We start from the raw sequence: 72,089 nt of genomic DNA, 5'->3' as shown, positions 1-72,089 counted from the left end.
TTTACTCAGTTTCCAATACTGAGTTGAACTAGATATGCCCCGTTTGTGTAGGAAGCACAGTTCTTTTGTTCTGACTAGCTCACTGTATGTGCCCTATAGGAAACACAGTAGAGTGAAAGAATGCTGTTTTCTCTAAAACAGAGTGTTTTTCTTGCATGGCACACTAGGGTTTAATTAAAGTTCCTAAACGGAGGTGAATCACTTCTAGATTCAAATTCTAGCAGCAAGTGTTCATTAATGCTAAGAACAGCACACTTGTGCTTTTCTGGCCATATACAATGCAAATAGCATTCGCGTCTGTTATCAGCCAGTACAGTGTATTGGACTGAAGAGAAGCTCCTGTTTTACTCAGTTTCCAATACTGAGTTGAACTAGATATGCCCCGTTTGTGTAGAAAGCACAGTTCTTTTGTTATGAGCTAGCTCACTTACGGGCCCTATAGGAAACACAGTAGAGTGAAAGAATGCTGTTTTCTCTAAAACAGATTGTTTTTTTGCATGGCACACTAGGGTTCAATTAAACTTCCTAAACGGAGTTGAATCACATTGAGCTTCACGATCTAGCAGCAAGTGTTCATTCAGGCTAAGAACAGCACACTTGTGCTATTCTGGCCATATACAGTGCAAATAGCATTCGCGTCTGTTCCCAGCCAGTACAGTGTATTGGACTGAAGAGAAGCTCCTCTTTTACTCAGTTTCCAATACTGAGTTGAACTAGATATGCCCCGTTTGTGTAGAAAGCACAGTTCTTTTGTTCTGAGCTAGCTCACTGTACGGGCCCTATAGGAAAAACAGTAGAGTGAAAGAATGCTGTTTTCTCTAAAACAGAGTGTTTTTCTTGCATGGCACACTAGGGTTCAATTAAACTTCCTAAACGGAGTTGAATCACGTTGAGATTCAAGTTCTAGCAGCAAGTGTTCATTCAGGCTAAGAACAGCACACTTGTGCTATTCTGGCCATATACAGTGCAAATAGCATTCGCATCTGTTCCCAGCCAGTACAGTGTATTTGACTGAAGAGAAGCTCCTGTTTTACTCAGTTTCCAATACTGAGTTGAACTAGATATGCCCCGTTTGTGTAGGAAGCACAGTTCTTTTGTTCTTAGCTAGCTCACTGTACGTGCCCTATAGGATACACAGTAGAGTGAAAGAATGCTGTTTTCTCTAAAACAGAGTGTTTTTCTTGCATGGCACACTAGGGTTTAATTAAAGTTCCTAAACGGAGTTGAATCACGTTGAGATTCAAGTTCTAGCAGCAAGTGTTCATTCAGGCTAAGAACAGCACACTTGTGCTTTTCTGGCCATATACAGTGTAAATAGCATTCGCGTCTGTTCTGAGACAGTACAGTGTATTGGACTGAAGAGAAGCTCCTGTTTTACTCAGTTTCCAATACTGAGTTGAACTAGATATGCCCTGTTTGTGTAGAAAGCACAGTTCTTTTGTTCTGAGCTAGCTCACTTACTGGCCCTATAGGAAACACAGTAGAGTGAAAGAATGCTGTTTTCTCTAAAACAGAGTGTTTTTCTTGCATGGCACACTAGGGTTCAATTAAACTTCCTAAACGGAGTTGAATCACGTTGAGATTCAAGTTCTAGCAGCAAGTGTTCATTCAGGCTAAGAACAGCACACTTGTGCTTTTCTGGCCATATACAGTGCAAATAGCATTCGCCTCTGTTCCCAGCCAGTACAGTGTATTGGACTGAAGATAAGCTTCTGTTTTACTCAGTTTCCAATACTGAGTTGAACTAGATATGCCCCGTTTGTGTTGAAAGCACAGTTCTTTTGTTCTGAGCTAGCTCACTTACGGGCCCTATAGGAAACACAGTAGAGTGAATGAATGCTGTTTTCTCTAAAACAGAGTGTTTTTCTTGCATGGCACACTAGGGTTCAATTAAACTTCCTAAACGGAGTTGAATCACGTTGAGATTCAAGTTCTAGCACCAAGTGTTCATTTAGGCTAAGAACAGCACACTTGTGCTTTTCTGGCCATATACAGTGCAAATAGCATTCGCGTCTGTTCCCAGACAGTACAGTGTATTGGACTGAAGAGAAGCTCCTGTTTTACTCAGTTTCCAATTCTGAGTTGAACTAGATTTGCCCCGTTTGTGTAGAAAGCACAGTTCTTTTGTTCTGAGCTAGCTCACTTACGGGCCCTATAGGAAACACAGTAGAGTGAAAGAATGCTGTTTTCTCTAAAACAGAGTGTTTTTATTGCATGGCACACTAGGGTTCAATTAAACTTCCTAAAGGGAGTTGAATCACGTTTAGATTCAAATTCTAGCAGCAAGTGTTCATTCAGACTAAGAACAGCACACTTGTGCTTTTCTGGCCATATACAGTGCAAATAGCATTCTCGTCTGTTCCCAGCCAGTACAGTGTATTGGACTGAAGAGAAGCTCCTCTTTTACTCAGTTTCCAATACTGAGTTGAACTAGATATGCCCCGTTTGTGTAGAAAGCACAGTTCTTTTGTTCTGAGCTAGCTCACTGTACGAGGCCTATAGGAAAAACAGTAGAGTGAAAGAATGCTGTTTTCTCTAAAACAGAGTGTTTTTCTTGCATGGCACACTAGGGTTCAATTAAACTTCCTAAACGGAGTTGAATCACGTTGAGATTCAAGTTCTAGCAGCAAGTGTTCATTCAGGCTAAGAACAGCACACTTGTGCTCTTCTGGCCATATACAGTGCAAATAGCATTCGCCTCTGTTCCCAGCCAGTACAGTGTATTGGACTGAAGAGAAGCTCCTGTTTTACTCAGTTTCCAATACTGAGTTGAACTAGATATGCCCTGTTTGTGTAGAAAGCACAGTTCTTTTGTTCTGAGCTAGCTCACTTACTGGCCCTATAGGAAACACAGTAGAGTGAAAGAATGCTGTTTTCTCTAAAACAGAGTGTTTTTCTTGCATGGCACACTAGGGTTCAATTAAACTTCCTAAACGGAGTTGAATCACGTTGAGATTCAAGTTCTAGCAGCAAGTGTTCATTCAGGCTAAGAACAGCACACTTGTGCTTTTCTGGCCATATACAGTGCAAATAGCATTCGCCTCTGTTCCCAGCCAGTACAGTGTATTGGACTGAAGATAAGCTTCTGTTTTACTCAGTTTCCAATACTGAGTTGAACTAGATATGCCCCGTTTGTGTTGAAAGCACAGTTCTTTTGTTCTGAGCTAGCTCACTTACGGGCCCTATAGGAAACACAGTAGAGTGAATGAATGCTGTTTTCTCTAAAACAGAGTGTTTTTCTTGCATGGCACACTAGGGTTCAATTAAACTTCCTAAACGGAGTTGAATCACGTTGAGATTCAAGTTCTAGCACCAAGTGTTCATTTAGGCTAAGAACAGCACACTTGTGCTTTTCTGGCCATATACAGTGCAAATAGCATTCGCGTCTGTTCCCAGACAGTACAGTGTATTGGACTGAAGAGAAGCTCCTGTTTTACTCAGTTTCCAATTCTGAGTTGAACTAGATTTGCCCCGTTTGTGTAGAAAGCACAGTTCTTTTGTTCTGAGCTAGCTCACTTACGGGCCCTATAGGAAACACAGTAGAGTGAAAGAATGCTGTTTTCTCTAAAACAGAGTGTTTTTATTGCATGGCACACTAGGGTTCAATTAAACTTCCTAAAGGGAGTTGAATCACGTTTAGATTCAAATTCTAGCAGCAAGTGTTCATTCAGACTAAGAACAGCACACTTGTGCTTTTCTGGCCATATACAGTGCAAATAGCATTCTCGTCTGTTCCCAGCCAGTACAGTGTATTGGACTGAAGAGAAGCTCCTCTTTTACTCAGTTTCCAATACTGAGTTGAACTAGATATGCCCCGTTTGTGTAGAAAGCACAGTTCTTTTGTTCTGAGCTAGCTCACTGTACGGGGCCTATAGGAAAAACAGTAGAGTGAAAGAATGCTGTTTTCTCTAAAACAGAGTGTTTTTCTTGCATGGCACACTAGGGTTCAATTAAACTTCCTAAACGGAGTTGAATCACGTTGAGATTCAAGTTCTAGCAGCAAGTGTTCATTCAGGCTAAGAACAGCACACTTGTGCTATTCTGGCCATATACAGTGCAAATAGCATTCGCCTCTGTTCCCAGCCAGTACAGTGTATTGGACTGAAGAGAAGCTCCTGTTTTACTCAGTTTCCAATACTGAGTTGAACTAGATATGCCCCGTTTGTGTAGGAAGCACAGTTCTTTTGTTCTGAGCTAGCTCACTTACTGGCCCTATAGGAAACACAGTAGAGTGAAAGAATGCTGTTTTCTCTAAAACAGAGTGTTTTTCTTGCATGGCACACTAGGGTTCAATTAAACTTCCTAAACGGAGTTGAATCACGTTGAGATTCAAGTTCTAGCAGCAAGTGTTCATTCAGGCTAAGAACAGCACACTTATGCTTTTCTGGCCATATACAGTGCAAATAGCATTCGCCTCTGTTCCCAGCCAGTACACTGTATTGGACTGAAGAGAAGCTTCTGTTTTACTCAGTTTCCAATACTGAGTTGAACTAGATATGCCCCGTTTGTGTAGAAAGCACAGTTCTTTTGTTCTGAGCTAGCTCACTTACGGGCCTTATAGGAAACACAGTAGAGTGAATGAATGCTGTTTTCTGTCAAACAGAGTGTTTTTCTTGCATGGCACACTAGGGTTCAATTAAACTTCCTAAACGGAGTTGAATCACGTTGAGATTCAAGTTCTAGCAGCAAGTGTTCATTTAGGTTAAGAACAGCACACTTGTGCTTTTCTGGCCATATACAGTGCAAATAGCATTCGCGTCTGTTCCCAGACAGTACAGTGTATTGGACTGAAGAGTAGCTCCTGTTTTACTCAGTTTCCAATACTAAGTTGAACTAGATTTGCCCCGTTTGTGTAGAAAGCACAGTTCTTTTGTTCTGAGCTAGCTCACTTAGGGGCCCTATAGGAAACACAGTGGAGTGAAAGAATGCTGTTTTCTCTAAAACAGAGTGTTTTTCTTGCATGGCACTCTAGGGTTCAATTAAAGTTCCTAAACGGAGTTGAATCACGTTGAGATTCAAGTTCTAGCAGCAAGTGTTGATTCAGGCTATGAACAGCACACTTGTGCTTTTCTGGCCATATACAGTGTAAATAGCATTCGCGTCTGTTCCGAGACAGTACAGTGTATTGGACTGAAGAGAAGCTCCTGTTTTACTCAGTTTCCAATACTGAGTTGAACTAGATATGCCCCGTTTGTGTAGAAAGCACAGTTCTTTTGTTCTGAGCTAGCTCACTTACTGGCCCTATAGGAAACACAGTAGAGTGAAAGAATGCTGTTTTCTCTAAAACAGAGTGTTTTTCTTGCATGGCACACTAGGGTTCAATTAAACTTCCTAAACGGAGTTGAATCACGTTGAGATTCAAGTTCTAGCAGCAAGTGTTCATTCAGGCTAAGAACAGCACACTGGTGCTTTTCTGGCCATATACAGTGCAAATAGCATTCGCCTCTGTTCCCAGCCAGTACAGAATATTGGACTGAAGAGAAGCTTCTGTTTTACTCAGTTTCCAATACTGAGTTGAACTAGATATGCCCCGTTTGTGTTGAAAGCACAGTTCTTTTGTTCTGAGCTAGCTCACTTACGGGCCCTATAGGAAACACAGTAGAGTGAAAGAATGCTGTGTTCTCTAAAACAGAGCGTTTTTCTTGCATGGCACACTAGGGTTCAATTAAACTTCCTAAACGGAGTTGAATCACGAAGAGATTCAAGTTCTAGCAGCAAGTGTTCATTCAGGCTAAGAACAGCACACTTGTGCTTTTCTGGCCATATACAGTGCAAATAGCATTCGCGTCTGTTCCCAGCCAGTACTGTGTATTGGACTGAAGAGAAGCTCCTGTTTTACTCAGTTTCCAATACTGAGTTGAACTAGATATGCCCCGTTTGTGTAGGAAGCACAGTTCTTTTGTTCTGAGCTAGCTCACTTACTGGCCCTATAGGAAACACAGTAGAGTGAAAGAATGCTGTTTTCTCTAAAACAGAGTGTTTTTCTTGCATGGCACACTAGGGTTCAATTAAACTTCCTAAACGGAGTTGAATCACGTTGAGATTCAAGTTCTAGCAGCAAGTGTTCATTCAGGCTAAGAACAGCACACTTATGCTTTTCTGGCCATATACAGTGCAAATAGCATTCGCCTCTGTTCCCAGCCAGTACACTGTATTGGACTAAAGAGAAGCTTCTGTTTTACTCACTTTCCAATACTGAGTTGAACTAGATATGCCCCATTTGTGTTGAAAGCACAGTTCTTTTGTTCTGAGCTAGCTCACTTACGGGCCCTATAGGAAACACAGTAGACTGAAAGAATGCTGTTTTCTCTAAAACAGAGTGGTTTTCTTGCATGGCACACTAGGGTTCAATTAAACTTCCTAAACGGAGTTGAATCACGTTGAGATTCAAGTTCTAGCAGCAAGTGTTCATTCAGGCTAAGAACAGCACACTTGTGCTATTCTGGCCATATACAGTGCAAATAGCATTCGCGTCTGTTCCCAGCCAGTACAGTGTATTGGACTGAAGAGAAGCTCCTGTTATACTCAGTTTCCAATACTGAGTTGAACTAGATATGCCCCGTTTGTGTAGAAAGCACAGTTCTTTTGTTCTGAGCTAGCTCACTTACGGGCCTTATAGGAAACACAGTAGAGTGAATGAATGCTGTTTTCTGTCAAACAGAGTGTTTTTCTTGCATGACACACTAGGGTTCAATTAAACTTCCTAAACGGAGTTGAATCACGTTGAGATTCAAGTTCTAGCAGCAAGTGTTCATTTAGGTTAAGAACAGCACACTTGTGCTTTTCTGGCCATATACAGTGCAAATAGCATTCGCGTCTGTTCCCAGACAGTACAGTGTATTGGACTGAAGAGTAGCTCCTGTTTTACTCAGTTTCCAATACTAAGTTGAACTAGATTTGCCCCGTTTGTGTAGAAAGCACAGTTCTTTTGTTCTGAGCTAGCTCACTTAGGGGCCCTATAGGAAACACAGTGGAGTGAAAGAATGCTGTTTTCTCTAAAACAGAGTGTTTTTCTTGCATGGCACTCTAGGGTTCAATTAAAGTTCCTAAACGGAGTTGAATCACGTTGAGATTCAAGTTCTAGCAGCAAGTGTTGATTCAGGCTAAGAACAGCACACTTGTGCTTTTCTGGCCATATACAGTGTAAATAGCATTCGCGTCTGTTCCGAGACAGTACAGTGTATTGGACTGAAGAGAAGCTCCTGTTTTACTCAGTTTCCAATACTGAGTTGAACTAGATATGCCCCGTTTGTGTAGAAAGCACAGTTATTTGTTCTGAGCTAGCTCACTTACTGGCCCTATAGGAAACACAGTAGAGTGAAAGAATGCTGTTTTCTCTAAAACAGAGTGTTTTTCTTGCATGGCACACTAGGGTTCAATTAAACTTCCTAAACGGAGTTGAATCACGTTGAGATTCAAGTTCTAGCAGCAAGTGTTCATTCAGGCTAAGAACAGCACACTGGTGCTTTTCTGGCCATATACAGTGCAAATAGCATTCGCCTCTGTTCCCAGCCAGTACAGAATATTGGACTGAAGAGAAGCTTCTGTTTTACTCAGTTTCCAATAGTGAGTTGAACTAGATATGCCCCGTTTGTGTTGAAAGCACAGTTCTTTTGTTCTGAGCTAGCTCACTTACGGGCCCTATAGGAAACACAGTAGAGTGAAAGAATGCTGTTTTCTCTAAAACAGAGTGTTTTTCTTTCATGGCACACTAGGGTTCAATTAAACTTCCTAAACGGAGTTGAATCACGTTGAGATTCAAGTTCTAGCAGCAAGTGTTCATTCAGGCTAAGAACAGCACACTTGTGCTATTCTGGCCATATACAGTGCAAATAGCATTCGCGTCTGTTCCCAGCCAGTACAGTGTATTGGACTGAAGAGAAGCTCCTGTTTTACTCAGTTTCCAATACTGAGTTGAACTAGATATGCCCCGTTTGTGTAGGAAGCACAGTTCTTTTGTTCTGAGCTAGCTCACTGTACGTGCCCTCTAGGAAACACAGTAGAGTGAAAGAATGCTGTTTACTCTAAAACACAGTGTTTTTCTTGCATGGCACACTAGGGTTCAATTAAACTTCCTAAACGGAGTTGAATCACGAAGAGATTCAAGTTCTAGCAGCAAGTGTTCATTCAGGCTAAGAACAGCACACTTGTGCTTTTCTGGCCATATACAGTGCAAATAGCATTCGCGTCTGTTCCCAGCCAGTACTGTGTATTGGACTGAAGAGAAGCTCCTGTTTTACTCAGTTTCCAATACTGAGTTGAACTAGATATGCCCCGTTTGTGTAGGAAGCACAGTTCTTTTGTTCTGAGCTAGCTCACTTACGGGCCCTATAGGAAACACAGTAGAGTGAATGAATGCTGTTTTCTCTAAAACAGAGTGTTTTTTTTGCGTGGCACACTAGGGTTTAATTAAAGTTCCTAAACGGATTTGAATCACGTTTAGATTCTAGTTCTAGCAGCAAGTGTTCATTCAGGCTAAGAACAGCACACTTGTGCTTATCTGGCCATATACAGTTCAAATAGCATTCGCGTCTGTTCCAAGACAGTACAATGTATTGGACTGAAGAGAAGCTCCTGTTTTACTCAGTTTCCAATACTGAGTTGAACTAGATATGCCCCGTTTGTGTAGAAAGCACAGTTCTTTTGTTCTGAGCTAGCTCACTTACGTGACCTATAGGAAACACAGTAGAGTGAAAGAATGCTGTTTTCTCTAAAACAGAGTGTTTTTCTTGCATGGCACACTAGGGTTCAATTAAAGTTCCTAAACGGAGTTGAATCACGTTGAGATTCAAGTTCTAGCCGCAAGTGTTCATTCAGGCTAAGAACAGCACACTTGTGCTTTTCTGGCCATATACAGTGCAAATAGCATTCGCGTCTGTTCCCAGCCAGTACAGTGTATTGGACTGAAGAGAAGCTCCTGTTTTACTCAGTTTCCAATACTGAGTTGAACTAGATATGCCCCGTTTGTGTAGGAAGCACAGTTCTTTGTTCTGAGCTAGCTCACTGTATGGGCCCTATAGGAAACACAGTAGAGTGAAAGAATGCTGTTTTCTCTAAAACAGAGTGTTTTTCTTGCATGGCACACTAGGGTTCAATTAAACTTCCTAAACGGAGTTGAATCACGTTGAGATTCAAGTTCTAGCAGCAAGTGTTCATTCAGGCTAAGAACAGCACACTTGTGCTTTTCTGGCCATATACAGTGCAAATAACATTCGCGTTTGTTCCCAGCCAGTACAGTGTATTGGACTGAAGAGAAGCTCCTGTTTTACTCAGTTTCCAATACTGATTTGAACTAGATATGCCCCGTTTGTTTAGGAAGCACAGTTCTTTTGTTCTGAGCTAGCTCACTGTACGTGCCCTATAGGAAACACAGTAGAGTGAAAGAATGCTGTTTTCTCTAAAACAGAGTGTTTTTCTTGCATGGCACACTAGTGTTCAATTAAACTTCCTAAACGGAGTTGAATCACGTTGAGATTCAAGTTCTAGCAGCAAGTGTTCATTCAGGCTAAGAACAGCACACTTGTGCTATTCTGGCCATATACAGTACAAATAGCATTCGCGTCTGTTCCCAGCCAGTACAGTGTATTGGACTGAAGAGAAGCTCCTGTTTTACTCAGTTTCCAATACTGAGTTGAACTAGATATGCCCCGTTTGTGTAGGAAGCACAGTTCTTTTGTTCTGAGCTAGCTCACTGTATGGGCCCTATAGGAAACACAGTAGAGTGAATGAATGCTGTTTTCTCTAAAACAGAGTGTTTTTCTTGCATGGCACACTAGGGTTCAATTAAACTTCCTAAACGGAGTTGAATCACGTTGAAATTCAAGTTCTAGCAGCAAGTGTTCATTCAGGCTAAGAACAGCACACTTGTGCTATTCTGGCCATATACAGTGCAAATAGCATTCGCGTCTGTTCCCAGCCAGTACAGTGTATTGGACTGAAGAGAAGCTCCTGTTTTACTCAGTTTCCAATACTGAGTTGAACTAGATATGCCCCGTTTGTGTAGGAAGCACAGATCTTTTGTTCTGAGCTAGCTCACTTACGGATCCTATAAGAAACACAGTAGAGTGAAAGAATGCTGTTTTCTCTAAAACAGAGTGTTTTTCTTGCATGGCACACTAGGGTTCAATTGAACTTCCTAAACGGAGTTGAATCACGTTGAGATTCAAGTTCTAGCAGCAAGTGTTCATTCAAGCTAAGAACAGCACACTTGTGCTATTCTGTCCATATAAAGTGCAAATAGCATTCGCGTCTGTTCCCAGCCAGTACAGTGTATTGGACTGAAGAGAAGCTCCTGTTTTACTCAGTTTCCAATACTGAGTTGAACTAGATATGCCCCGTTTGTGTAGGAAGCACAGTTCTTTTGTTCTGAGCTAGCTCACTGTACGTGCACTATAGGAAACACAGTAGAGTGAAAGAATGCTGTTTTCTCTAAAACAGAGTGTTTTTCTTGCATGGCACACTAGGTTTCAATTAAACTTCCTAATCGGAGTTGAATCACGTTGAGATTCAAGTTCTAGCAGCAAGTGTTCATTCAGGCTAAGAACAGCACACTTGTGATATTCTGGCCATATACAGTGCAAATAGCATTCGCGTCTGTTCCCAGCCAGTACAGTGTATTGGACTGAAGAGAAGCTCCTGTTTTACTCAGTTTCCAATACTGAGTTGATCTAGATATGCCCCGTTTGTGTAGGAAGCACAGTTCTTTTGTTCTGAGCTAGCTCACTGTACGTGCCCTATAGGAAACACAGTAGAGTGAAAGAATGCTGTTTTCTCTAAAACAGAGTGTTTTTCTTGCATGGCACACTAGGGTTCAATTAAACTTCCTAAACGGAGTTGAATCACGTTGAGATTCAAGTTCTAGCAGCAAGTGTTCATTCAGGCTAAGAACAGCACACTTGTGCTATTCTGGCCATATACAGTGCAAATAGCATTCGCGTCTGTTCCCAGCCAGTACAGTGTATTGGACTGAAGAGAAGCTCCTGTTTTACTCAGTTTCCAATACTGAGTTGAACTAGATATGCCCCGTTTGTGTAGGAAGCACAGTTTTTGTTCTGAGCTAGCTCACTGTAAGTGCCCTATAGGAAACACAGTAGAGTGAAAGAATGCTGTTTTCTCTAAAACAGAGTGTTTTTTCTTGCGTGGCACACTAGGGTTCAATTAAACTTCCTAAACGGAGTTGAATCTCGTTGAGATTCAAGTTCTAGCAGCAAGTGTTCATTCAGACTAAGAACAGCACACTTGTGCTTTTCTGGCCATATACAGTGCAAATAGCATTCGCGTCTGTTCCCAGCCAGTACAGTGTATTGGACTGAAGAGAAGCTCCTGTTTTACTCAGTTTCCAATACTGAGTTGAACTAGATATGCCCTGTTTGTGTAGGAAGCACAGTTCATTTTTTCTGAGCTAATTCCCTGTATGTGCCCTATAGGAAGCACAGTAGAGTGAAAGAATGCTGTTTTCTCTAAAACAGAGTGTTTTTCTTGCATGGCACACTAGGGGTTAATTAAAGTTCCTAAACGGAGTTGAATCACGTTGAGATTCAAGTTATAGCAGCAAGTGTTCCTTCAGGCTAAGAACAGCACACTTGTGCTTTCTGGCCATATACAGTGCAAATAGCATTCGCGTCTGTTCCCAGCCAGTACAGTGTATTGGACTGAAGAGAAGCTCCTGTTTTACTCAGTTTCCAATACTGAGTTGAACTAGATATGCCCCGTTTGTGTAGAAAGCACAGTTCTTTTGTTCTGAGCTAGCTCACTTACGGGCCCTATAGGAAACACAGTAGAGTGAAAGAATGCTGTTTCTCTAAAACTGAGTGTTTTTCTTGCATGGCACACTAGGGTTCAATTAAACTTCCTAAACGGAGTTGAATCACGTTGAGATTCAAGTTCTAGCAGCAAGTGTTCATTCAGGCTAAGAACAGAACACTTGTGCTTTTCTTGCCATATACAGTGCAAATAGCATTCGCGTCTGTTCCCAGCCAGTACAGTGTATTGGACTGAAGAGAAGTTCCTGTTTTACTCAGTTTCCAATAGTAAGTTGTACTAGATATGCCCCGTTTGTGTACGAAGCACAGTTCTTTTGTTCTGAGCTAGTTCACTGTACGTGCCTTATAGCAAGCACAGTAGAGTGAAAGAATGCTGTTTTCTCTAAAACAGAGTGTTTTTCTTGCATGGCACACTAGGGTTTAATTAAAGTTCCTAAACGGAGTTGAATCACGTTTAGATTCAAGTCCTAGCAGCAAGTGTTCATTCAGGCTAAGAATAGCACACTTGTGCTTTTCTGGCCATATACAGTGCAAATAGCATTCGCGTCTGTTCCCAGCCAGTACAGTGTATTGGACTGAAGAGAAGCTCCTGTTTTACTCAGTTTCCAATACTGAGTTGAACTAGATATGCCCCGTTTGTGTAGGAAGCACAGTTCTTTTGTTCTGAGCTAGCTCACTGTACGTGCCCTATAGGAAACACAGTAGAGTGAAAGAATGCTGTTTTCTCTAAAACAGAGTGTTTTTCTTGCATGGCACACTAGGGTTCAATTAAAGTTCCTAAACGGAGTTGAATCACGTTGAGATTCAAGTTCTAGCAGCAAGTGTTCATTCAGGCTAAGAACAGCACACTTGTGCTATTCTGGCCATATACAGTACAAATAGCATTCGCGTCTGTTCCCAGCCAGTACAGTGTATTGGACTGAAGAGAAGCTCCTGTTTTACTCAGTTTCCAATACTGAGTTGAACTAGATATGCCCCGTTTGTGTAGGAAGCACAGTTCTTTTTTTCTGAGCTAGCTCACTGTACGTGCCCTATAGGAAACACAGTAGAGTGAAAGAATGCTGTTTTCTCTAAAACAGAGTGTTTTTCTTGCATGGCACACTAGGGTTCAATTAAACTTCCTAAAGGGAGTTGAATCACGTTGAGATTCAAGTTCTAGCAGCAAGTGTTCATTCAGGCTAAGAACAGCACACTTGTGCTATTCTGGCCATATACAGTGCAAATAGCATTCGCGTCTGTTCCAAGCCAGTACAGTGTATTGGACTGAAGAGAAGCTCCTGTTTTACTCAGTTTCCAATACTGAGTTGAACTAGATATGCCCCGTTTGTGTAGGAAGCACAGTTCTTTTGTTCTGAGCTAGCTCACTGTACGTGCCCTATAGGAAACACAGTAGAGTGAAAGAATGCTGTTTTCTCTAAAACAGAGTGTTTTTCTTGCATGGCACACTAGGGTTCAATTAAACTTCCTAAACGGAGTTGAATCACGTTGAGATTCAAGTTCTAGCAGCTAGTGTTCATTCAGGCTAAGAACAGCACTCTTGTGCTATTCTGGCCATATACAGTGCAAATAGCATTCGCGTCTGTTCCCAGCCAGTACAGTGTATTGGACTGAAGAGAAGCTCCTGTTTTTCTCAGTTTCCAATACTGAGTTGAACTAGATATGCCCCGTTTGTGTAGGAAGCACAGTTCTTTTGTTCTGAGCTAGCTCACTGTATGTGCCCTATAGGAAACACAGTAGAGTGAAAGAATGCTGTATTCTCTAAAACAGAGTGTTTTTCTTGCATGGCACACTAGGGTTCAATTAAACTTCCTAAACGGAGTTGAATCACGTTGAAATTCAAGTTCTAGCAGCAAGTGTTCATTCAGGCTAAGAACAGCACACTTGTGCTATTCTGTCCATATACAGTGCAAATAGCATTCGCGTCTGTTCCCAGCCAGTACAGTGTATTGGACTGAAGAGAAGCTCCTGTTTTACTCAGTTTCCAATACTGAGTTGAACTAGATATGCCCCGTTTGTGTACGAAGCACAGTTCTTTTGTTCAGAGCTAGCTCACTGTACGTGCCCTATAGGAAACACAGTAGAGTGAAAGATTGCTGTTTTCTCTAAAACAGAGTGTTTTTTCTTGCGTGGCACACTAGGGTTCAATTAAACTTCCTAAACGGAGTTGAATCACGTTGATATTCAAGTTCTAGCAGCAAGTGTTCATTCAGACTAAGAACAGCACACTTGTGCTTTTCTGGCCATATACAGTGCAAATAGCATTCGCGTCTGTTCCCAGCCAGTACAGTGTATTGGACTGAAGAGAAGTTCCTGTTTTACTCAGTTTCCAATACTGAGTTGTACTAGATATGCCCCGTTTGTGTACGAAGCACAGTTCTTTTGTTCTGAGCTAGTTCACTGTACGTGCCTTATAGGAAGCACTGGAGAGTGAAAGAATGCTGTTTTCTCTAAAACAGAGTGTTTTTCTTGCATGCCACACTAGGGTTCAATTAAAGTTCCTAAACGGAGTTGAATCACGTTGAGATTCAAGTTCTAGCAGCAAGTGTTCATTCAGGCTAAGAACAGCACACTTGTGCTATTCTGGCCATATACAGTACAAATAGCATTCGCGTCTGTTCCCAGCCAGTACAGTGTATTGGACTGAAGAGAAGCTCCTGTTTTACTCAGTTTCCAATACTGAGTTGAACTAGATATGCCCCGTTTGTGTAGGAAGCACAGTTCTTTTGTTCTGAGCTAGCTCACTGTACGTGCCCTATAGGAAACACAGTAGAGTGAAAGAATGCTGTTTTCTCTAAAACAGAGTGTTTTTCTTGCATGGCACACTAGGGTTCAATTAAACTTCCTAAACGGAGTTGAATCACGTTGAGATTCAAGTTCTAGCAGCTAGTGTTCATTCAGGATAAGAACAGCACTCTTGTGCTATTCTGGCCATATACAGTGCAAATAGCATTCGCGTCTGTTCCCAGCCAGTACAGTGTATTGGACTGAAGAGAAGCTCCTGTTTTTCTCAGTTTCCAATACTGAGTTGAACTAGATATGCCCCGTTTGTGTAGGAAGCACAGTTCTTTTGTTCTGAGCTAGCTCACTGTATGTGCCCTATAGGAAACACAGTAGAGTGAAAGAATGCTGTATTCTCTAAAACAGAGTGTTTTTCTTGCATGGCACACTAGGGTTCAATTAAACTTCCTAAACGGAGTTGAATCACGTTGAAATTCAAGTTCTAGCAGCAAGTGTTCATTCAGGCTAAGAACAGCACACTTGTGCTATTCTGTCCATATACAGTGCAAATAGCATTCGCGTCTGTTCCCAGCCAGTACAGTGTATTGGACTGAAGAGAAGCTCCTGTTTTACTCAGTTTCCAATACTGAGTTGAACTAGATATGCCCCGTTTGTGTACGAAGCACAGTTCTTTTGTTCAGAGCTAGCTCACTGTACGTGCCCTATAGGAAACACAGTAGAGTGAAAGAATGCTGTTTTCTCTAAAACAGAGTGTTTTTTCTTGCGTGGCACACTAGGGTTCAATTAAACTTCCTAAACGGAGTTGAATCACGTTGAGATTCAAGTTCTAGCAGCAAGTGTTCATTCAGACTAAGAACAGCACACTTGTGCTTTTCTGGCCATATACAGTGCAAATAGCATTCGCGTCTGTTCCCAGCCAGTACAGTGTATTGGACTGAAGAGAAGTTCCTGTTTTACTCAGTTTCCAATACTGAGTTGTACTAGATATGCCCCGTTTGTGTACGAAGCACAGTTCTTTTGTTCTGAGCTAGTTCACTGTACGTGCCTTATAGGAAGCACTGTAGAGTGAAAGAATGCTGTTTTCTCTAAAACAGAGTGTTTGTCTTGCATGCCACACTAGGGTTCAATTAAAGTTCCTAAACGGAGTTGAATCACGTTGAGATTCAAGTACTAGCAGCAAGTGTTCATTCAGGCTAAGAACAGCACACTTGTGCTATTCTGGCCATATACAGTACAAATAGCATTCGCGTCTGTTCCCAGCCAGTACAGTGTATTGGACTGAAGAGAAGCTCCTGTTTTACTCAGTTTCCAATACTGAGTTGAACTAGATATGCCCCGTTTGTGTAGGAAGCACAGTTCTTTTGTTCTGAGCTAGCTCACTGTACGTGCCCTATAGGAAACACAGTAGAGTGAAAGAATGCTGTTTTCTCTAAAACAGAGTGTTTTTCTTGCATGGCACACTAGGGTTCAATTAAACTTCCTAAACGGAGTTGAATCACGTTGAGATTCAAGTTCTAGCAGCTAGTGTTCATTCAGGCTAAGAACAGCACTCTTGTGCTATTCTGGCCATATACAGTGCAAATAGCATTCGCGTCTGTTCCCAGCCAGTACAGTGTATTGGACTGAAGAGAAGCTCCTGTTTTTCTCAGTTTCCAATACTGAGTTGAACTAGATATGCCCCGTTTGTGTAGGAAGCACAGTTCTTTTGTTCTGAGCTAGCTCACTGTATGTGCCCTATAGGAAACACAGTAGAGTGAAAGAATGCTGTATTCTCTAAAACAGAGTGTTTTTCTTGCATGGCACACTAGGGTTCAATTAAACTTCCTAAACGGAGTTGAATCACGTTGAAATTCAAGTTCTAGCAGCAAGGGTTCATTCAGGCTAAGAACAGCACACTTGTGCTATTCTGTCCATGTACAGTGCAAATAGCATTCGCGTCTGTTCCCAGCCAGTACAGTGTATTGGACTGAAGAGAAGCTCCTGTTTTACTCAGTTTCCAATACTGAGTTGAACTAGATATGCCCCGTTTGTGTACGAAGCACAGTTCTTTTGTTCAGAGCTAGCTCACTGTACGTGCCCTATAGGAAACACAGTAGAGTGAAAGAATGCTGTTTTCTCTAAAACAGAGTGTTTTTTCTTGCGTGGCACACTAGGGTTCAATTAAACTTCCTAAACGGAGTTGAATCACGTTGAGATTCAAGTTCTAGCAGCAAGTGTTCATTCAGACTAAGAACAGCACACTTGTGCTTTTCTGGCCATATACAGTGCAAATAGCATTCGCGTCTGTTCCCAGCCAGTACAGTGTATTGGACTGAAGAGAAGTTCCTGTTTTACTCAGTTTCCAATACTGAGTTGTACTAGATATGCCCCGTTTGTGTACGAAGCACAGTTCTTTTGTTCTGAGCTAGTTCACTGTACGTGCCTTATAGGAAGCACTGTAGAGTGAAAGAATGCTGTTTTCTCTAAAACAGAGTGTTTTTCTTGCATGCCACACTAGGGTTCAATTAAAGTTCCTAAACGGAGTTGAATCACGTTGAGATTCAAGTTCTAGCAGCAAGTGTTCATTCAGGCTAAGAACAGCACACTTGTGCTATTCTGGCCATATACAGTACAAATAGCATTCGCGTCTGTTCCCAGCCAGTACAGTGTATTGGACTGAAGAGAAGCTCCTGTTTTACTCAGTTTCCAATACTGAGTTGAACTAGATATGCCCCGTTTGTGTAGGAAGCACAGTTCTTTTGTTCTGAGCTAGCTCACTGTACGGGCCCTATAAGAAACACAGTAGAGTGAAAGAATGCTGTTTTCTCTAAAACGGAGTGTTTTTCTTGCATGGCACACTAGGGTTCAATTGAACTTCCTAAACAGAGTTGAATCCTGTTGAGATTCAAGTTCTAGCAGCAAGTGTTCATTCAGGCTAAGAACAGCACACTTGTGCTATTCTGTCCATATACAGTGCAAATAGCATTCGCGTCTGTTCACAGCCAGTACAGTGTATTGGACTGAAGAGAAGCTCCTGTTTTACTCAGTTTCCAATACTGAGTTGAACTAGATATGCCCCGTTTGTGTAGGAAGCACAGTTCTTTTGTTCTGAGCTAGCTCACTGTACGTGCCCTATAGGAAACACAGTAGAGTGAAAGAATGCTGTTTTCTCTAAAACAGAGTGTTTTTTCTTGCGTGGCATATTAGGGTTCAATTAAACTTCCTAAACGGAGTTGAATCACGTTGAGATTCATGTTCTAGCAGCAAGTGTGCATTCAGGCTAAGAACAGCACACTTGTGCTTTTCTGGCCATATACAGTGCAAATAGCATTCGCGTCTGTTCCCAGCCAGTACAGTGTATTGGACTGAAGAGAAGTTCCTGATTTACTCAGTTTCCAATACTGAGTTGAACTAGATATGCCCCGTTTGTGTAGGAAGCACAGTTCTTTTGTTCTGAGCTAGCTCAATGTACGGGCCCTATAGGAAACACAGTAGAGTGAAAGAATGCTGTTTTCTCTAAAACAGAGTGTTTTTCTTGCATGGCACACTAGGGTTCAATTAAACTTCCTAAACGGAGTTGAATCACGTTGAGATTCAAGTTCTAGCAGCAAGTGTTCATTCAGGCTAAGAACAGCATACTTGTGCTATTCTGTCCATATACAGTACAAATAGCATTCGCGTCTGTTCCCAGCCAGTACAGTGTATTGGACTGAAGAGAAGCTCCTGTTTTACTCAGTTTCCAATACTGAGTGGAACTAGATATGCCCCGTTTGTGTAGGAAGCACAGTTCTTTTGTTCTGAGCTAGCTCACTTACGGTCCCTATAAGAAACACAGTAGAGTGAAAGAATGCTGTTTTCTCTAAAACAGAGTGTTTTTCTTGCATGGCACACTAGGGTTCAATTAAACTTCCTAAACGGAGTTGAATCACATTGACATTCAAGTTCTAGCAGCAAGTGTTCATTCAGGCTAAGAACAGCACACTTGTGCTTTTCTGGCCATATACAGTGCAAATAGCATTCGCGTCTGTTCCCAGCCAGTACAGTGTATTGGACTGAAGAGAAGCTCCTGTTTTACACAGTTTCCAATACTGAGTGGAACTAGATATGCCCCGTTTGTGTAGGAAGCACAGTTCTTTTGTTCTGAGCTAGCTCACTTACGGGCCCTATAAGAAACACAGTAGAGTGAAAGAATGCTGTTTTCTCTAAAACAGAGTGTTTTTCTTGCATGGCACACTAGGGTTCAATTGAACTTCCTAATCGGAGTTGAATCACGTTGAGATTCAAGTTCTAGCAGCAAGTGTTCATTCAGGCTAAGAACAGCACACTTGTGCTATTCTGTCCATGTACAGTGCAAATAGCATTCGCGTCTGTTCCCAGCCAGTACAGTGTATTGGACTGAAGAGAAGCTCCTGTTTTACTCAGTTTCCAATACTGAGTTGAACTAGATATGCCCCGTTTGTGTAGGAAGCACAGTTCTTTTGTTCTGAGCTAGCTCACTGTACGTGCCCTATAGGAAACACAGTAGAGTGAAAGAATGCTGTTTTCTCTAAAACAGAGTGTTTTTCTTGCATGGCACACTAGGGTTCAATTAAACTTCCTAAACGGAGTTGAATCACGTTGAGATTCAAGTTCTAGCAGCAAGTGTTCATTCAGGCTAAGAACAGCACACTTGTGCTATTCTGGCCATATACAGTGCAAATAGCATTCGCGTCTCTTCCCAGCCAGTACAGTGTATTGGACTGAAGAGAAGCTCCTGTTTTACTCAGTTTCCAATACTGAGTTGAACTAGATATGCCCCGTTTGTGTAGGAAGCACAGTTCTTTTGTTCTGAGCTAGCTCACTGTACGTGCCCTATAGGAAACACAGTAGAGTGAAAGAATGCTGTTTTCTCTAAATCAGAGTGTTTTTTCTTGCGTGGCACACTAGGGTTCAATTAAACTTCCTAAACGGAGTTGAATCACGTTGAGATTCAACTTCTAGCAGCAAGTGTTCATTCAGACTAAGAACAGCACACTTGTGCTTTTCTGGCCATATACAGTGCAAATAGCATCCGCGTCTGTTCCCAGCCAGTACAGTGTATTGGACTGAAGAGAATTCCTGTTTTACTCAGTTTCCAATACTGAGTTGAACTAGATATGACCCGTTTGTGTGGGAAGCACAGTTCTTTTGTTCTGAGCTAGCTCACTGTACGTGCCCTATAGGAAACACAGTAGAGTGAAAGAATGCTGTTTTCTCTAAAACAGAGTGTTTTTTCTTGCGTGGCACACTAGGGTTCAATTAAACGTCCTAAACGGAGTTGAATCTCGTTGAGATTCAAGTTCTAGCAGCAAGGGTTCATTCAGACTAAGAACAGCACACTTGTGCTTTTCTGGCCATATACAGTGCAAATAGCATTCGTGTCTGTTCCCATCCAGTACAGTGTATTGGAGTGAAGAGAAGTTCCTATTTTACTCAATTTCCAATACTGAGATGAACTAGATATGCCCCGTTTGTGTAGGAAGCACAGTTCTTTTTTTCTGAGCTAGTTCACTGTATGTACCCTATAGGAAGCACAGTAGAGTGAAAGAATGCTGTTTTCTCTAAAACAGAGTGTTTTTCTTGCATGGCACACTAGGGTATAATTAAAGTTCCTAAACGGAGTTGAATCACGTTGAAATTCAAGTGCTTGCAGCAAGTGTTCATTCAGGCTAAGAACAGCACACTTGTGCTTTCTGGCCATATACAGTGCAAATAGCATTCGCGTCTGTTCCCAGCCAGTACAGTGTATTGGACTGAAGAGAAGCTCCTGTTTTACTCAGTTTCCAATACTGAGTTGAACTAGATATGCCCCGTTTGTGTAGGAAGCACAGTTCTTTTGTTCTGAGCTAGCTCACTCTATGGGCCCTTTAGGAAACACAGTAGAGTAAAAGAATGCTGTTTTCTTAAAACAGAGTGTTTTTCTTGCATGGCACACTAGGGTTCAATTAAACTTCCTAAACGGAGTTGAATCACGTTGAGATTCAAGTTCTAGCAGCAAGTGTTCATTCAGGCTAAGAACAGCACACTTGTGCTTTTCTGGCCATATACAGTACAAATAGCATTCGCGTCTGTTCCCAGCCAGTACAGTGTATTGGACTGAAGAGAAGCTCCTGTTTTACTCAGTTTCCAATACTGAGTTGAACTAGATATGCCCCGTTTGTGTAGGAAGCACAGTTCTTTTGTTCTGAGCTAGCTCACTGTACGTGCCCTATAGGAAACACAGTAGAGTGAAAGAATGCTGTTTTCTCTAAAACAGAGTGTTTTTCTTGCATGGCACACTAGGGTTCAATTAAACTTCCTAAACGGAGTTGAATCACTTTGAGATTCAAGTTCTAGCAGCAAGTGTTCATTCAGGCTAAGAACAGCACACTTGTGCTTTTCTGGCCATATACAGTGCAAATAGCATTCGCGTCTGTTCCAACCAGTACAGTGTATTGGACTGAAGAGAAGCTCCTGTTTTACTCAGTTTCCAATACTGAGTTGAACTAGATATGCCCCGTTTGTGTAGGAAGCACAGTTCTTTTGTTCTGATCTAGCTCACTGTATGTGCCCTATAGGAAACACAGTAGAGTGAAAGAATGCTGTTTTCTCTAAAACAGAGTGTTTTTCTTGCATGGCACACTAGGGTTCAATTAAACTTCCTAAACGGAGTTGAATCACGTTGAAATTCAAGTTCTTGCAGCAAGTGTTCATTCAGGCTAAGAACAGCACACTTGTGCTATTCTGGCCATATACAGTGCAAATAGCATTCGCGTCTGTTCCCAGCCAGTACAGTGTATTGGACTGAAGAGAAGCTCCTGTTTTACTCAGTTTCCAATTCTGAGTTCAACTAGATATGCCCCGCTTGTGTAGGAAGCACAGTTCTTTTGTTCTGAGCTAGCTCACTTACGGGCCCTATAAGAAACACAGTAGAGTGAAAGAATGCTGTTTTCTCTAAAACAGAGTGTTTTTCTTGCATGGCACACTAGGGTTCAATTGAACTTCCTAAACGGAGTTGAATCACGTTGAGATTCAAGTTCTAGCAGCAAGTGTTCATTCAGGCTAAGAACAGCACACTTGTGCTATTCTGTCCATATACAGTGCAAATAGCATTCGCGTCTGTTCCCAGCCAGTACAGTGTATTGGACTGAAGAGAAGCTCCTGTTTTACTCAGTTTCCAATACTGAGTTGAACTAGATATGCCCCGTTTGTGTAGAAAGCACAGTTCTTTTGTTCTGAGCTAGCTCACTGTACGTGCCCTATAGGAAACACAGTAGAGTGAAAGAATGCTGTTTTTTCTAAAACAGAGTGTTTTTCTTGCATGGCACACTAGGGTTCAATTAAACTTCCTAAACGGAGTTGAATCACATTGACATTCAAGTTCTAGCAGCAAGTGTTCATTCAGGCTAAGAACAGCACACTTGTGCTATTCTGGCCATATACAGTGCAAATAGCATCCGCGTCTGTTCCCAGCCAGTACAGTGTATTGGACTGAAGAGAAGCTCCTGTTTTACTCAGTTTCCAATACTGAGTTGAACTAGATATGCACCGTTTGTGTAGGAAGCACAGTTCTTTTGTTCTGAGCTAGCTCACTGTACGTGCCCTATAGGAAACACAGTAGAGTGAAAGAATGCTGTTTTCTCTAAAACAGAGTGTTTTTCTTGCATGGCACACTAGGGTTCAATTAAACTTCCTAAACGGAGTTGAATCACGTTGAAATTCAAGTTCTAGCAGCAAGTGTTCATTCAGGCTAAGAACAGCACACTTGTGCTATTCTGGCCATATACAGTGCAAATAGCATTCGCGTCTGTTCCCAGCCAGTACAGTGTATTGGACTGAAGAGAAGCTCCTGTTTTACTCAGTTTCCAATACTGAGTGGAACTAGATATGCCCCGTTTGTGTAGGAAGCACAGTTCTTTTGTTCTGAGCTAGCTCACTTACGGTCCCTATAAGAAACACAGTAGAGTGAAAGAATGCTGTTTTCTCTAAAACAGAGTGTTTTTCTTGCATGGCACACTAGGGTTCAATTAAACTTCCTAAACGGAGTTGAATCACATTGACATTCAAGTTCTAGCAGCAAGTGTTCATTCAGGCTAAGAACAGCACACTTGTGCTATTCTGGCCATATACAGTGCAAATAGCATTCGCGTCTGTTCCCAGCCAGTACAGTGTATTGGACTGAAGAGAAGCTCCTGTTTTACTCAGTTTCCAATACTGAGTTGAACTAGATATGCCCCGTTTGTGTAGGAAGCACAGTTCTTTTGTTCTGAGCTAGCTCACTGTACGTGCCCTATAGGAAACACAGTAGAGTGAAAGAATGCTGTTTTCTCTAAAACAGAGTGTTTTTTCTTGCGTGGCAACTAGGGTTCAATTAAACTTCCTAAACGGAGTTGAATCTCGTTGAGATTCAAGTTCTAGCAGCAAGTGTTCCTTCAGACTTAGAACAGCACACTTGTGCTTTTCTGGCCATATACAGTGCAAATAGCATTCGCGTCTGTTCCCAGCCAGTACAGTGTATTGGACTGAAGAGAAGTTCCTGTTTTACTCAGTTTCCAATACTCAGTTGTACTAGATATGCTCTGTGTGTACGAAGCACAGTTCTTTTGTTCTGAGCTAGTTCACTGTACGTGCCTTATAGGAGGCACAGTAGAGTGAAAGAATGCTGTTTTCTCTAAAACAGAGTGTTTTTCTTGCATGGCACACTAGGGTTTAATTAAAGTTCATAAACAGAGTTGAATCACGTTTAGATTCAAGTTCTAGCAGCAAGTGTTCATTCAGGCTAAGAACAGCACACTTGTGCTTTTCTGGCCATATACAGTGCAAATAGCATTCGCGTCTGTTCCCAGCCAGTTCAGTGTATTGGACTGAAGAGAAGCTCCTGTTTTACTCAGTTTCCAATACTGAGTTGAACTAGATATGCACCGTTTGTGTAGGAAGCACAGTTCTTTTGTTCTGAGCTAGCTCACTGTACGTGCCCTATAGGAAACACAGTAGAGTGAAAGAATGCTGTTTTCTCTAAAACAGAGTGTTTTTCTTGCATGGCACACTAGGGTTCAATTAAACTTCCTAAAAGGAGTTGAATCACGTTGAAATTCAAGTTCTTGCAGCAAGTGTTCATTCAGGCTAAGAACAGCACACTTGTGCTATTCTGGCCATATACAGTGCAAATAGCATTCGCGTCTGTTCCCAGCCAGTACAGTGTATTGGACTGAAGAGAAGCTCCTGTTTTACTCAGTTTCCAATACTGAGTGGAACTAGATATGCCCCGTTTGTGTAGGAAGCACAGTTCTTTTGTTCTGAGCTAGCTCACTTACGGTCCCTATAAGAAACACAGTAGAGTGAAAGAATGCTGTTTTCTCTAAAACAGAGTGTTTTTCTTGCATGGCACACTAGGGTTCAATTGAACTTCCTAAACGGAGTTGAATCACGTTGAGATTCAAGTTCTAGCAGCAAGTGTTCATTCAGGCTAAGAACAGCACACTTGTGCTATTCTGTCCATATACAGTGCAAATAGCATTCGCGTCTGTTCCCAGCCAGTACAGTGTATTGGACTGAAGAGAAGCTCCTGTTTTACTCAGTTTCCAATACTGAGTTGAACTAGATATGCCCCGTTTGTGTAGGAAGCACAGTTCTTTTGTTCTGAGCTAGCTCACTGTACGTGCCCTATAGGAAACACAGTAGAGTGAAAGAATGCTGTTTTCTCTAAAACAGAGTGTTTTTCTTGCATGGCACACTAGGGTTCAATTAAACTTCCTAAACGGAGTTGAATCACGTTGAGATTCAAGTTCTAGCAGCAAGTGTTCATTCAGGCTAAGAACAGCACACTTGTGCTATTCTGGCCATATACAGTGCAAATAGCATTCGCGTCTCTTCCCAGCCAGTACAGTTTATTGGACTGAAGAGAAGCTCCTGTTTTACTCAGTTTCCAATACTGAGTTGAACTAGATATGCCCCGTTTGTGTAGGAAGCACAGTTCTTTTGTTCTGAGCTAGCTCACTGTACGTGCCCTATAGGAAACACAGTAGAGTGAAAGAATGCTGTTTTCTCTAAATCAGAGTGTTTTTTCTTGCGTGGCACACTAGGGTTCAATTAAACTTCCTAAACGGAGTTGAATCACGTTGAGATTCAAGTTCTAGCAGCAAGTGTTCATTCAGACTAAGAACAGCACACTTGTGCTTTTCTGGCCATATACAGTGCAAATAGCATTCGCATCTGTTCCCAGCCAGTACAGTGTATTGGACTGAAGAGAAGCTCCTGTTTTACTCAGTTTCCAATACTGAGTTGAACTAGATATGACCCGTTTGTGTAGGAAGCACAGTTCTTTTGTTCTGAGCTAGCTCACTGTACGTGCCCTATAGGAAACACAGTAGAGTGAAAGAATGCTGTTTTCTCTAAAACAGAGTGTTTTTTCTTGCGTGGCACACTAGGGTTCAATTAAACGTCCTAAACGGAGTTGAATCTCGTTGAGATTCAAGTTCTAGCAGCAAGGGTTCATTCAGACTAAGAACAGCACACTTGTGCTATTCTGGCCATATACAGTGCAAATAGCATTCGCGTCTGTTCCCAGCCAGTACAGTGTATTGGACTTAAGAGAAGCTCCTGTTTTACTCAGTTTCCAATACTGAGTTGAACTAGATATGCCCCGTTTGTGTAGAAAGCACAGTTCTTTTGTTCTGAGCTAGCTCACTGTACGTGCCCTATAGGAAACACAGTAGAGTGAAAGAATGCTGTTTTCTCTAAAACAGAGTGTTTTTCTTGCATGGCACACTAGGGTTCAATTAAACTTCCTAAACGGAGTTGAATCACATTGACATTCAAGTTCTAGCAGCAAGTGTTCATTCAGGCTAAGAACAGCACACTTGTGCTATTCTGGCCATATACAGTGCAAATAGCATTCGCGTCTGTTCCCAGCCAGTACAGTGTATTGGACTGAAGAGAAGCTCCTGTTTTACTCAGTTTCCAATACTGAGTTGAACTAGATATGCCCCGTTTGTGTAGGAAGCACAGTTCTTTTGTTCTGAGCTAGCTCACTCTACGTGCCCTATAGGAAACACAGTAGAGTGAAAGAATGCTGTTTTCTCTAAAACAGAGTGTTTTTTCTTGCGTGGCAACTAGGGTTCAATTAAACTTCCTAAACGGAGTTGAATCTCGTTGAGATTCAAGTTCTAGCAGCAAGTGTTCATTCAGACTAAGAACAGCACACTTGTGCTTTTCTGGCCATATACAGTGCAAATAGCATTCGCGTCTGTTCCCAGCCAGTACAGTGTATTGGACTGAAGAGAAGTTCCTGTTTTACTCAGTTTCCAATACTGAGTTGTACTATATGCCCTGTGTGTACGAAGCACAGTTCTTTTGTTCTGAGCTAGTTCACTGTACGTGCCTTATAGGAAGCACAGTAGAGTGAAAGAATGCTGTTTTCTCTAAAACAGAGTGTTTTTCTTGCATGGCACACTAGGGTTTAATTAAAGTTCATATACAGAGTTGAATCACGTTTAGATTCAAGTTCTAGCAGCAAGTGTTCATTCAGGCTAAGAACAGCACACTTGTGCTTTTCTGGCCATATACAGTGCAAATAGCATTCGCGTCTGTTCCCAGCCAGTACAGTGTATTGGACTGAAGAGAAGCTCCTGTTTTACTCAGTTTCCAATACTGAGTTGAACTAGATATGCCCCGTTTGTGTAGGAAGCACAGTTCATTTGTTCTGAGCTAGCTCACTGTACGTGCCCTATAGGAAACACAGTAGAGTGAAAGAATGCTGTTTTCTCTAAAACAGAGTGTTTTTCTTGCATGGCACACTAGGGTTCAATTAAACTTCCTAAACGGAGTTGAATCACATTGACATTCAAGTTCTAGCAGCAAGTGTTCATTCAGGCTAAGAACAGCACACTTGTGCTATTCTGGCCATATACAGTGCAAATAGCATTCGCGTCTGTTCCCAGCCAGTACAGTGTATTGGACTGAAGAGAAGCTCCTGTTTTACTCAGTTTCCAATACTGAGTTGAACTAGATATGCCCCGTTTGTGTAGGAAGCACAGTTCTTTTGTTCTGAGCTAGCTCACTGTACGTGCCCTATAGGAAACACAGTAGAGTGAAAGAATGCTGTTTTCTCTAAAACAGAGTGTTTTTTCTTGCGTGGCAACTAGGGTTCAATTAAACTTCCTAAACGGAGTTGAATCTCGTTGAGATTCAAGTTCTAGCAGCAAGTGTTCCTTCAGACTTAGAACAGCACACTTGTGCTTTTCTGGCCATATACAGTGCAAATAGCATTCGCGTCTGTTCCCAGCCAGTACAGTGTATTGGACTGAAGAGAAGTTCCTGTTTTACTCAGTTTCCAATACTCAGTTGTACTAGATATGCTCTGTGTGTACGAAGCACAGTTCTTTTGTTCTGAGCTAGTTCACTGTACGTGCCTTATAGGAGGCACAGTAGAGTGAAAGAATGCTGTTTTCTCTAAAACAGAGTGTTTTTCTTGCATGGCACACTAGGGTTTAATTAAAGTTCATAAACAGAGTTGAATCACGTTTAGATTCAAGTTCTAGCAGCAAGTGTTCATTCAGGCTAAGAACAGCACACTTGTGCTTTTCTGGCCATATACAGTGCAAATAGCATTCGCGTCTGTTCCCAGCCAGTACAGTGTATTGGACTGAAGAGAAGCTCCTGTTTTACTCAGTTTCCAATACTGAGTTGAACTAGATATGCACCGTTTGTGTAGGAAGCACAGTTCTTTTGTTCTGAGCTAGCTCACTGTACGTGCCCTATAGGAAACACAGTAGAGTGAAAGAATGCTGTTTTCTCTAAAACAGAGTGTTTTTCTTGCATGGCACACTAGGGTTCAATTAAACTTCCTAAAAGGAGTTGAATCACGTTGAAATTCAAGTTCTTGCAGCAAGTGTTCATTCAGGCTAAGAACAGCACACTTGTGCTATTCTGGCCATATACAGTGCAAATAGCATTCGCGTCTGTTCCCAGCCAGTACAGTGTATTGGACTGAAGAGAAGCTCCTGTTTTACTCAGTTTCCAATACTGAGTGGAACTAGATATGCCCCGTTTGTGTAGGAAGCACAGTTCTTTTGTTCTGAGCTAGCTCACTTACGGTCCCTATAAGAAACACAGTAGAGTGAAAGAATGCTGTTTTCTCTAAAACAGAGTGTTTTTCTTGCATGGCACACTAGGGTTCAATTGAACTTCCTAAACGGAGTTGAATCACGTTGAGATTCAAGTTCTAGCAGCAAGTGTTCATTCAGGCTAAGAACAGCACACTTGTGCTATTCTGTCCATATACAGTGCAAATAGCATTCGCGTCTGTTCCCAGCCAGTACAGTGTATTGGACTGAAGAGAAGCTCCTGTTTTACTCAGTTTCCAATACTGAGTTGAACTAGATATGCCCCGTTTGTGTAGGAAGCACAGTTCTTTTGTTCTGAGCTAGCTCACTGTACGTGCCCTATAGGAAACACAGTAGAGTGAAAGAATGCTGTTTTCTCTAAAACAGAGTGTTTTTCTTGCATGGCACACTAGGGTTCAATTAAACTTCCTAAACGGAGTTGAATCACGTTGAGATTCAAGTTCTAGCAGCAAGTGTTCATTCAGGCTAAGAACAGCACACTTGTGCTATTCTGGCCATATACAGTGCAAATAGCATTCGCGTCTCTTCCCAGCCAGTACAGTGTATTGGACTGAAGAGAAGCTCCTGTTTTACTCAGTTTCCAATACTGAGTTGAACTAGATATGCCCCGTTTGTGTAGGAAGCACAGTTCTTTTGTTCTGAGCTAGCTCACTGTACGTGCCCTATAGGAAACACAGTAGAGTGAAAGAATGCTGTTTTCTCTAAATCAGAGTGTTTTTTCTTGCGTGGCACACTAGGGTTCAATTAAACTTCCTAAACGGAGTTGAATCACGTTGAGATTCAAGTTCTAGCAGCAAGTGTTCATTCAGACTAAGAACAGCACACTTGTGCTTTTCTGGCCATATACAGTGCAAATAGCATTCGCATCTGTTCCCAGCCAGTACAGTGTATTGGACTGAAGAGAAGCTCCTGTTTTACTCAGTTTCCAATACTGAGTTGAACTAGATATGACCCGTTTGTGTAGGAAGCACAGTTCTTTTGTTCTGAGCTAGCTCACTGTACGTGCCCTATAGGAAACACAGTAGAGTGAAAGAATGCTGTTTTCTCTAAAACAGAGTGTTTTTTCTTGCGTGGCACACTAGGGTTCAATTAAACGTCCTAAACGGAGTTGAATCTCGTTGAGATTCAAGTTCGAGCAGCAAGGGTTCATTCAGACTAAGAACAGCACACTTGTGCTATTCTGGCCATATACAGTGCAAATAGCATTCGCGTCTGTTCCCAGCCAGTACAGTGTATTGGACTGAAGAGAAGCTCCTGTTTTACTCAGTTTCCAATACTGAGTTGAACTAGATATGCCCCGTTTGTGTAGAAAGCACAGTTCTTTTGTTCTGAGCTAGCTCACTGTACGTGCCCTATAGGAAACACAGTAGAGTGAAAGAATGCTGTTTTCTCTAAAACAGAGTGTTTTTCTTGCATGGCACACTAGGGTTCAATTAAACTTCCTAAACGGAGTTGAATCACATTGACATTCAAGTTCTAGCAGCAAGTGTTCATTCAGGCTAAGAACAGCACACTTGTGCTATTCTGGCCATATACAGTGCAAATAGCATTCGCGTCTGTTCCCAGCCAGTACAGTGTATTGGACTGAAGAGAAGCTCCTGTTTTACTCAGTTTCCAATACTGAGTTGAACTAGATATGCCCCGTTTGTGTAGGAAGCACAGTTCTTTTGTTCTGAGCTAGCTCACTCTACGTGCCCTATAGGAAACACAGTAGAGTGAAAGAATGCTGTTTTCTCTAAAACAGAGTGTTTTTTCTTGCGTGGCAACTAGGGTTCAATTAAACTTCCTAAACGGAGTTGAATCTCGTTGAGATTCAAGTTCTAGCAGCAAGTGTTCATTCAGACTAAGAACAGCACACTTGTGCTTTTCTGGCCATATACAGTGCAAATAGCATTCGCGTCTGTTCCCAGCCAGTACAGTGTATTGGACTGAAGAGAAGTTCCTGTTTTACTCAGTTTCCAATACTGAGTTGTACTATATGCCCTGTGTGTACGAAGCACAGTTCTTTTGTTCTGAGCTAGTTCACTGTACGTGCCTTATAGGAAGCACAGTAGAGTGAAAGAATGCTGTTTTCTCTAAAACAGAGTGTTTTTCTTGCATGGCACACTAGGGTTTAATTAAAGTTCATAAACAGAGTTGAATCACGTTTAGATTCAAGTTCTAGCAGCAAGTGTTCATTCAGGCTAAGAACAGCACACTTGTGCTTTTCTGGCCATATACAGTGCAAATAGCATTCGCGTCTGTTCCCAGCCAGTACAGTGTATTGGACTGAAGAGAAGCTCCTGTTTTACTCAGTTTCCAATACTGAGTTGAACTAGATATGCCCCGTTTGTGTAGGAAGCACAGTTCATTTGTTCTGAGCTAGCTCACTGTACGTGCCCTATAGGAAACACAGTAGAGTGAAAGAATGCTGTTTTCTCTAAAACAGAGTGTTTTTCTTGCATGGCACACTAGGGTTCAATTAAACTTCCTAAACGGAGTTGAATCACGTTGAAATTCAAGTTCTTGCAGCAAGTGTTCATTCAGGCTAAGAACAGCACCCTTGTGCTATTCTGGCCATATACAGTGCAAATAGCATTCGCGTCTGTTCCCAGCCAGTACAGTGTATTGGACTGAAGAGAAGCTCAAGTTTTACTCAGTTTCCAATACTGAGTTGAACTAGATATGCCCCGTTTGTGTAGGAAGCACAGTTCTTTTGTTCTGAGCTAGCTCACTGTACGTGCCCTATAGGAAACACAGTAGAGTGAAAGAATGCTGTTTTCTCTAAAACAGAGTGTTTTTCTTGCATGGCACACTAGGGTTCAATTAAACTTCCTAAACGGAGTTGAATCACGTTGAGATTCAAGTTCTAGCAGCAAGTGTTCATTCAGGCTAAGAACAGCACACTTGTGCTATTCTGGCCATATACAGTGCAAATAGCATTCGCGTCTGTTCCCAGCCAGTACAGTGTATTGGACTGAAGAGAAGCTCCTGTTTTACTCAGTTTCCAATACTGAGTTGAACTAGATATGCCCCGTTTGTGTAGGAAGCACAGTTCTTTTTTTCTGAGCTAGTTCACTGTACGTGCCATATAGGAATCACAGTAGAGTGAAAGAATGCTGTTTTCTCTAAAACAGAGTGTTTTTCTTGCATGGCACCCTAGGGTTTAATTAAAGTTCCTAAACGGAGTTGAATCACGTTGAGATTCAAGTTATACCAGCAAGTGTTCATTCAGGCTAAGAACAGCACACTTGTGCTTTCTGGCCATATACAGTGCAAATAGCATTCGCGTCTGTTCCCAGCCAGTACAGTGTATTGGACTGAAGAGAAGCTCCTGTTTTACTCAGTTTCCAATACTGAGTTGAACTAGATATGCCCCGTTTGTGTAGAAAGCACAGTTCTTTTGTTCTGAGCTAGCTCACTTACGGGCCCTATAGGAAACACAGTAGAGTGAAAGAATGCTGTTTTCTCTAAAACAGAGTGTTTTTCTTGCATGGCACACTAGGGTTCAATTAAGCTTCCTAAACGGAGTTGAATCACGTTGAGATTCAAGTTCTAGCAGCAAGTGTTCATTCAGGCTAAGAACAGCACACTTGTGCTTTTCTGGCCATATACAGTGCAAATAGCATTCGCGTCTGTTCCCAGCCAGTACAGTGTATTGGACTGAAGAGAAGCTCCTGTTTTACTCAGTTTCCAATACTGAGTTGAACTAGATATGCCCCGTTTGTGTAGGAAGCACAGTTCTTTTGTTCTGAGCTAGCTCACTCTATGTGCCCTATAGGAAACACAGTAGAGTGAAAGAATGCTGTTTTCTCTAAAACAGAGTGTTTTTCTTGCATGGCACACTAGGGTTCAATTAAACTTCCTAAACGGAGTTGAATCACGTTGAGATTCAAGTTCTAGCAGCAAGTGTTCCTTCAGGCTAAGAACAACACACTTGTGCTCTTCTGGCCATATACAGTGCAAATAGCATTCGCGTCTGTTCCCAGCCAGTACAGTGTATTGGACTGAAGAGAAGCTCCTGTTTTACTCAGTTTCCAATACTGAGTTGAACTAGATATGCCCCGTTTGTGTAGGAAGCACAGTTCTTTTGTTCTGAGCTAGCTCACTCTATGGGCCCTATAGGAAACACAGTAGAGTAAAAGAATGCTGTTTTCTTAAAACAGAGTGTTTTTCTTGCATGGCACACTAGGGTTCAATTAAACTTCTTAAACGGAGTTGAATCACGTTGAGATTCAAGTTCTAGCAGCAAGTGTTCATTCAGGCTAAGAACAGCACACCTGTGCTTTTCTGGCCATATACAGTGCAAATAGCATTCGCGTCTGTTCCCAGCCAGTACAGTGTATTGGACTGAAGAGAAGCTCCTGTTTTACTCAGTTTCCAATACTGAGTTGAACTAGATATGCCCCGTTTGTGTAGGAAGCACGGTTCTTTTGTTCTGAGCTAGCTCACTGTACGTGCCCTATAGGAAACACAGCAGAGTGAAAGAATGCTGTTTTCTCTAAAACAGAGTGTTTTTCTTGCATGGCACACTAGGGTTCAATTAAGCTTCCTAAACGGAGTTGAATCACGTTGAGATTCAAGTTCTAGCAGCAAGTGTTCATTCAGGCTAAGAACAGCACACTTGTGCTTTTCTGGCCATATACAGTGCAAAGAGCATTCGCGTCTGTTCCCAGCCAGTACAGTGTATTGGACTGAAGAGAAGCTCCTGTCTTACTCAGTTTCCAATACTGAGTTGAACTAGATATGCCCCGTTTGTGTAGGAAGCACAGTTCTTTTGTTCTGAGCTAGCTCACTCTATGTGCCCTATAGGAAACACAGTGGAGTGAAAGAATGCTGTTTTCTCTAAAACAGAGTGTTTTTCTTGCATGGCACACTAGGGTTCAATTAAACTTCCTAAACGGAGTTGAATCACGTTGAGATTCAAGTTCTAGCAGCAAGTGTTCATTCAGGCTAAGAACAGCACACTTGTGCTATTCTGGCCATATACAGTGCAAATAGCATTCGCGTCTGTTCCCAGCCAGTACAGTGTATTGGACTGAAGAGAAGCTCCTGTTTTACTCAGTTTCCAATACTGAGTTGAACTAGATATGCCCCGTTTGTGTAGGAAGCACAGTTCTTTTGTTCTGAGCTAGCTCACTCTATGGGCCCTATAGGAAACACAGTAGAGTAAAAGAATGCTGTTTTCTTAAAACAGACTGTTTTTCTTGCATGGCACACTAGGGTTCAATTAAACTTCTTAAACGGAGTTGAATCACGTTGAGATTCAAGTTCTAGCAGCAAGTGTTCATTCAGGCTAAGAACAGCACACTTGTGCTTTTCTGGCCATATACAGTGCAAATAGCATTCGCGTCTGTTCCCAGCGAGTACAGTGTATTGGACTGAAGAGAAGCTCCTGTTTTACTCAGTTTCCAATATTGAGTTGAACTAGATATGCCCCGTTTGTGTAGGAAGCACGGTTCTTTTGTTCTGAGCTTGCTCACTGTACGTGCCCTATAGGAAACACAGCAGAGTGAAAGAATGCTGTTTTCTGTCAAACAGAGTGTTTTTCTTGCTTGGCACACTAGGGTTCAATTAAGCTTCCTAAACGGAGTTGAATCATGTTGAGATTCAAGTTCTAGCAGCAAGTGTTCATTCAGGCTAAGAACAGCACACTTGTGCTTTTCTGGCCATATACAGTGCAAATAGCATTCGCGTCTGTTCCCAGCCAGTACAGTGTATTGGACTGAAGAGAAGCTCCTGTCTTACTCAGTTTCCAATACTGAGTTGAACTAGATATGCCCCGTTTGTGTAGGAAGCACAGTTCTTTTGTTCTGAGCTAGCTCACTCTATGTGCCCTATAGGAAACACAGTGGAGTGAAAGAATGCTGTTTTCTCTAAAACAGAGTGTTTTTCTTGCATGGCACACTAGGGTTCAATTAAACTTCCTAAACGGAGTTGAATCACGTTGAGATTCAAGTTCTAGCAGCAAGTGTTCATTCAGGCTAAGAACAGCACACTTGTGCTATTCTGGCCATATACAGTGCAAATAGCATTCGCGTCTGTTCCCAGCCAGTACAGTGTAATGGACTGAAGAGAAGCTCCTGTTTTACTCAGTTTCCAATACTGAGTTGAACTAGATATGCCCCGTTTGTGTAGGAAGCACAGTTCTTTTGTTCTGAGCTAGCTCACTCTATGGGCCCTATAGGAAACACAGTAGAGTAAAAGAATGCTGTTTTCTTAAAACAGACTGTTTTTCTTGCATGGCACACTAGGGTTCAATTAAACTTCTTAAACGGAGTTGAATCACGTTGAGATTCAAGTTCTAGCAGCAAGTGTTCATTCAGGCTAAGAACAGCACACTTGTGCTTTTCTGGCCATATACAGTGCAAATAGCATTCGCGTCTGTTCCCAGCGAGTACAGTGTATTGGACTGAAGAGAAGCTCCTGTTTTACTCAGTTTCCAATACTGAGTTGAACTAGATATGCCCCGTTTGTGTAGGAAGCACGGTTCTTTTGTTCTGAGCTTGCTCACTGTACGTGCCCTATAGGAAACACAGCAGAGTGAAAGAATGCTGTTTTCTCTAAAACAGAGTGTTTTTTTGCTTGGCACACTAGGGTTCAATTAAGCTTCCTAAACGGAGTTGAATCACGTTGAGATTCAAGTTCTAGCAGCAAGTGTTCATTCAGGCTAAGAACAGCACACTTGTGCTTTTCTGGCCATATACAGTGCAAATAGCATTCGCGTCTGTTCCCAGCCAGTACAGTGTATTGGACTGAAGAGAAGCTCCTGTCTTACTCAGTTTCCAATACTGAGTTGAACTAGATATGCCCCGTTTGTGTAGGAAGCACAGTTCTTTTGTTCTGAGCTAGCTCACTCTATGTGCCCTATAGGAAACACAGTGGAGTGAAAGAATGCTGTTTTCTCTAAAACAGAGTGTTTTTCTTGCATGGCACACTAGGGTTCAATTAAACTTCCTAAACGGAGTTGAATCACGTTGAGATTCAAGTTCTAGCAGCAAGTGTTCATTCAGGCTAAGAACAGCACACTTGTGCTATTCTGGCCATATACAGTGCAAATAGCATTCGCGTCTGTTCCCAGCCAGTACAGTGTAATGGACTGAAGAGAAGCTCCTGTTTTACTCAGTTTCCAATACTGAGTTGAACTAGATATGCCCCGTTTGTGTAGGAAGCACAGTTCTTTTGTTCTGAGCTAGCTCACTCTATGGGCCCTATAGGAAACACAGTAGAGTAAAAGAATGCTGTTTTCTTAAAACAGACTGTTTTTCTTGCATGGCACACTAGGGTTCAATTAAACTTCTTAAACGGAGTTGAATCACGTTGAGATTCAAGTTCTAGCAGCAAGTGTTCATTCAGGCTAAGAACAGCACACTTGTCCTTTTCTGGCCATATACAGTGCAAATAGGATTCGCGTCTGTTCCCAGCCAGTACAGTGTATTGGACTGAAGAGAAGCTCCTGTTTTACTCAGTTTCCAATACTGAGTTGAACTAGATATGCCCCGTTTGTGTAGGAAGCACGGTTCTTTTGTTCTGAGCTAGCTCACTGTACGTGCCCTATAGGAAACACAGCAGAGTGAAAGAATGCTGTTTTCTCTAAAACAGAGTGTTTTTCTTGCATGGCACACTAGGGTTCAATTAAGCTTCCTAAACGGAGTTGAATCACGTTGAGATTCAAGTTCTAGCAGCAAGTGTTCATTCAGGCTAAGAACAGCACACTTGTGCTTTTCTGGCCATATACAGTGCAAAGAGCATTCGCGTCTGTTCCCAGCCAGTACAGTGTATTGGACTGAAGAGAAGCTCCTGTTTTACTCAGTTTCCAATACTGAGTTGAACTAGATATGCCCCGTTTGTGTAGGAAGCACAGTTCTTTTGTTCTGAGCTAGCTCACTCTATGGGCCCTATAGGAAACACAGTAGAGTAAAAGAATGATGTTTTCTAAAAACAGAGTGTTTTTCTTGCATGGCACACTAGGGTTCAATTAAACTTCTTAAACGGAGTTGAATCACGTTGAGATTCAAGTTCTAGCAGCAAGTGTTCATTCAGGCTAAGAACAGCACACTTGTGCTTTTCTGGCCATATACAGTGCAAATAGCATTCGCGTCTGTTCCCAGCCAGTACAGTGTATTGGACTGAAGAGAAGCTCCTGTTTTACTCAGTTTCCAATACTGAGTTGAACTAGATATGCCCCGTTTGTGTAGGAAGCACGGTTCTTTTGTTCTGAGCTAGCTCACTGTACGTGCCCTATAGGAAACACAGTAGAGTGAAAGAATGCTGTTTTCTCTAAAACAGAGTGTTTTTCTTGCATGGCACACTAGGGTTCAATTAAACTTCCTAAACGGAGTTGAATCACGTTGAAATTCAAGTTCTTGCAGCAAGTGTTCATTCAGGCTAAGAACAGCACACTTGTGCTATTCTGGCCATATACAGTGCAAATAGCATTCGGGTCTGTTCCCAGCCAGTACAGTGTATTGGACTGAAGAGAAGCTCCTGTTTTACTCAGTTTCCAATTCTGAGTTCAACTAGATATGCCCCGTTTGTGTAGGAAGCACAGTTCTTTTGTTCTGAGCTAGCTCACTAACGGGCCCTGTAAGAAACACAGTAGAGTGAAAAAATGCTGTTTTCTCTAAAACAGAGTGTTTTTCTTGCATGGCACACTAGGGTTCAATTGAACTTCCTAAACGGAGTTGAATCACGTTGAGATTCAAGTTCTAGCAGCAAGTGTTCATTCAGGCTAAGAACAGCACACTTGTGCGATTCTGTCCATATACAGTGCAAATAGCATTCGCGTCTGTTCCCAGCCAGTACAGTGTATTGGACTGAAGAGAAGCTCCTGTTTTACTCAGTTTCCAATACTGAGTTGAACTAGATATGCCCCGTTTGTGTAGAAAGCACAGTTATTTTGTTCTGAGCTAGCTCACTCTATGTGCCCTATAGGAAACACAGTAGAGTGAAAGAATGCTGTTTTCTCTAAAACAGAGTGTTTTTCTTGCATGGCACACTAGGGTTCAATTAAACTTCCTAAACGGAGTTGAATCACGTTGAGATTCAAGTTATAGCAGCAAGTGTTCATTCAGGCTAAGAACAGCACACTTGTGCTATTCTGGCCATATACAGTGCAAAAGCATTCGCGTCTGTTCCCAGCCAGTACAGTGTATTGGACTGAAGAGAAGCTCCTGTTTTACTCAGTTTCCAATACTGAGTTGAACTAGATATGCCCCGTTTGTGTAGGAAGCACAGTTCTTTTGTTCTGAGCTAGCTCACTGTACGTGCCCTATAGGAAACACAGTAACGTGAAAGAATACTGTTTTCTCTAAAACAGAGTGTTTTTCTTGCATGGCACACTAGGGTTCAATTAAACTTCCTAAACGGAGTTGAATCACGTTGAAATTCAAGTTCTTGCAGCAAGTGTTCATTCAGGCTAAGAACAGCACACTTGTGCTATTCTGGCCATATACAGTGCAAATAGCATTCGGGTCTGTTCCCAGCCAGTACAGTGTATTTGACTGAAGAGAAGCTCCTGTTTTACTCAGTTTCCAATACTGAGTTGAACTAGATATGCCCCGTTTGTGTAGGAAGCACAGTTCTTTTGTTCTGAGCTAGCTCACTCTATGTGCCCTATAGGAAACACAGTAGAGTGAAAGAATGCTGTTTTCTCTAAAACAGAGTGTTTTTCTTGCATGGCACACTAGGGTTCAATTAAACTTCCTAAACGGAGTTGAATCACGTTGAGATTCAAGTTCTAGCAGCAAGTGTTCATTCAGGCTAAGAACAGCACACTTGTGCTATTCTGGCCATATACAGTGCAAAAGCATTCGCGTCTGTTCCCAGCCAGTACAGTGTATTGGACTGAAGAGAAGCTCCTGTTTTACTCAGTTTCCAATACTGAGTTGAACTAGATATGCCCCGTTTGTGTAGGAAGCACAGTTCATTGTTCTGAGCTAGCTCACTGTACGTGCCCTATAGGAAACACAGTAGAGTGAAAGAATGCTGTTTTCTCTAAAACAGAGTGTTTTTCTTGCATGGCACACTAGGGTTCAATTAAACTTCCTAAACGGAGTTGAATCACGTTGAGATTCAAGTTCTAGCAGCAAGTGTTCCTTCAGGCTAAGAACAGCACACTTGTGCTATTCTGGCCATATACAGTGCAAATAGCATTCGCGTCTATTCCCAGCCAGTACAGTGTATTGGACTGAAGAGAAGCCCCTGTTTTACTCAGTTTCCAATACTGAGTTGAACTAGATATGCCCCGTTTGTGTAGGAAGCACGGTTCTTTTGTTCTGAGCTAGCTCACTCTATGTGCCCTATAGGAAACACAGTAGAGTAAAAGAATGCTGTTTTCTTAAAACAGAGTGTTTTTCTTGCATGGCACACTAGGGTTCAATTAAACTTCTTAAACGGAGTTGAATCACGTTGAGATTCAGGTTCTAGCAGCAAGTGTTCATTCAGGCTAAGAACAGCACACTTGTGCTTTTCTGGCCATATACAGTGCAAATAGCATTCGCGTCTGTTCCCAGCCAGTACGGTGTATTGGACTGAAGAGAAGCTCCTGTTTTACTCAGTTTCCAATACTGAGTTGAACTAGATATGCCCCGTTTGTGTAGGAAGCACAGTTCTTTTGTTCTGAGCTAGCTCACTCTATGTGCCCTATAGGAAACACATTAGAGTGAAAGAATGCTGTTTTCTCTAAAACAGAGTGTTTTTCTTGCATGGCACACTAGGGTTCAATTAAACTTCCTAAACGGAGTTGAATCACGTTGAGATTCAAGTTCTAGCAGCAAGTGTTCCTTCAGGCTAAGAACAGCACACTTGTGCTATTCTGGCCATATACAGTGCAAATAGCATTCGCGTCTATTCCCAGCCAGTACAGTGTATTGGACTGAAGAGAAGCCCCTGTTTTACTCAGTTTCCAATACTGAGTTGAACTAGATATGCCCCGTTTGTGTAGGAAGCACAGTTCTTTTGTTCTGAGCTAGCTCACTCTATGTGCCCTATAGGAAACACAGTAGAGTAAAAGAATGCTGTTTTCTTAAAACAGAGTGTTTTTCTTGCATGGCACACTAGGGTTCAATTAAACTTCTTAAACGGAGTTGAATCACGTTGAGATTCAGGTTCTAGCAGCAAGTGTTCATTCAGGCTAAGAACAGCACACTTGTGCTTTTCTGGCCATATACAGTGCAAATAGCATTCGCGTCTGTTCCCAGCCAGTACAGTGTATTGGACTGAAGAGAAGCTCCTGTTTTACTCAGTTTCCAATACTGAGTTGAACTAGATATGCCCCGTTTGTGTAGGAAGCACAGTTCTTTTGTTCTGAGCTAGCTCACTCTATGTGCCCTATAGGAAACACAGTAGAGTGAAAGAATGCTGTTTTCTCTAAAACAGAGTGTTTTTCTTGCATGGCACACTAGGGTTCAATTAAACTTCCTAAACGGAGTTGAATCACGTTGAGATTCAAGTTATAGCAGCAAGTGTTCATTCAGGCTAAGAACAGCACACTTGTGCTATTCTGGCCATATACAGTGCAAAAGCATTCGCGTCTGTTCCCAGCCAGTACAGTGTATTGGACTGAAGAGAAGCTCCTGTTTTACTCAGTTTCCAATACTGAGTTGAACTAGATATGCCCCGTTTGTGTAGGAAGCACAGTTCTTTTGTTCTGAGCTAGCTCACTGTACGTGCCCTATAGGAAACACAGTAGAGTGAAAGAATGCTGTTTTCTCTTAAACAGAGTGTTTTTCTTGCATGGCACACTAGGGTTCAATTAAACTTCCTAAACGGAGTTGAATCACGTTGAGATTCAAGTTCTAGCAGCAAGTGTTCATTCAGGCTAAGAACAGCACACTTGTGCTATTCTGGCCATATACAGTGCAAATAGCATTCGCGTCTGTTCCCAGCCAGTACAGTGTATTGGACTGAAGAGAAGCTCCTCTTTTACTCAGTTTCCAATACTGAGTTGAACTAGATATGCCCCGTTTGTGTAGGAAGCACAGTTCTTTTGTTCTGAGCTAGCTCACTGTATGTGCCCTATAGGAAACACAGTAGAGTGAAAGAATGATGTTTTCTCTAAAACAGAGTGTTTTTCTTGCATGGCACACTAGGGTTCAATTAAACTTCCTAAACGGAGTTGAATCACGTTGAGATTCAAGTTCTAGCAGCAAGTGTTCATTCAGGCTAAGAACAGCACACTTGTGCTATTCTGGCCATATACAGTGCAAATAGCATTCGCGTCTGTTCCCAGCCAGTACAGTGTATTGGACTGAAGAGAAGCTCCTCTTTTACTCAGTTTCCAATACTGAGTTGAACTAGATATGCCCCGTTTGTGTACGAAGCACAGTTCTTTTGTTCTGAGCTAGCTCACTGTACGTGCCCTATAGGAAACACAGTAGAGTGAAAGAATGCTGTTTTCTCTAAAACAGAGTGTTTTTCTTGCATGGCACACTAGGGTTCAATTAAACTTCCTAAACGGAGTTGAATCACGTTGAGATTCAAGTTCTAGCAGCAAGTGTTCATTCAGGCTAAGAACAGCACACTTGTGCTATTCTGGCCATATACAGTGCAAATAGCATTCACGTCTGTTCCCAGCCAGTACAGTGTATTGGACTGAAGAGAAGCTCCTGTTTTACTCAGTTTCCAATACTGAGTTGAACTAGATATGCCCCGTTTGTGTAGAAAGCACAGTTCTTTTGTTCTGAGCTAGCTCACTTACGGGCCCTATAGGAAACACAGTAGAGTGAAAGAATGCTGTTTCTCTAAAACTGAGTGTTTTTTCTTGCATGGCACACTAGGGTTCAATTAAACTTCCTAAACGGAGTTGAATCACGTTGAGATTCAAGTTCTAGCAGCAAGTGTTCCTTCAGGCTAAGAACAGCACACTTGTGCTATTCTGGCCATATACAGTGCAAAAGCATTCGTGTCTGTTCCCAGGCAGTACAGTGTATTGGACTGAAGAGAAGCTCCTGTTTTACTCAGTTTCCAATACTGAGTTGAACTAGATATGCCCCGTTTGTGTAGGAAGCACAGTTCATTGTTCTGAGCTAGCTCACTGTACGTGCCCTATAGGAAACACAGTAGAGTGAAAGAATGCTGTTTTCTCTAAAACAGAGTGTTTTTCTTGCATGGCACACTAGGGTTCAATTAAACTTCCTAAACGGAGTTGAATCACATTGAGATTCAAGTTTTAGCAGCAAGTGTTCATTCAGGCTAAGAACAGCACTCTTGTGCTATTCTGGCCATATACAGTGCAAATAGCATTCGCGTCTGTTCCCAGCCAGTACAGTGTATTGGAATGAAGAGAATCTCCTGTTTTCCTCAGTTTCCAATACTGAGTTGAACTAGATATGCCCCGTTTGAGTAGGAAGCACAGTTCTTTTGTTCTGAGCCTGCTCACTTACGGGCCCTATAGGAAACACAGTAGAGTGAAAGAATGCTGTTTTCTCTAAAACAGAGTGTTTTTCTTGCATGGCACACTAGGGTTCCATTAAACTTCCTAAACGGAGTTGAATCACATTGAGATTCAAGTTCTAGCAGCAAGTGTTCATTCAGGCTAAGAACAGCACACTTGTGCTATTCTGGCCATATACAGTGCAAATAGCATTCGCGTCTGTTCCCAGCCAGTACAGTGTATTGGACTGAAGAGAAGCTCCTCTTTTACTCAGTTTCCAATACTGAGTTGAACTAGATATGCCCCGTTTGTGTAGAAAGCACAGTTCTTTTGTTCTGAGCTAGCTCACTGTACGTGCCCTATAGGAAAAACAGTAGAGTGAAAGAATGCTGTTTTCTCTAAAACAGAGTGTTTTTTCTTGCGTGGCACACTAGGGTTCAATTAAACTTCCTAAACGGAGTTGAATCACGTTGAGATTCAAGTTCTAGCAGCAAGTGTTCATTCAGACTAAGAACAGCACACTTGTGCTTTTCTGGCCATATACAGTGCAAATAGCATTCGCGTCTGTTCCCAGCCAGTACAGTGTATTGGACTGAAGAGAAGCTCCTGTTTTACTCAGTTTCCAATACTGAGTTGAACTAGATATGCCCCGTTTGTGTAGGAAGCACAGTTCTTTTGTTCTGAGCTAGTTCACTGTACGTGCCTTATAGGAAGCACAGTAGAGTGAAAGAATGCTGTTTTCTCTAAAACAGAGTGTTTTTCTTGCATGGCACACTAGGGTTTAATTAAAGTTCCTAAACGGAGTTGAATCACGTTTAGATTCAAGTTCTAGCAGCAAGTGTTCATTCAGGCTAAGAACAGCACACTTGTGCTTTTCTGGCCATATACAGTGCAAATAGCATTCGCGTCTGTTCCCAGCCAGTACAGTGTATTGGACTGAAGAGAAGCTCCTGTTTTAATCAGTTTCCAATACTGAGTTGAACTAGATATGCCCCGTTTGTGTAGAAAGCACAGTTCTTTTGTTCTGAGCTAGCTCACTTACGGGCCCTATAGGAAACACAGTAGAGTGAAAGAATGCTGTTTCTCTAAAACAGAGTGTTTTTCTTGCATGGCACACTAGGGTTCAATTAAACTTCCTGAACGGAGTTGAATCACGTTGAGATTCAAGTTCTAGCAGCAAGTGTTCATTCAGGCTAAGAACAGCACACTTGTGCTTTTCTGGCCATATACAGTGCAAGTAGCATTCGCGTCTGTTCCCAGCCAGTACAGTGTATTGGACTGAAGAGAAGCTCCTGTTTTACTATGTTTCCAATACTGAGTTGAACTAGATATGCCCCGTTTGTGTAGAAAGCACAGTTCTTTTGTTCTGAGCTAGCTCACTTACGGGCCCTATAGGAAACACAGTAGAGTGAAAGAATGCTGTTTTCTCTAAAACAGAGTGTTTTTCTTGCATGGCACACTAGGGTTCAATTAAACTTCCTAAACGGAGTTGAATCACGTTGAGATTCAAGTTCTAGCAGCAAGTGTTCATTCAGGCTAAGAACAGCACACTTGTGCTTTTCTGGCCATATACAGTGCAAATAGCATTCGCGTCTGTTCCCAGCCAGTACAATGTATTGGACTGAAGAGAAGCTCCTGTTTTACTCAGTTTCCAATACTGAGTTGAACTAGATATGCCCCGTTTGTGTAGGAAGCACAGTTCTTTTGTTCTGAGCTAGCTCACTTACGGGCCCTATAGGAAACACAGTAGAGTGCAGGAATGTTGTTTTCTCTAAAACAGAGTGTATTTCTTGCATGGCACACTAGGGTTTAATTAAAGTTCCTAAACGGAGTTGAATCACGTTTAGATTCAAGTTCTAGCAGCAAGTGTTCATTCAGGCTAAGAACAGCACTCTTGTGCTATTCTGGCCATATACAGTGCAAATAGCATTCGCGTCTGTTCCCAGCTAGTACAGTGTATTGGACTGAAGAGAAGCTCCTGTTTTACTTAGTTTCCAATACTGAGTTGAACTAGATATGCCCCGTTTGTTTAGGAAGCACAGTTCTTTTGTTCTGAGCTAGCTCACTGTACGTGCCCTGTAGGAAACACAGTAGAGTGAAAGAATGCTGTTTTCTCTAAAACAGAGTGTTTTTTCTTGCGTGGCACACTAGGGTTCAATTAAACTTCCTAAACGGAGTTGAATCACGTTGAGATTCAAGTTCTAGCAGCAAGTGTTCATTCAGACTAAGAACAGCACACTTGTGCTTTTCTGGCCATATACAGTGCAAATAGCATTCGCGTCTATTCCCAGCCAGTACAGTGTATTGGACTGAAGAGAAGCTCCTGTTTTACTCAGTTTCCAATACTGAGTTGAACTAGATATGCCCCGTTTGTGTAGGAAGCACAGTTCTTTTGTTCTGAGCTAGTTCACTGTACGTGCCTTATAGGAAGCACAGTAGAGTGAAAGAATGCTGTTTTCTCTAAAACAGAGTGTTTTTCTTGCATGGCACACTAGGGTTCAATTAAACTTCCTAAACGGAGTTGAATCACGTTGAGATTCAAGTTCTAGCAGCAAGTGTTCATTCAGGCAAAGAACAGCACACTTGTGCTTTTCTGGCCATATACAGTGCAAATAGCATTCGCGTCTGTTCCCAGCCAGTACAATGTATTGGACTGAAGAGAAGCTCCTGTTTTACTCAGTTTCCAATACTGAGTTGAACTAGATATGCCCCGTTTGTGTAGGAAGCACAGTTCTTTTGTTCTGAGCTAGCTCACTTATGGGACCTATAGGAAACACAGTAGAGTGCAGGAATGTTGTTTTCTCTAAAACAGAGTGTATTTCTTGCATGGCACACTAGGGTTTAATTAAAGTTCCTAAACGGAGTTGAATCACGTTTAGATTCAAGTTCTAGCAGCAAGTGTTCATTCAGGCTAAGAACAGCACTCTTGTGCTATTCTGGCCATATACAGTGCAAATAGCATTCGCGTCTTTTCCCAGCTAGTACAGTGTATTGGACTGAAGAGAAGCTCCTGTTTTACTTAGTTTCCAATACTGAGTTGAACTAGATATGCCCCGTTTGTTTAGGAAGCACAGTTCTTTTGTTCTGAGCTAGCTCACTGTACGTGCCCTGTAGGAAGCACAGTAGAGTGAAAGAATGCTCTTTTCTCTAAAACAGAGTGTTTTTCTTGCATGGCACACTAGGGTTCAATTAAACTTCTTAAACGGAGTTGAATCACGTTGAGATTCAAGTTCTAGCAGGAAGTGTTCATTCAGGCTAAGAACAGCACACTTGTGCTTTTCTGGCCATATACAGTGCTAATAGCATTCGTGTCTGTTCCTAGCCAGTACAGTGTATTGGACTGAAGAGAAGCTCCTGTTTTACTATGTTTCCAATACTGAGTTGAACTAGATATGCCCCGTTTGTGTAGAAAGCACAGTTCTTTTGTTCTGAGCTAGCTCACTGTACGTGCCCTATAGGAAACACAGTAGAGTGAAAGAATGCTGTTTTCTCTAAAACAGAGTGTTTTTCTTGCATGGCACACTAGGATTCAATTAAAGTTCCTAAACGGAGTTGAATCACGTTGAGATTCAAGTTCTAGCAGCAAGTGTTCATTCAGGCTAAGAACAGCACACTTGTGCTTTTCTGGCCATATACAGTGCAAATAGCATTCGCGTCTGTTCCCAGCCAGTACAGTGTATTGGACTGAAGAGAAGCTCCTGTTTTACTCAGTTTCCAATACTGAGTTGAACTAGATATGCCCCGTTTGTATAGGAAGCACAGTTCTTTTGTTCTGAGCTAGCTCACTTACGGGCCCTATAGGAAATACAGTAGAGTGAAAGAATGCTGTTTTCTCTAAAACAGAGTGTTTTTCTTGCATGGCACACTAGGGTTCAATTAAACTTCATAAACGGAGTTGAATCACGTTGAGATTCAAGTACTAGCAGCAAGTGTTCATTCAGGCTAAGAACAGCACACTTGTGTTATTCTGGCCATATACAGTGCAAATAGCATTCGCGTCTGTTCCCAGCAAGTACAGTGTATTGCACTGAAGAGAAGCTCCTGTTTTACTCAGTTTCCAATACTGAGTTGAACTAGATATGCCCCGTTTGTGTAGGAAGCACAGTTCTTTTGTTCTGAGCTAGCTCACTGTACGTGCCCTATAGGAAACACAGTAGAGTGAAAGAATGCTGTTTTCTCTTAAACAGAGTGTTTTTCTTGCATGGCACACTAGGGTTCAATTAAACTTCCTAAACGGAGTTGAATCACGTTGAGATTCAAGTTCTAGCAGCAAGTGTTCATTCAGGCTAAGAACAGCACACTTGTGCTATTCTGGCCATATACAGTGCAAATAGCATTCACGTCTGTTCCCAGCCAGTACAGTGTATTGGACTGAAGAGAAGCTCCTCTTTTACTCAGTTTCCAATACTGAGTTGAACTAGATATGTCCCGTTTGTGTAGGAAGCACAGTTCTTTTGTTCTGAGCTAGCTCACTGTATGTGCCCTATAGGAAACACAGTAGAGTGAAAGAATGATGTTTTCTCTAAAACAGAGTGTTTTTCTTGCATGGCACACTAGGGTTCAATTAAACTTCCTAAACGGAGTTGAATCACGTTGAGATTCAAGTTCTTGCAGCAAGTGTTCATTCAGGCTAAGAACAGCACACTTGTGCTATTCTGGCCATATACAGTGCAAATAGCATTCGCGTCTGTTCCCAGCCAGTACAGTGTATTGGACTGAAGAGAAGCTCCTCTTTTACTCAGTTTCCAATACTGAGTTGAACTAGATATGCCCCGTTTGTGTAGAAAGCACAGTTCTTTTGTTCTGAGCTAGCTCACTGTACGTGCCCTATAGGAAACACAGTAGAGTGAAAGAATGCTGTTTTCTCTAAAACAGAGTGTTTTTTCTTGCGTGGCACACTAGGGTTCAATTAAACTTCCTAAACGGAGTTGAATCACGTTGAGATTCAAGTTCTAGCAGCAAGTGTTCATTCAGACTAAGAACAGCACACTTGTGCTTTTCTGGCCATATACAGTGCAAATAGCATTCGCGTCTGTTCCCAGCCAGTACAGTGTATTGGACTGAAGAGAAGCTCCTGTTTTACTCAGTTTCCAATACTGAGTTGAACTAGATATGCCCCGTTTGTGTAGGAAGCACAGTTCTTTTGTTCTGAGCTAGTTCACTGTACGTGCCTTATAGGAAGCACAGTAGAGTGAAAGAATGCTGTTTTCTCTAAAACAGAGTGTTTTTCTTGCATGGCACACTAGGGTTTAATTAAAGTTCCTAAACGGAGTTGAATCACGTTTAGATTCAAGTTCTAGCAGCAAGTGTTCATTCAGGCTAAGAACAGCACACTTGTGCTTTTCTGGCCATATACAGTGCAAATAGCATTCGCGTCTGTTCCCAGCCAGTACAGTGTATTGGACTGAAGAGAAGCTCCTGTTTTAATCAGTTTCCAATACTGAGTTGAACTAGATATGCCCCGTTTGTGTAGAAAGCAGAGTTCTTTTGTTCTGAGCTAGCTCACTTACGGGACCTATAGGAAACACAGTAGAGTGAAAGAATGCTGTTTCTCTAAAACAGAGTGTTTTTCTTGCATGGCACACTAGGGTTCAATTAAACTTCCTGAACGGAGTTGAATCACGTTGAGATTCAAGTTCTAGCAGCAAGTGTTCATTCAGGCTAAGAACAGCACACTTGTGCTTTTCTGGCCATATACAGTGCAAGTAGCATTCGCGTCTGTTCCCAGCCAGTACAGTGTATTGGACTGAAGAGAAGCTCCTGTTTTACTCAGTTTCCAATACTGAGTTGAACTAGATATGCCCCGTTTGTGTAGGAAGCACAGTTCTTTTGTTCTGAGCTAGCTCACTTACGGGCCCTATAGGAAACACAGTAGAGTGCAGGAATGTTGTTTTCTCTAAAACAGAGTGTATTTCTTGCATGGCACACTAGGGTTTAATTAAAGTTCCTAAACGGAGTTGAATCACGTTTAGATTCAAGTTCTAGCAGCAAGTGTTCATTCAGGCTAAGAACAGCACTCTTGTGCTATTCTGGCCATATACAGTGCAAATAGCATTCGCGTCTGTTCCCAGCTAGTACAGTGTATTGGACTGAAGAGAAGCTCCTGTTTTACTTAGTTTCCAATACTGAGTTGAACTAGATATGCCCCGTTTGTTTAGGAAGCACAGTTCTTTTGTTCTGAGCTAGCTCACTTACGGGCCCTATAGGAAACACAGTAGAGTGCAGGAATGTTGTTTTCTCTAAAACAGAGTGTATTTCTTGCATGGCACACTAGGGTTTAATTAAAGTTCCTAAACGGAGTTGAATCACGTTTAGATTCAAGTTCTAGCAGCAAGTGTTCATTCAGGCTAAGAACAGCACTCTTGTGCTATTCTGGCCATATACAGTGCAAATAGCATTCGCGTCTGTTCCCAGCTAGTACAGTGTATTGGACTGAAGAGAAGCTCCTGTTTTACTTAGTTTCCAATACTGAGTTGAACTAGATATGCCCCGTTTGTTTAGGAAGCACAGTTCTTTTGTTCTGAGCTAGCTCACTGTACGTGCCCTATAGGAAACACAGTAGAGTGAAAGAATGCTGTTTTCTCTAAAACAGAGTGTTTTTTCTTGCGTGGCACACTAGGGTTCAATTAAACTTCCTAAACGGAGTTGAATCACGTTTAGATTCAAGTTCTAGCAGCAAGTGTTCATTCAGGCTAAGAACAGCACACTTGTGCTTTTCTGGCCATATACAGTGCAAATAGCATTCGCGTCTGTTCCCAGCCAGTACAGTGTATTGGACTGAAGAGAAGCTCCTGTTTTAATCAGTTTCCAATACTGAGTTGAACTAGATATGCCCCGTTTGTGTAGAAAGCACAGTTCTTTTGTTCTGAGCTAGCTCACTTACGGGCCCTATAGGAAACACAGTAGAGTGAAAGAATGCTGTTTCTCTAAAACAGAGTGTTTTTCTTGCATGGCACACTAGGGTTCATTTAAACTTCCTGAACGGAGTTGAATCACGTTGAGATTCAAGTTCTAGCAGCAAGTGTTCATTCAGGCTAAGAACAGCACACTTGTGCTTTTCTGGCCATATACAGTGCAAGTAGCATTCGCGTCTGTTCCCAGCCAGTACAGTGTATTGGACTGAAGAGAAGCTCCTGTTTTACTATGTTTCCAATACTGAGTTGAACTAGATATGCCCCGTTTGTGTAGAAAGCACAGTTCATTTGTTCTGAGCTAGCTCACTTACGGGCCCTATAGGAAACACAGTAGAGTGAAAGAATGCTGTTTTCTCTAAAACAGAGTGTTTTTCTTGCATGGCACACTAGGGTTCAATTAAACTTCCTAAACGGAGTTGAATCACGTTGAGATTCAAGTTCTAGCAGCAAGTGTTCATTCAGGCTAAGAACAGCACACTTGTGCTTTTCTGGCCATATACAGTGCAAATAGCATTCGCGTCTGTTCCCAGCCAGTACAATGTATTGGACTGAAGAGAAGCTCCTGTTTTACTCAGTTTCCAATACTGAGTTGAACTAGATATGCCCCGTTTGTGTAGGAAGCACAGTTCTTTTGTTCTGAGCTAGCTCACTTACGGGCCCTATAGGAAACACAGTAGAGTGCAGGAATGTTGTTTTCTCTAAAACAGAGTGTATTTCTTGCATGGCACACTAGGGTTTAATTAAAGTTCCTAAACGGAGTTGAATCACGTTTAGATTCAAGTTCTAGCAGCAAGTGTTCATTCAGGCTAAGAACAGCACTCTTGTGCTATTCTGGCCATATACAGTGCAAATAGCATTCGCGTCTGTTCCCAGCCAGTACAGTGTATTGGACTGAAGAGAAGCTCCTGTTTTACTATGTTTCCAATACTGAGTTGAACTAGATATGCCCCGTTTGTGTAGAAAGCACAGTTCATTTGTTCTGAGCTAGCTCACTGTACGTGCCCTATAGGAAACACAGTAGAGTGAAAGAATGCTGTTTTCTCTAAAACAGAGTGTTTTTCTTGCATGGCACACTAGGGTTCAATTAAACTTCCTAAACGGAGTTGAATCACGTTGAGATTCAAGTTCTAGCAGCAAGTGTTCATTCAGGCTAAGAACAGCACACTTGTGCTTTTCTGGCCATATACAGTGCAAATAGCATTCGCGTCTGTTCCCAGCCAGTACAATGTATTGGACTGAAGAGAAGCTCCTGTTTTACTCAGTTTCCAATACTGAGTTGAACTAGATATGCCCCGTTTGTGTAGGAAGCACAGTTCTTTTGTTCTGAGCTAGCTCACTTACGGGCCCTATAGGAAACACAGTAGAGTGCAGGAATGTTGTTTTCTCTAAAACAGAGTGTATTTCTTGCATGGCACACTAGGGTTTAATTAAAGTTCCTAAACGGAGTTGAATCACGTTTAGATTCAAGTTCTAGCAGCAAGTGTTCATTCAGGCTAAGAACAGCACTCTTGTGCTATTCTGGCCATATACAGTGCAAATAGCATTCGCGTCTGTTCCCAGCCAGTACAGTGTATTGGACTGAAGAGAAGCTCCTGTTTTACTATGTTTCCAATACTGAGTTGAACTAGATATGCCCCGTTTGTGTAGAAAGCACAGTTCATTTGTTCTGAGCTAGCTCACTGTACGTGCCCTATAGGAAACACAGTAGAGTGAAAGAATGCTGTTTTCTCTAAAACAGAGTGTTTTTCTTGCATGGCACACTAGGGTTCAATTAAACTTCCTAAACGGAGTTGAATCACGTTGAGATTCAAGTTCTAGCAGCAAGTGTTCATTCAGGCTAAGAACAGCACACTTGTGCTTTTCTGGCCATATACAGTGCAAATAGCATTCGCGTCTGTTCCCAGCCAGTACAATGTATTGGACTGAAGAGAAGCTCCTGTTTTACTCAGTTTCCAATACTGAGTTGAATTAGATATGCCCCGTTTGTGTAGGAAGCACAGTTCTTTTGTTCTGAGCTAGCTCACTTACGGGCCCTATAGGAAACACAGTAGAGTGCAGGAATGTTGTTTTCTCTAAAACAGAGTGTATTTCTTGCATGGCACACTAGGGTTTAATTAAAGTTCCTAAACGGAGTTGAATCACGTTTAGATTCAAGTTCTAGCAGCAAGTGTTCATTCAGGCTAAGAACAGCACTCTTGTGCTATTCTGGCCATATACAGTGCAAATAGCATTCGCGTCTGTTCCCAGCTAGTACAGTGTATTGGACTGAAGAGAAGCTCCTGTTTTACTTAGTTTCCAATACTGAGTTGAACTAGATATGCCCCGTTTGTTTAGGAAGCACAGTTCTTTTGTTCTGAGCTAGCTCACTGTACGTGCCCTGTAGGAAGCACAGTAGAGTGAAAGAATGCTGTTTTCTCTAAAACAGAGTGTTTTTCTTGCATGGCACACTAGGGTTCAATTAAACTTCCTAAACGGAGTTGAATCACGTTGAAATTCAAGTTCTAGCAGGAAGTGTTCATTCAGGCTAAGAACAGCACACTTGTGCTTTTCTGGCCATATACAGTGCTAATAGCATTCGTGTCTGTTCCTAGCCAGTACAGTGTATTGGACTGAAGAGAAGCTCCTGTTTTACTATGTTTCCAATACTGAGTTGAACTAGATATGCCTCGTTTGTGTAGAAAGCACAGTTCTTTTGTTCTGAGCTAGCTCACTGTACGTGCCCTATAGGAAACACAGTAGAGTGAAAGAATGCTGTTTTCTCTAAAACAGAGTGTTTTTCTTGCATGGCACACTAGGATTCAATTAAAGTTCCTAAACGGAGTTGAATCACGTTGAGATTCAAGTTCTAGCAGCAAGTGTTCATTCAGGCTAAGAACAGCACACTTGTGCTTTTCTGGCCATATACAGTGCAAATAGCATTCACGTCTGTTCCCAGCCAGTACAGTGTATTGGACTGAAGAGAAGCTCCTGTTTTACTCAGTTTCCAATACTGAGTTGAACTAGATATGCCCCGTTTGTATAGGAAGCACAGTTCTTTTGTTCTGAGCTAGCTCACTTACAGGCCCTATAGGAAACACAGTAGAGTGAAAGAATGCGGTTTTCTCTAAAACAGAGTGTTTTTCTTGCATGGCACACTAGGGTTCAATTAAACTTCCTAAACGGAGTTGAATCACGTTGAGATTCAAGTTCTAGCAGCAAGTGTTCATTCAGGCTAAGAACAGCACACTTGTGCTATTCTGGCCATATACAGTGCAAATAGCATTCGCGTCTGTTCCCAGCCAGTACAGTGTATTGGACTGAAGGGAAGCTCCTCTTTTACTCAGATTCCAATACTGAGTTGAACTAGATATGCCCCATTTGTGTAGAAAGCACAGTTCTTTTGTTCTGAGCTAGCTCACTGTACGTGCCCTATAGGAAACACAGTAGAGTGAAAGAATGCTGTTTTCTCTAAAACAGAGTGTTTTTTCTTGCGTGGCAAACTAGGGTTCAATTAAACTTCCTAAACGGAGTTGAATCACGTTGAGATTCAAGTTCTAGCAGCAAGTGTTCATTCAGACTAAGAACAGCACACTTGTGCTTTTCTGGCCATATACAGTGCAAATAGCATTCGCGTCTGTTCCCAGCCAGTACAGTGTATTGGACTGAAGAGAAGCTCCTGTTTTACTCAGTTTCCAATACTGAGTTGAACTAGATATGCCCCGTTTGTGTAGGAAGCACAGTTCTTTTGTTCTGAGCTAGTTCACTGTACGTGCCTTATAGGAAGCACAGTAGAGTGAAAGAATGCTGTTTTCTCTAAAACAGAGTGTTTTTCTTGCATGGCACACTAGGGTTTAATTAAAGTTCCTAAACGGAGTTGAATCACGTTTAGATTCAAGTTCTAGCAGCAAGTGTTCATTCAGGCTAAGAACAGCACACTTGTGCTTTTCTGGCCATATACAGTGCAAATAGCATTCGCGTCTGTTCCCAGCCAGTACAGTGTATTGGACTGAAGAGAAGCTCCTGTTTTACTCAGTTTCCAATACTGAGTTGAACTAGATATGCCCCGTTTGTGTAGAAAGCACAGTTCTTTTGTTCTGAGCTAGCTCACTTATGGGCCCTATAGGAAACACAGTAGAGTGAAAGAATGCTGTTTTCTCTAAAACAGAGTGTTTTTCTTGCATGGCACACTAGGATTCAATTAAAGTTCCTAAACGGAGTTGAATCACGTTGAGATTCAAGTTCTAGCAGCAAGTGTTCATTCAGGCTAAGAACAGCACACTTGTGCTTTTCTGGCCATATACAGTGCAAATAGCATTCGCGTCTGTTCCCAGCCAGTACAGTGTATTGGACTGAAGAGAAGCTCCTGTTTTACTCAGTTTCCAATACTGAGTTGAACTAGATATGCCCCGTTTGTATAGGAAGCACAGTTCTTTTGTTCTGAGCTAGCTCACTTACGGGCCCTATAGGAAATACAGTAGAGTGAAAGAATGCTGTTTTCTCTAAAACAGAGTGTTTTTCTTGCATGGCACACTAGGGTTCAATTAAACTTCATAAACGGAGTTGAATCACGTTGAGATTCAAGTTCTAGCAGCAAGTGTTCATTCAGGCTAAGAACAGCACACTTGTGTTATTCTGGCCATATACAGTGCAAATAGCATTCGCGTCTGTTCCCAGCAAGTACAGTGTATTGCACTGAAGAGAAGCTCCTGTTTTACTCAGTTTCCAATACTGAGTTGAACTAGATATGCCCCGTTTGTGTAGGAAGCACAGTTCTTTTGTTCTGAGCTAGCTCACTGTACGTGCCCTATAGGAAACACAGTAGAGTGAAAGAATGCTGTTTTCTCTTAAACAGAGTGTTTTTCTTGCATGGCACACTAGGGTTTAATTAAAGTTCCTAAACGGAGTTGAATCACGTTGAGATTCAAGTTCTAGCAGCAAGTGTTCATTCAGGCTAAGAACAGCACACTTGTGCTATTCTGGCCATATACAGTGCAAATAGCATTCACGTCTGTTCCCAGCCAGTACAGTGTATTGGACTGAAGAGAAGCTCCTCTTTTACTCAGTTTCCAATACTGAGTTGAACTAGATATGCCCCGTTTGTGTAGGAAGCACAGTTCTTTTGTTCTGAGCTAGCTCACTGTATGTGCCCTATAGGAAACACAGTAGAGTGAAAGAATGATGTTTTCTCTAAAACAGAGTGTTTTTCTTGCATGGCACACTAGGGTTCAATTAAACTTCCTAAACGGAGTTGAATCACGTTGAGATTCAAGTTCTAGCAGCAAGTGTTCATTCAGGCTAAGAACAGCACACTTGTGCTATTCTGGCCATATACAGTGCAAATAGCATTCGCGTCTGTTCCCAGCCAGTACAGTGTATTGGACTGAAGAGAAGCTCCTCTTTTACTCAGTTTCCAATACTGAGTTGAACTAGATATGCCCCGTTTGTGTAGAAAGCACAGTTCTTTTGTTCTGAGCTAGCTCACTGTACGTGCCCTATAGGAAACACAGTAGAGTGAAAGAATGCTGTTTTCTCTAAAACAGAGTGTTTTTTCTTGCGTGGCACACTAGGGTTCAATTAAACTTCCTAAACGGAGTTGAATCACGTTGAGATTCAAGTTCTAGCAGCAAGTGTTCATTCAGGCTAAGAACAGCACACTTGTGCTTTTCTGGCCATATACAGTGCAAGTAGCATTCGCGTCTGTTCCCAGCCAGTACAGTGTATTGGACTGAAGAGAAGCTCCTGTTTTACTATGTTTCCAATACTGAGTTGAACTAGATATGCCCCGTTTGTGTAGAAAGCACAGTTCTTTTGTTCTGAGCTAGCTCACTTACGGGCCCTATAGGAAACACAGTAGAGTGAAAGAATGCTGTTTTCTCTAAAACAGAGTGTTTTTCTTGCATGGCACACTAGGGTTCAATTAAACTTCCTAAACGGAGTTGAATCACGTTGAGATTCAAGTTCTAGCAGCAAGTGTTCATTCAGGCTAAGAACAGCACACTTGTGCTTTTCTGGCCATATACAGTGCAAATAGCATTCGCGTCTGTTCCCAGCCAGTACAATGTATTGGACTGAAGAGAAGCTCCTGTTTTACTCAGTTTCCAATACTGAGTTGAACTAGATATGCCCCGTTTGTTTAGGAAGCACAGTTCTTTTGTTCTGAGCTAGCTCACTGTACGTGCCCTGTAGGAAGCACAGTAGAGTGAAAGAATGCTGTTTTCTCTAAAACAGAGTGTTTTTCTTGCATGGCACACTAGGGTTCAATTAAACTTCCTAAACGGAGTTGAATCACGTTGAGATTCAAGTTCTAGCAGGAAGTGTTCATTCAGGCTAAGAACAGCACACTTGTGCTATTCTGGCCATATACAGTGCAAATAGCATTCGCGTCTGTTCCCAGCCAGTACAGTGTATTGGACTGAAGAGAAGCTCCTCTTTTACTCAGTTTCCAATACTGAGTTGAACTAGATATGCCCCGTTTGTGTAGAAAGCACAGTTCTTTTGTTCTGAGCTAGCTCACTGTACGTGCCCTATAGGAAACACAGTAGAGTGAAAGAATGCTGTTTTCTCTAAAACAGAGTGTTTTTTCTTGCGTGGCACACTAGGGTTCAATTAAACTTCCTAAACGGAGTTGAATCACGTTGAGATTCAAGTTCTAGCAGCAAGTGTTCATTCAGACTAAGAACAGCACACTTGTGCTTTTCTGGCCATATACAGTGCAAATAGCATTCGCGTCTGTTCCCAGCCAGTACAGTGTATTGGACTGAAGAGAAGCTCCTGTTTTACTCAGTTTCCAATACTGAGTTGAACTAGATATGCCCCGTTTGTGTAGGAAGCACAGTTCTTTTGTTCTGAGCTAGTTCACTGTACGTGCCTTATAGGAAGCACAGTAGAGTGAAAGAATGCTGTTTTCTCTAAAACAGAGTGTTTTTCTTGCATGGCACACTAGGGTTTAATTAAAGTTCCTAAACGGAGTTGAATCACGTTTAGATTCAAGTTCTAGCAGCAAGTGTTCATTCAGGCTAAGAACAGCACACTTGTGCTTTTCTGGCCATATACAGTGCAAATAGCATTCGCGTCTGTTCCCAGCCAGTACAGTGTATTGGACTGAAAAGAAGCTCCTGTTTTAATCAGTTTCCAATACTGAGTTGAACTAGATATGCCCCGTTTGTGTAGAAAGCACAGTTCTTTTGTTCTGAGCTAGCTCACTTACGGGCCCTATAGGAAACACAGTAGAGTGAAAGAATGCTGTTTCTCTAAAACAGAGTGTTTTTCTTGCATGGCACACTAGGGTTCAATTAAACTTCCTGAACGGAGTTGAATCACGTTGAGATTCAAGTTCTAGCAGCAAGTGTTCATTCAGGCTAAGAGCAGCACACTTGTGCTTTTCTGGCCATATACAGTGCAAGTAGCATTCGCGTCTGTTCCCAGCCAGTACAGTGTATTGGACTGAAGAGAAGCTCCTGTTTTACTATGTTTCCAATACTGAGTTGAACTAGATATGCCCCGTTTGTGTAGAAAGCACAGTTCATTTGTTCTGAGCTAGCTCACTTACGGGCCCTATAGGAAACACAGTAGAGTGAAAGAATGCTGTTTTCTCTAAAACAGAGTGTTTTTCTTGCATGGCACACTAGGGTTCAATTAAACTTCCTAAACGGAGTTGAATCACGTTGAGATTCAAGTTCTAGCAGCAAGTGTTCATTCAGGCTAAGAACAGCACACTTGTGCTTTTCTGGCCATATACAGTGCAAATAGCATTCGCGTCTGTTCCCAGCCAGTACAATGCATTGGACTGAAGAGAAGCTCCTGTTTTACTCAGTTTCCAATACTGAGTTGAACTAGATATGCCCCGTTTGTGTAGGAAGCACAGTTCTTTTGTTCTGAGCTAGCTCACTTACGGGCCCTATAGGAAACACAGTAGAGTGCAGGAATGTTGTTTTCTCTAAAACAGAGTGTATTTCTTGCATGGCACACTAGGGTTTAATTAAAGTTCCTAAACGGAGTTGAATCACGTTTAGATTCAAGTTCTAGCAGCAAGTGTTCATTCAGGCTAAGAACAGCACTCTTGTGCTATTCTGGCCATATACAGTGCAAATAGCATTCGCGTCTGTTCCCAGCTAGTACAGTGTATTGGACTGAAGAGAAGCTCCTGTTTTACTTAGTTTCCAATACTGAGTTGAACTAGATATGCCCCGTTTGTTTAGGAAGCACAGTTCTTTTGTTCTGAGCTAGCTCACTGTACGTGCCCTGTAGGAAGCACAGTAGAGTGAAAGAATGCTGTTTTCTCTAAAACAGAGTGTTTTTCTTGCATGGCACACTAGTGTTCAATTAAACTTCCTAAACGGAGTTGAATCACGTTGAGATTCAAGTTCTAGCAGGAAGTGTTCCTTCAGGCTAAGAACAGCACACTTGTGCTTTTCTGGCCATATACAGTGCTAATAGCATTCGTGTCTGTTCCTAGCCAGTACAGTGTATTGGACTGAAGAGAAGCTCCTGTTTTACTATGTTTCCAATACTGAGTTGAACTAGATATGCCCCGTTTGTGTAGAAAGCACAGTTCTTTTGTTCTGAGCTAGCTCACTGTACGTGCCCTATAGGAAACACAGTAGAGTGAAAGAATGCTGTTTTCTCTAAAACAGAGTGTTTTTCTTGCATGGCACACTAGGATTCAATTAAAGTTCCTAAACGGAGTTGAATCACGTTGAGATTCAAGTTCTAGCAGCAAGTGTTCATTCAGGCTAAGAACAGCACACTTGTGATGTTCTGGCCATATACAGTGCAAATAGCATTCGCGTCTGTTCCCAGCCAGTACAGTGTATTGGACTGAAGAGAAGCTCCTGTTTTACTCAGTTTCCAATACTGAGTTGAACTAGATATGCCCCGTTTGTATAGGAAGCACAGTTCTTTTGTTCTGAGCTAGCTCACTTACAGGCCCTATAGGAAACACAGTAGAGTGAAAGAATGCGGTTTTCTCTAAAACAGAGTGTTTTTCTTGCATGGCACACTAGGGTTCAATTAAACTTCCTAAACGGAGTTGAATCACGTTGAGATTCAAGTTCTAGCAGCAAGTGTTCATTCAGGCTAAGAACAGCACACTTGTGCTATTCTGGCCATATACAGTGCAAATAGCATTCGCGTCTGTTCCCAGCCAGTACAGTGTATTGGACTGAAGAGAAGCTCCTCTTTTACTCAGATTCCAATACTGAGTTGAACTAGATATGCCCCATTTGTGTAGAAAGCACAGTTCTTTTGTTCTGAGCTAGCTCACTGTACGTGCCCTATAGGAAACACAGTAGAGTGAAAGAATGCTGTTTTCTCTAAAACAGAGTGTTTTTTCTTGCGTGGCACACTAGGGTTCAATTAAACTTCCTAAACGGAGTTGAATCACGTTGAGATTCAAGTTCTAGCAGCAAGTGTTCATTCAGACTAAGAACAGCACACTTGTGCTTTTCTGGCCATATACAGTGCAAATAGCATTCGCGTCTGTTCCCAGCCAGTACAGTGTATTGGACTGAAGAGAAGCTCCTGTTTTACTCAGTTTCCAATACTGAGTTGAACTAGATATGCCCCGTTTGTGTAGGAAGCACAGTTCTTTTGTTCTGAGCTAGCTCACTTACGGGAACGTATAGGAAACACAGTAGCGTGAAAGACTGCTGTTTTCTCTAAAACAGAGTGTTTTTCTTGCATGGCACACTAGGGTTCAATTAAACTTCCTAAACGGAGTTGAATCACGTTGAGATTCAAGTTCTAGCAACAAGTGTTCATTCAGGCTAAGAATAGCACACTTGTGCTATTCTGGCCATATATAGTGCAAATAGCATTCGCGTCTGTTCCCAGCCAGTACAGTGTATTGGACTGGAGAAGCTCCTGTTTTACTCAGTTTCGATTTCTGAGTTGAACTAGATATGCCCCGTTTGTGTAGGAAGCACAGTTCTTTTGTTCTGAGCTAGCTCACTGTAATGCCCTATAGGAAACACAGTAGAGTGAAAGAATGCTGTTTTCTCTAAAACAGAGTGTTTTTATTGCATGGCACACTAGGGTTCAATTAAACTTCCTAAACGGAGTTGAATCACGTTGAGATTCAAGTTCTAGCAGCAAGTGTTCATTCAGGCTAAGAACAGCACACTTGTGCTTTTCTGGCCTTATACAGTGCAAATAGCATTCGTGTCTGTTCCCAGCCAGTACAGTGTATTGGACTGAAGAGAAGCTCCTGTTTTACTCAGTTTCCAATACTGAGTTGAACTAGATATGCCCCGTTTGTATAGGAAGCACAGTTCTTTTGTTCTGAGCTAGCTCACTTACAGGCCCTATAGGAAACACAGTAGAGTGAAAGAATGCTGTTTTCTCTAAAACAGAGTGTTTTTCTTGCATGGCACACTAGGGTTCAATTAAAGTTCCTAAACGGAGTTGAATCACGTTCAGATTCAAGTTCTAGCAGCAAGTGTTCATTCAGGCTAAGAACAGCACACTTGTGCTTTTCTGGACATATAAGTTGCAAATAGCATTCGTGTCTGTTCCCAGCCAGTACAGTGTATTGGACTGAAGAGAAGCTCCTGTTTTACTCAGTTTCCAATACTGAGTTGAACTAGATATGCCCCGTTTGTGTAGGAAGCACAGTTCTTTTGTTCTGAGCTAGCTCACTTACGTGCCCTATAGGAAACACAGTAGAGTGAAAGAAAGCTGTTTTCTCTAAAACAGAGTGTTTTTCTTACATTGCACACTAGGGTTCAATTAAAGTTCCTAAACGGAGTTGAATCACGTTGAGATTCAAGTTCTAGCAGCAAGTGTTCATTCAGGCTAAGAACAGCACACTTGTGCTATTCTGGCCATATACAGTGCAAATAGCATTCGCGTCTGTTCCCAGCCAGTACAGTGTATTGGACTGAAGAGAAGCTCCTCTTTTACTCAGATTCCAATACTGAGTTGAACTAGATATGCCCCATTTGTGTAGAAAGCACAGTTCTTTTGTTCTGAGCTAGCTCACTGTACGTGCCCTATAGGAAACACAGTAGAGTGAAAGAATGCTGTTTTCTCTAAAACAGAGTGTTTTTTCTTGCGTGGCACACTAGGGTTCAATTAAACTTCCTAAACGGAGTTGAATCACGTTGAGATTCAAGTTCTAGCAGCAAGTGTTCATTCAGACTAAGAACAGCACACTTGTGCTTTTCTGGCCATATACAGTGCAAATAGCATTCGCGTCTGTTCCCAGCCAGTACAGTGTATTGGACTGAAGAGAAGCTCCTGTTTTACTCAGTTTCCAATACTGAGTTGAACTAGATATGCCCCGTTTGTGTAGGAAGCACAGTTCTTTTGTTCTGAGCTAGCTCACTTACGGGAACGTATAGGAAACACAGTAGCGTGAAAGACTGCTGTTTTCTCTAAAACAGAGTGTTTTTCTTGCATGGCACACTAGGGTTCAATTAAACTTCCTAAACGGAGTTGAATCACGTTGAGATTCAAGTTCTAGCAACAAGTGTTCATTCAGGCTAAGAATAGCACACTTGTGCTATTCTGGCCATATATAGTGCAAATAGCATTCGCGTCTGTTCCCAGCCAGTACAGTGTATTGGACTGGAGAAGCTCCTGTTTTACTCAGTTTCAATTTCTGAGTTGAACTAGATATGCCCCGTTTGTGTAGGAAGCACAGTTCTTTTGTTCTGAGCTAGCTCACTGTAATGCCCTATAGGAAACACAGTAGAGTGAAAGAATGCTGTTTTCTCTAAAACAGAGTGTTTTTATTGCATGGCACACTAGGGTTCAATTAAACTTCCTAAACGGAGTTGAATCACGTTGAGATTCAAGTTCTAGCAGCAAGTGTTCATTCAGGCTAAGAACAGCACACTTGTGCTTTTCTGGCCTTATACAGTGCAAATAGCATTCGTGTCTGTTCCCAGCCAGTACAGTGTATTGGACTGAAGAGAAGCTCCTGTTTTACTCAGTTTCCAATACTGAGTTGAACTAGATATGCCCCGTTTGTATAGGAAGCACAGTTCTTTTGTTCTGAGCTAGCTCACTTACAGGCCCTATAGGAAACACAGTAGAGTGAAAGAATGCTGTTTTCTCTAAAACAGAGTGTTTTTCTTGCATGGCACACTAGGGTTCAATTAAAGTTCCTAAACGGAGTTGAATCACGTTGAGATTCAAGTTCTAGCAGCAAGTGTTCATTCAGGCTAAGAACAGCACACTTGTGCTTTTCTGGACATATAAGTTGCAAATAGCATTCGTGTCTGTTCCCAGCCAGTACAGTGTATTGGACTGAAGAGAAGCTCCTGTTTTACTCAGTTTCCAATACTGAGTTGAACTAGATATGCCCCGTTTGTGTAGGAAGCACAGTTCTTTTGTTCTGAGCTAGCTCACTTACGTGCCCTATAGGAAACACAGTAGAGAGAAAGAAAGCTGTTTTCTCTAAAACAGAGTGTTTTTCTTACATTGCACACTAGGGTTCAATTAAAGTTCCTAAACGGAGTTGAATCACGTTGAGATTCAAGTTCTAGCACCAAGTGTTCATTCAGGCTAAGAACAGCACACTTGTGCTATTCTGTCCATATACAGTGCAAATAGCATTCGCGTCTGTTCCCAGCCAGTACAGTGTAATGGACTGAAGAGAAGCTCCTGTTTTACTCAGTTTCCAATACTGAGTTGAACTAGATATGCCCCGTTTGTGTAGGAAGCACAGTTCCTTTGTTCTGAGCTAGCTCACTTAAGGGCCCTAGAGGAAACACAGTAGAGTGAAAGAATGCTGTTTTCTCTAAAACAGAGTGTTTTTCTTGCATGGCACACTAGGGTTCAATTAAACTTCCTAAACGGAGTTGAATCACGTTGAGATTCAAGTTCTAGCAGCAAGTGTTCATTCAGGCTAAGAACAGCACACTTGTGCTATTCTGGCCATATATAGTGCAAATAGCATTCGCGTCTGTTCCCAGCCAGTACAGTGTATTGCACTGAAGAGAAGCTCCTGTTTTACTCAGTTTCCAATACTGAGTTGAACTAGATATGCCCCGTTTGTATAGGAAGCACAGTTCTTTTCTTCTGAGCTAGCTCACTGTACAGGCCCTATAGGAAACACAGTAGAGTGAAAGAATGCTGTTTTCTCTAAAAAAGAGTGTTTTTCTTGCATGGCACACTAGGGTATAATTAAACTTCCTAAACGGAGTTGAATCACGTTGAGATTCAAGTTCTAGCAGCAAGTGTTCATTCAGGCTAAGAACAGCACACTTGTGCTATTCTGGCCATATACAGTGCAAATAGCATTCGCGTCTATTCCCAGCCAGTACAGTGTATTGGACTGAAGAGAAGCTCCTGTTTTACTCAGTTTCCAATACTGAGTTGAACTAGATAGGCCCCGTTTGTATAGGAAGCACAGTTCTTTTGTTCTGAGCTAGCTCACTTACGGGAACGTATAGGAAACACAGTAGAGTGAAAGAATGCTGTTTTCTCTAAAACAGAGTGTTTTTCTTGCATGGCACACTAGGGTTCAATTAAACTTCCTAAACGGAGTTGAATCACGTTGAGATTCAAGTTCTAGCAGCAAGTGTTCATTCAGGCTAAGAACAGCACACTTGTGCTATTCTGGCCATATACAGTACAAATAGCATTCGCGTCTGTTCCCAGCGAGTACAGTGTATTGGACTGAAGAGAAGCTCCAGTTTTACTCAGTTTCCAATACTGAGTTGAACTAGATATGCCCCGTTTGTGTAGGAAGCACAGTTCTTTTGTTCTGAGCTAGCTCACTGTACGTGCCCTATAGGAAACACAGTAGAGTGAAAGAATGCTGTTTTCTCTAAAACAGAGTGTTTTTCTTGCATGGCACACTAGGGTTTAATTAAAGTTCCTAAACAGAGTTGAATCACGTTGAGATTCAAGTTCTAGCAGCAAGTGTTCATTCAGGCTAAGAACAGCACACTTGTGCTATTCTGGCCATATACAGTGCAAATAGCATTCGCGTCTGTCCCAGCCAGTACAGTGTATTGGACTGAAGAGAATCCCCTGTTTTACTCAGTTTCCAATACTGAGTGGAACTAGATATGCCCCGTTTGTGTAGGAAGCACAGTTCTTTTGTTCTGAGGTATCTCACTGTACGTGCCCTATAGGAAACACAGTAGAGTGAAAGAATGCTGTTTTCTCTAAAACAGAGTGTTTTTCTTGCATGGCACACTAGGGTTCAATTAAACTTCCTAAACGGAGTTGAATCACGTTGAGATTCAAGTTCTAGCAACATGTGTTCATTCAGGCTAAGAATAGCACACTTGTGCTATTCTGGCCATATATAGTGCAAATAGCATTTGCGTCTGTTCCCAGCCAGTACAGTGTATTGGACTGGAGAAGCTCCTGTTTTACTCAGTTTCCAATTCTGAGTTGAACTAGATATGCCCCGTTTGTGTAGGAAGCACAGTTCTTTTGTTCTGAGCTAGCTCACTGTATGTGCCATATAGGAAACACAGTAAAGTGATAGAATGCTGTTTTCTCTTAAACAGAGTGTTTTTCTTGCATGGCACACTAGGGTTTAATTAAAGTTCCGAAGCGGAGCTGAATCACGTTGAGATTTAAGTTCTAGCAGCAAGTGTTCATTCAGGCTAAGAACAGCACACTTGTGCTTTTCTGGCCATATACAGTGCATATAGCATTCGCGTCTGTTCCCAGACAGTACAATGTATTGGACTGAAGAGAAGCTCCTGTTTTACTCAGTTTCCAATACTGAGTTGAACTAGATATGCCCCGTTTGTGTAGGAAGCACAGTTCTTTTGTTCTGAGCTGGCTCACTGTATGTGGCCTATAGGAAACACAGTAGAGTGAAAGAATGCTGTTTTCTCTAAAACAGAGTGTTTTTCTTGCATGGCTCACTAGGGTTTAATTAAAGTTCCTAAACGGAGTTGAATCACGTTTAGATTCAAGTTCTAGCAGCAAGTGTTCATTCAGGCTAAGAACAGCACACTTGTGCTATTCTGGGCATATACAGTACAAATAGCATTCGTGTCTGTTCCCAGCCAGTACAGTGTATTGGACTGAAGAGAAGCTCCTGTTTTACTCAGTGTCCAATACTGATTTGAACTAGATATTCCCCGTATGTGTAGGAAGCACAGATCTTTTGTTCTGAGCTAGCTCACTGTACGTGCCCTATTGGAAACACAGTAGAGTGAAAGAATGCTGTTTTCTCTAAAACAGAGTGTTATTCTTGCATGGTACACTAGGGTTCAATTAACTTCCTAAACGGAGTTGAATCACGTTTAGATTCAAGTTCTAGCAGCAAGTGTTCATTCAGGCTAAGAACAGCACACTTGTGCTATTCCGGCCATATACAGTGCAAATAGCATTCGCGTCTGTTCCCAGCCAATACAGTGTATTGGACTGAAGAGAAGCTCCTGTTTTACTCAGTTTCCAATACTTAGTTGAACTAGATATGCCCCGTTTGTGTAGGAAGCACAGTTCTTTTGTTCTGAGCTAGCTCACTGTACGTGCCCTATAGGAAACACAGTAGAGTGAAAGAATGCTGTTTTCTCTAAAACAGAGTGTTTTTCTTGCATGGCACACTAGCGTTCAATTAAACTTCCTAAACGGAGTTGAATCAAGTTGAGATTCAAGTTCTAGCAGCAAGTGTTCATTCAGGCTAAGAACAGCACACTTGTGCTATTCTGGCCATATACAGTACAAATAGCATTCGCGTCTGTTCAAAGCCAGTACAGTGTATTGGACTGAAGAGAAGCTCCTGTTTTACTCAGTTTCCAATACTGAGTTGAACTAGATATGCCCCGTTTGTGTAGGAAGCACAGTTCTTTTGTTCTGAGCTAGCTCACCTAAGGGCCCTATAGGAAACACAGTAGAGTGAAAGAATGCTGTTTTCTCTAAAACAGAGTGTTTTTCTTGCATGGCACACTAGGGTTCAATTAAACTTCCTAAACTGAGTTGAATCACGTTGAGATTCAAGTTCTAGCAGCAAGTGTTCATTCAGGCTAAGAACAGCACACTTGTGCTTTTCTGGCCATATACAGTGCAAATAGCATTCGCGTCTGTTCCCAGCCAGTACAGTGTATTGGACTGAAGAGAAGCTCCTGTTTTACTCAGTTTCCAATACTGAGTTGAACTAGATATGCCCCGTTTGTGTAGGAAGCACAGTTTTTTTGTTCTGAGCTGGCTCACTGTATGTGGCCTATAGGAAACACAGTAGAGTGAAAGAATGCTGTTTTCTCTAAAACAGAGTGTTTTTCTTGCATGGCACACTAGGGTTTAATTAAAGTTCCTAAACGGAGTTGAATCACGTTTAGATTCAAGTTCTAGCAGCAAGTGTTCATTCAGGCTAAGAACAGCACACTTGTGCTTTTTTGGCCATATACAGTGCAAATAGCATTCGCGTCTGTTCCCAGACAGTACAATGTATTGGACTGAAGAGAAACTCCTGTTTTACTCAGTTTCCAATACTGAGTTGAACTAGATATGCCCCGTTTGTGTAGGAAGCACAGTTCTTTTGTTCTGAGCTGGCTCACTGTATGTGGCCTATAGGAAACACAGTAGAGTGAAAGAATGCTGTTTTCTCTAAAACAGATTGTTTTTCTTGCATGGCACACTAGGGTTCAATTAAACTTCCTAAACGGAGTTGAATCACGTTGAGATTCAAGTTCTAGCAGCAAGTGTTCATTCAGGCTAAGAACAGCACACTTTTGCTATTCTGACCATATACAGTGCAAATAGCATTCGCGTCTGTTCCCAGCCAGTACAGTGTATTGGACTGAAGAGAAGCTCCTGTTTTACTCAGTTTCCAATACTGAGTTGAACTAGATATGCCCCGTTTGTGTACGAAGCACAGTTCTTTTGTTCTTAGCTAGCTCACTGTACGTGCCCTATAGGAAACACAGTAGAGTGAAAGAATGCTGTTTTCTCTAAAACAGAGTGTTTTTCTTGCATGGCACACTAGGGTTCAATTAAACTTCCTAAACGGAGTTGAATCACGTTGAGATTCAAGTTCTAGCAGCAAGTGTTCATTCAGGCTAAGAACAGCACACTTGTGCTATTCTGGCCATATACAGTGCAAATAGCATTCGCGTCTGTTCCCAGCCAGTACAGTGTATTGGACTGAAGAGAAGCTCCTGTTTTACTCAGTTTCCAATACTGAGTTGAACTAGATATGCCCCGTTTGTGTACGAAGCACAGTTCTTTTGTTCTTAGCTAGCTCACTGTACGTGCCCTATAGGAAACACAGTAGAGTGAAAGAATGCTGTTTTCTCTAAAACAGAGTGTTTTTCTTGCATGGCACACTAGGGTTCAATAAAACTTCCTAAACGGAGTTGAATCACGTTGAGATTCAAGTTCTAGCAGCAAGTGTTCATTCAGGCTAAGAACAGCACACTTGTGCTATTCTGGCCATATACAGTGCATATAGAATTCGCGTCTGTTCCCAGCCAGTACAGTGTATTGGACTGAAGAGAAGCTCCTGTTTTACTCAGCTTCCAATACTGAGTTGATCTAGATTTGCCCCGTTTGTGTAGGAAGCACAGTTCTTTTGTTCTGAGCTAGCTCACTTAAGGGCCCTAGAGGAAACACAGTAGAGTGAAAGAATGCTGTTTTCTCTAAAACAGAGTGTTTTTCTTGCATGCCACACTAGGGTTCAATTAAACTTCCTAAACGGAGTTGAATCACGTTGAGATTCAAGTTCTAGCAGCAAGTGTTCATTCAGGCTGTTCTGGCCTAATACAGTGCAAATAGCATTCGCGTCTGTTCCCAGCCAGTACAGTGTATTAGACTGAAGAGAAGCTCCTGTTTTACTCAGTTTCCAATACTGAGTTGAACTAGATATGCCCCGTTTGTGTAGAAAGCACAGTTCTTTTGTTCTGAGCTAGCTCACTTACGGGCCCTATAGGAAACACAGTAGAGTGAAAGAATGCTGTTTTCTCTAAAACAGAGTGTTTTTCTTGCATGGCTCACTAGGGTTTAAATAAAGTTCCTATATGGAGTTGAATCACGTTGAGATTCAAGTTCTAGCAGCAAGTGTTCATTCAGGCTAAGAACAGCACACTTGTGCTTTTCTGGCCATATACAGTGCAAATAGCATTCGCGTCTGTTCCCAGACAGTACAATGTATTGGACTGAAGAAAAGCTCCTGTTTTACTCAGTTTCCAATACTGAGTTGAACTAGATATGCCCCGTTTGTGTAGAAAGCACAGTTCTTTTGTTCTGAGCTAGCTCACTTACGGGCCCTATAGGAAACACAGTAGAGTGAAAGAATGCTGTTTTCTCTAAAACAGAGTGTTTTTCTTACATGGCACACTAGGGTTCAATTAAACTTCCTAAACTGAGTTGAATCACGTTGAGATTCAAGTTCTAGCAGCAAGTGTTCATTCAGGCTAAGAACAGCACACTAGTGCTTTTCTGGCCATATACAGTGCAAATAGCAATCTCGTCTGTTCCCAGCCAGTACAGTGTATTGGACTGAAGAGAAGCTCCTGTTTTACTCAGTTTCCAATACTGAGTTGAACTAGATATGCCCCGTTTGTGTAGGAAGCACAGTTCTTTTGTTCTGAGCTGGCTCACTGTATGTGGCCTATAGGAAACACAGTAGAGTGAAAGAATGCTGTTTTCTCTAAAACAGAGTGTTTTTCTTGCATGGCACACTAGGATTCAATTAAACTTCCTAAACGGAGTTGAATCACGTTGAGATTCAAGTTCTAGCAGCAAGTGTTCATTCAGGCTAAGAACAGCACACTTTTGCTATTCTGACCATATACAGTGCAAATAGCATTCGCGTCTGTTCCCAGCCAGTACAGTGTATTGGACTGAAGAGAAGCTCCTGTTTTACTCAGTTTCCAATACTGAGTTGAACTAGATATGCCCCGTTTGTGTAGGAAGCACAGTTCTTTTGTTCTTAGCTAGCTCACTGTACGTGCCCTATAGGAAACACAGTAGAGTGAAAGAATGCTGTTTTCTCTAAAACAGAGTGTTTTTCTTGCATGGCACACTAGGGTTCAATTAAACTTCCTAAACGGAGTTGAATCACGTTGAGATTCAAGTTCTAGCAGCAAGTGTTCATTCAGGCTAAGAACAGCATACTTGTGCTATTCTGGGCATATACAGTGCAAATAGCATTCGCGTCTGTTCCCAGCCAGTACAGTGTATGGGACTGAAGAGAAGCTCCTGTTTTACTCAGATTCCAATACTGAGTTGAACTGGATATGCCCCGTGTGTGTAGGAAGCACAGTTCTTTTGTTCTGAGCTAGCTCACTGTATGTGCCCTTTAGGAAACACAGTAGAGTGAAAGAATGCTGTTTTCTATAAAACAGAGTGTTTTTCTTGAATGGAACACTAGGATTCAATTAAACTTCCTAAACGGAGTTGAATTACGTTGAGATTCAAGTTCTAGCAGCAAGTGTTCATTCAGGCTAAGAACAGCACACTTTTGCTATTCTGACCATATACAGTGCAAATAGCATTCGCGTCTGTTCCCAGCCAGTACAGTGTATTGGACTGAAGAGAAGCTCCTGTTTTACTCAGTTTCCAATACTGAGTTGAACTAGATATGCCCCGTTTGTGTAGGAAGCACAGTTCTTTTGTTCTTAGCTAGCTCACTGTACGTGCCCTATAGGAAACACAGTAGAGTGAAAGAATGCTGTTTTCTCTAAAACAGAGTGTTTTTCTTGCATTGCACACTAGGGTTCAATAAAACTTCCTAAACGGAGTTGAATCACGTTGAGATTCAAGTTCTAGCAGCAAGTGTTCATTCAGGCTAAGAACAGCACACTTGTGCTATTCTGGCCATATACAGTGCATATAGAATTCGCGTCTGTTCCCAGCCAGTACAGTGTATTGGACTGAAGAGAAGCTCCTGTTTTACTCAGCTTCCAATACTGAGTTGATCTAGATTTGCCCCGTTTGTGTAGGAAGCACAGTTCTTTTGTTCTGAGCTAGCTCACTTAAGGGCCCTAGAGGAAACACAGTAGAGTGAAAGAATGCTGTTTTCTCTAAAACAGAGTGTTTTTCTTGCATGCCACACTAGGGTTCAATTAAACTTCCTAAACGGAGTTGAATCACGTTGAGATTCAAGTTCTAGCAGCAAGTGTTCATTCAGGCTGTTCTGGCCTAATACAGTGCAAATAGCATTCGCGTCTGTTCCCAGCCAGTACAGTGTATTGGACTGAAGAGAAGCTCCTGTTTTACTCAGTTTCCAATACTGAGTTGAACTAGATATGCCCCGTTTGTGTAGGAAGCACAGTTCTTTTGTTCTGAGCTGGCTCACTGTATGTGCCCTATAGGAAACAAAGTAGAGTGAAAGAATGCTGTTTTCTCTAAAACAGAGTGTTTTTCTTGCATGGCTCACTAGGGTTTAAATAAAGTTCCTATATGGAGTTGAATCACGTTGAGATTCAAGTTCTAGCAGCAAGTGTTCATTCAGGCTAAGAACAGCACACTTGTGCTTTTCTGGCCATATACAGTGCAAATAGCATTCGCGTCTGTTCCCAGACAGTACAATGTATTGGACTGAAGAAAAGCTCCTGTTTTACTCAGTTTCCAATACTGAGTTGAACTAGATATGCCCCGTTTGTGTAGGAAGCACAGTTCTTTTGTTCTGAGCTAGATCACTTAAGGGCCCTAGAGGAAACACAGTAGAGTGAAAGAATGCTGTTTTCTCTAAAACAGAGTGTTTTTCTTACATGGCACACTAGGGTTCAATTAAACTTCCTAAACTGAGTTGAATCACGTTGAGATTCAAGTTCTAGCAGCAAGTGTTCATTCAGGCTAAGAACAGCACACTTGTGCTTTTCTGGCCATATATAGTGCAAATAGCATTCGCGTCTGTTCCCAGCCAGTACAGTGTATTGGACTGAAGAGAAGCTCCTGTTTCACTCAGTTTCCAATACTGAGTTGAACTAGATATGCCCCGTTTGTGTAGGAAGCACAGTTCTTTGTTCTGAGCTGGCTCACTGTATGTGGCCTATAGGAAACACAGTAGAGTGAAAGAATGCTGTTTTCTCTAAAACAGAGTGTTTTTCTTGCATGGCACACTAGGATTCAATTAAACTTCCTAAACGGAGTTGAATCACGTTGAGATTCAAGTTCTAGCAGCAAGTGTTCATTCAGGCTAAGAACAGCACACTTTTGCTATTCTGACCATATACAGTGCAAATAGCATTCGCGTCTGTTCCCAGCCAGTACAGTGTATTGGACTGAAGAGAAGCTCCTGTTTTACTAAGTTTCCAATACTGAGTTGAACTAGATATGCCCCGTTTGTGTAGAAAGCACAGTTCTTTTGTTCTGAGCTAGCTCACTTACGGGCCATATAGAAAACACAGTAGAGTGAAAGAATGCTGTTTTCTCTAAAACAGAGTGTTTTTCTTGCATGGCACACTAGGGTTCAATTAAACTTCCTAAACGGAGTTGAATCACGTTGAGATTCAAGTTCTAGCAGCAAGTGTTCATTCAGGCTAAGAACAGCACACTTGTGCTTTTCTGGCCATATACAGTGCAAATAGCATTCGCGTCTGTTCCCAGCCAGTACAGTGTATTGGACTGAGGAGAAGCTCCTGTTTTACTCAGTTTCCAATACTGAGTTGAAGTAGATATGCCCCGTTTGTGTAGGAAGCACAGTTCTTTTGTTCTGAGCTGGCTCACTGTATGTGCCCTATAGGAAACAATGTAGAGTGAAAGAATGCTGTTTTCTCTAAAACAGAGTGTTTTTCTTGCATGGCTCACTAGGGTTTAATTAAAGTTCCTATATGGAGTTGAATCACGTTTAGATTCTAGTTCTAGCAGCAAGTGTTCATTCAGGCTAAGAACAGCACACTTGTGCTTTTCTAGCCATATACAGTGCAAATAGCATTGGCGTCTGTTCCCAGACAGTACAATGTATTGGACTGAAGAGAAGCTCCTGTTTTACTCAGTTTCCAATACTGAGTTGAACTAGATATGCCCCGTTTGTGTAGAAAGCACAGTTCTTTTGTCCTGAGCTAGCTCACTTACGGGCCCTATAGGAAACACAGTAGAGTGAAAGAATGCTGTTTTCTCTAAAACAGAGTGTTTTTCTTGCATGGCACACTAGGGTTCAATTAAACTTCCTAAACGGAGTTGAATCGCGTTGAGATTCAAGGTCTAGCAGCAAGTGTTCATTCAGGCTAAGAACAGCACACTTTTGCTATTCTGACCATATACAGTGCAAATAGCATTCGCGTCTGTTCCCAGCCAGTACAGTGTATTGGACTGAAGAGAAGCTCCTGTTTTACTCAGTTTCCAATACTGAGTTGAACTAGATATGCACCGTTTGTGTAGGGAGCACAGTTCTTTTGTTCTGAACTATCTCACTTAAGGGCCATAGAGGAAACACAGTAGAGTAAAAGAATGCTGTTTTATCTAAAACAGAGTGTTTTTTTTTGCATGGCACACTAGGGTTCAATTAAACTTCCTAAACGGGGTTGAATCACGTTGAGATTCAAGTTCTAGCAGCAAGTGTTCATTCAGGCTAAGAAGAGCACACTTGTGCTATTCTGGCCATATACAGTGCAAATAACATTCACGTGTGTTCCCAGACAGTACAGTGTATTGGACTGAAGAGAAGCTCCTGTTTTACTCAGACTCCAATACTGAGTTGAACTAGATATGCCCCGTTTGTGTAGGAAGCACAGTTCTTTTGTTCTGAGCTAGCTCACTGTACGTGCCCTATAGGAAACACAGTAGAGTGAAAGAATGCTGTTTTCTCTAAAACAGAGTATTTTTTTTGCATGCACACTAGGGTTCAATTAAACTTCCTAAACGGAGTGGAATCACGTTGAGATTCAAGTTCTAGCAGCAAGTGTTCATTCAGGCTAAGAACAGCACACTTGTGCTTTTCTGGCCATATACAGTGCAAATAGCATTCGCGTCTGTTCCCAGCCAGTACAGTGTATTGGACTGAAGAGAAGCTCCTGTTTTACTCAGTTTCCAATACTGAGTTGAACTAGATATGCCCCGTTTATGTAGGAAGCACAGTTCTTTTGTTCTGAGCTGGCTCACTGTATGTGGCCTATATGAAACAAAGTAGAGTGAAAGAATGCTGTTTTCTCTAAAACAGAGTGTTTTTCTTGCATGGCTCACTAGGGTTTAAATAAAGTTCCTATATGGAGTTGAATCACGTTGAGATTCAAGTTCTAGCAGCAAGTGTTCATTCAGGCTAAGAACAGCACACTTGTGCTTTTCTGGCCATATACAGTGCAAATAGCATTCGCGTCTGTTCCCAGACAGTACAATGTATTGGACTGAAGAGAAGCTCCAGTTTTACTCAGTTTCCAATACTGAGTTGAACTAGATATGCTCCGTTTGTGTAGAAAGCACAGTTCTTTTGTTCTGAGCTAGCTCACTTACGGGCCATATAGAAAACACAGTAGAGTGAAAGAATGCTGTTTTCTCTAAAACAGAGTGTTTTTCTTGCATGGCACACTAGGGTTCAATTAAACTTCCTAAACGGAGTTGAATCACGTTGAGATTCAAGTTCTACAGCAAGTGTTCATTCAGGCTAAGAACAGCACACTTGTGCTATTCTGGCCATATACAGTGCAAATAGCATTCGCGTCTGTTCCCAGCCAGTACAGTGTATGGGACTGAAGAGAAGCTCCTGTTTTACTCAGATTCCAATACTGAATTGAACTGGATATGCCCCGTTTGTGTAGGAAGCACAGTTCTTTTGTTCTGAGCTAGCTCACTGTACGTGCCCTTTAGGAAACACAGTAGAGTGAAAGAATGCTGTTTTCTCTAAAACAGAGTGTTTTTCTTGCATGGCACACTAGGGTTCAATTAAACATCCTAAACGGAGTTGAATCACGTTGAGATTCAAGTTCTAGCAGCAAGTGTTCATTCAGGCTAAGAACAGCACACTTGTGCTATTCTGGCCATGTACAGTGCAAATAGCATTCGCGTCTGTTCCCAGCCAGTACAGTGTATTGGACTGAAGCGAAGCTCCTGTTTTACTCAGTTTCCAATACTGAGTTGAACTAGATATGCCCCGTTTGTGTAGGAAGCACAGTTCTTTTGTTCTGAGCTGGCTCACTGTATGTGCCCTATAGGAAACAAAGTAGAGTGAAAGAATGCTGTTTTCTCTAAAACAGAGTGTTTTTCTTGCATGGCTCACTAGGGTTTAATTAAAGTTCCTATATGGAGTTGAATCACGTTTAGATTCAAGTTCTAGCAGCAAGTGTTCATTCAGGCTAAGAACAGCACACTTGTGCTTTTCTGGCCATATACAGTGCAAATAGCATTCGCGTCTGTTCCCAGACAGTACAATGTATTGGACTGAAGAGAA

The sequence above is a fragment of the Peromyscus maniculatus genome, chromosome 11 (genome assembly GCF_049852395.1).
Source record: "Peromyscus maniculatus bairdii isolate BWxNUB_F1_BW_parent chromosome 11, HU_Pman_BW_mat_3.1, whole genome shotgun sequence".
Taxonomy (NCBI): domain Eukaryota; kingdom Metazoa; phylum Chordata; class Mammalia; order Rodentia; family Cricetidae; genus Peromyscus; species Peromyscus maniculatus.
Note: the sequence above shows the minus strand (reverse complement) of the source record.